The sequence below is a fragment of the Akebia trifoliata genome, chromosome 1 (genome assembly GCF_017979445.1).
Source record: "Akebia trifoliata isolate Shusen 1 chromosome 1, ASM1797944v1, whole genome shotgun sequence".
In the NCBI taxonomy this organism is placed as follows: Eukaryota; Viridiplantae; Streptophyta; class Magnoliopsida; order Ranunculales; family Lardizabalaceae; genus Akebia; species Akebia trifoliata.
This window is the reverse complement of record NC_141375.1, coordinates 17851570-17923658: the sequence shown is the minus strand read 5'-3', so window position 1 is coordinate 17923658 and position 72089 is coordinate 17851570. Positions and strand designations below refer to the sequence as shown.

Sequence of the window (72089 nt, the reverse complement as noted above, 5' to 3'; positions counted from 1 at the left end):
GCAAAATAAAATATGTTTAACAAGTATTAAACATAAACAATAGTAGTATGTAGTTGTTAAGAGTATTGAGAATCATGACTGAATTCCTCTCAGTCAGGATCTGAATTATTCCAGATTTCATCGATATGGAATCCCATCATTAGTTATTGATTATGTGGTTGATCGTTACATATATCACGATTGGGTAACCATTTATCCAGTTTAAATTGGACGTTGATTGTGACTATAAGGTACACATCGTTTTCATAAAGCGTCAGTATGTTCGATTATTCTAGACAATTAATGATTATTGACTAAACATATTCATCTAAGCCTATTAGACGAACAAATAATTCTGTAAGACTTCTCCACACTTTCATGAATTACTGTTATATCACATAGTTTACCTATGAAGATAGAATAAAGTCTCTCAAGTCTTAGTTGTGATACTAGTCCCCTATGGATCCCATACTGCATAGGGGTGCACATGGTTCAGATTGGTTCGGATTTTGATAAAATTAGAATCAAACCAAACATGATCGGTTATACAAATTTGGAACCGATCCAATCCAATTACTCTATAAAATCGAACCAATCCAATCCAATCTTGATTTGGATCGATTCTCGGTTCTTATACTTATTATTTTCAATAATACTAAATATCATGAAAAAATAATGAACCAATCCAATAGTAATAAAAATCATGAACCAATCCAAAATACTTAGAATTTTTAACACATTAAAAATAAAAATCATGAAAAAATTAGAAAATAAAAATCATTTAACACTTACCTTGTAAAGGATAATTGAAGATCAAAGTCATTCTTAAAGTCAAATGTTGCTTGTTGCTTGTTCAAAGTTGAATCCATCATCAATCAAGAAAATAAATCAATTCAAAACAACATAAAGAAAATAATTATGCATTTATGCTAACTAATATTAAATATTAGAAAGTAAAAACATTAAATGAATAAATAAATTCATAATCATCAATGATTTTAATTAAAAGGCATAACAAAAATAAATATAGTATGAAAAAATATAGAAATCAAGCAAATAAACAATAGAAGATGAATAAGGGAATAAATACTTAATCACAATTCATATTTATGCCAATCCAACTTGAACTCAAAAAATAAATTCAAATAAGAATCATCTATCATACAAAATAAATGTCTCATATACAAAAATAAATACACTCATGAACATGTCTTATATAATATAAGTTAATCTAAAATGGAAATTATAATTAAAATCAAGCAAGTCTATTCCATATCTTTTTTCATACTTCAATGCATAATATTTAAATATAAAAAAATAAGCATCATCATTTATTCATTATTGAATAGGTATTTAAAAAGAAATTTAGTTCATAACATATAGTTTTAGAAAAGTAATTTACCTATAATCGTAAATGAAGAGTCATTTGAAAATCAACTAATCACTAACCAGATGGAAAGATTTCATTATCTGTAATGACTATAAAAATAAAATAAAATAAATTTTTATTAAATAGAAGTACTATAATTTTATATATAAGTAAAATGACAAAATAATAAAAATAAAAGGTTACCTGACTCAACTTCTTCAAGTTCCTCTAGCATCTTTTCAACATCAATTGGAAGAGGTGAAGTGCGTAACTAATCTTGTCCACAAATCAAGTATTCCACTAACTTTGGGGTTAGGGAGCTTTGAAATTGATATAGTATGCGACCTCCGGTGCTAAAAGCACTTTTAGAAGCGACAGTTGAAATAGGAATGGATAATAAATCTCGTGCTACCTTAGAAAGTATGGGATATTTGAAAGAATTCATTTTCTATCAATTTAAAATTTCAAAGTTCAAGTCTTGCTTTTCCACTCGTTCTTTCAAATATTTATCCACTTCAAATTTGCATTCCCTATTTTCTTTTTTTTCCATTTATCTTAGAAATTCGGATTGGAGATACTTCTTTTACATACTAAATTCACTAATTAGTCGATCAAGATCCATCTCTTTTGAAATTGAGTAAAACTAGATAAAGAAGCAACTGGAGTTAAATCATGAAGTTGATACTGTTCAACAATTTGATTCATTACTTCCCTTACCTTCTTAACCAAGCCATCAACCTTCATGGGTATATAAAGGTTTGAGTAGCAAAATTTGACATATCTCAACTTGTAACAAGGATCTAACACTACCGCAACCAATAGCATCAGATTTATTTTATCAATGTTCCCCTAGTATTTATCAAATTTTTTTTTTACCATTATTGACATAGAACTCAAGCAAAGATCAAAGCTTTTAGACCAATCAGAAATAATACTTTCAAAAGTACAAACTTCATGAAAATACGTATTAGTAGTTACATACAACGAGCCTGAAATGTGTTTAGAAGCCTCGTAAAAAGTTTGCAAAAACTTAATTAATACCCGAGCATAATTCCAATCTTCTTCGGTGGGAAGTCTATCTTTGAGTTCATTACTAAACTGTGATTTTTGTTCTTCCAATCGTTCAAATGCTTTTTGAAACTTTACTGCAGTATCCAACATAAGGTATGTTGAATTCCACCTAATTGAAATATCAAGAACCAAAGAACTTTTGCACGAGATTCTTTCTTAGTCAACACACTTCTTAAACTGTTGAGCTTTTGTAGGGGAACTTTTAACATATTTTACAACACCACGAATTTTACTAATCGAATCATGCACATCATTCATCCCATCCTTCACAATCAAATTCAATATATGCGCACAACACCTCATATGTAAGAACTCATCGTCTAAAATGCAACCATGTCTTTTATTTAGCTTTCTCTTGATGTATCCCTCGACAACATCGTTGGAACTTGCATTATCAACCGTAGTAATGCACACATTCTCTATACCCTATTGAAGTAAATATAACTTGATCATTTTACCAATTTTTTTTCCTTTATGACTCGTAACTACACAAAAATTAATTATCCTTTTATGTAATTTTTAATATTTATCTATAAAATGTGCAGTAAGACACATATATGAGATATTTTGTAATGAAGTCCATAAATCTGTTGTGAGAAAAACTTTATGTACAGAACTATTCAATAAGTTCTTCAACTTCTTCTTCTCAGTTGCATATAATTGTAAACAATCTCTTGCCACTGTGGTATGAGATACTAATTGAAATTTAGGTTGCAACACATTTAAAAAGAATCAAAATCTTCACGCTCAACAATCTTAAAAGGTAATTCATCAATAATAATCATCATAGTTAAGGCATCTCTACACAACTCTTGATCAAATTTTCAAGCGACAATATTACTATCTTCTTCTTGTCCTACCTTTTGGAATGATAAATTTTTTTATCTTTTGTCATCATTTTATTGATACTTGGAACATTTACTCAAATATTTTTTTAATGTGGTAGTTCCGTTAGCACTTGAATACTCATAATCTATACCCCAGTAATTGCATTTAGTCCTTTCGACCTTGCCTCCTTTATCAATTTTTATTTTGACAAAATGATCCCAAATATCAGATTTTGATTTACGAGACTTCTTTTGAGTAGGACTTACCTCTACTTTTGAAGTTGCAGTGCCACTGCCAATTGTAGAATTATAAGCAATAACTGGTTCAATACTAGAAGTTGGAACATTCGCGTCTTTGATACTTAACATCTAACAAAAATATTAAACCAATTATAACTAAGCAACCAATTATAACTTTTGTACCTTTTAAAAAACTTGCTAAATAAGCAAATAAATGAATTAAAAAAAATAGTAATTATTTACAATAATTCAGGGCATATCCCCCACAAAAAAGCATACCCATCATTAGAGGAGCTTTGAATCTCTTGAAATTCTCTATTTTCATGGAGAAAATTGGGAAACCATTAACCCAAAGATGACCACATCATTTCATTTGGATAAATTACCCACATTCGAAGTGAAGTAGTAATCTCAAATAAATGGTCTACATTCATATAAACTTCAAATTTCAGTCCCCCAATCAGAGAAAACCCTCAAGGCTCAAGTAGGGGTTTCTAAATGAATTAAATGCTAAGGGTAAAGTTATTGAAAAACAACTAGACATCACACAACAATAGCTCTAAATAATATTTCTAAAAAAAATTCCACCAAACTAAGAGTTATACGAACTAGTTGGTGTCAACTAAAAGGATTTCCTTATGTCATTCAAATCTTATCTATGAAAAAGAATTAAACAAAATTTCAATCAACCCAGAAAGCAAATCCTCAATTTCAAACATGGGTTTGCTTTTCTGCCAACAAATTTCAACAAAAGATCGATTTTTTTTTTTACAATGATGACTACTATATCACATGGGCACTTCTACAAATAGAATCAAAACTTTATTTTCAATTAACAGTCATGAAAAATACAGAAAATTAATTAAATAAATTCAACTTATCAATTAGAGAGAGAGAAAACATACTTTAACAATTTTGTTTGGAGACAAAATAACGAGGAAATCACCTTCAGATGTGAAGGAAGTGATGGGAGATTTCAGTTTTCGTCTTCCCATGGTGGCAAACTTAGTTGTGTTTTATTATGAAAAAGAAAAAAAGTGATAAATTTCTTCGTGGAATTTTTTTTACCGTTAATCAAAGGCGTTTGAGAGATTTATCGAAGCTTTTGAAACAGAGGATTCATGGAAAACTCTGTTGTAGTGTTGAGAGAGAGAGAGAAATTGAGTTACCTCTTCGTTTTTCGATGAGGAGGTGAGGCAAAGCGAGTAAGGGAGACGAATGAGATAGACGGCGGTTAGGTTTTTGTTCTCACTTCAGAGCTCTTTTAACAGGAAGAAGAAGAGAGAAATAAAATGAATTTTTTTAAATAATTATATATATATATATAATTATTTAAAAAAAATCATATATATATATTCGATTTTATATATCTCTAATCCAGAACCGAACCAAATTAACCGGATTTTTTTTCTCGATCCATACCCGAACCGTGAGTATGTTCAATCCGAACCAATCCAATCCAAAAGTCCAAAAGCTTCGGATTAGTTCGGTTATCTGATTTACCCGATCCAATGTACATCCTTTTCTCCCCTCTAAGTGGCGGTAACCTCAACTCAACTCGTTCATTTTGATTGAAAATATAAAAATAAAAATAAAGTGCCACGTGTCGTGCATTTGTACCCTAAGTTGGGGTGTGTTTTTCGCTTTATTATAGGATCATCCCATTGAAGGGGATGATCCTTATAAACCTTTGCCTTGAGGACCATTCATCCTAAGTCCATCTAAAATAAAATAAAGAGAGGAGGGGATAATAGAAGAGGAAGGAGGAGAAGGTAGAGAGAGAGAGAGGGAGGGTATTTTGTTGCACCCACCTTGAAGCTTCAATATTTATTTTCTTCTCATTCTTCAATGTCTTCTATGGTCCTTAGTAGTTTAGGAAAATTTTACTTTTTTTGTATAATTGAAGGAGTAGAAAAGAGATGATGAGAGAATTAAGTGGAATGTAATATATATTTTTTCGTGAGACTTGGGAGGAGAATTTTTGTAGTGGGAGTTGGGGAGAAATTGGTAACCCTTTTGGAAAGGGAGGGAGGGGGTATTTATAGATGTTTGAGGATGGTTTGAGGGGTATAATGGGGTGAAGGGTTGGAAAATGGATAATGTCATTGGTTTTGGGGGTGGGGGATATGAAATTTGAAGGGGATTTGAGAGTAATTGTGTAATGAGTGGAAATAAGTGATGTTTATATTCAATTGGTTTGGATCCTACCCAAATCCATTTAGGTAGAGTGTTTGGTGAGATGAGATGAGTGATGGTGGATGGAGAGAATGGGGGTGTAAGGTGTTAGGTATTTGATTGACTGTTGGGTTGATGGAAGAGGTAAGGTGTTTAGATTTGGGGGGATGGGTAGTGTAAGAAGTTTGTTGGTTGGATTTTGGGAGAATTGAGGGGATGGTGACATGGACAAATGGGGGGGGTGATGAGATTGGTTGATTGGTTTATGGTGGTTGTTTGATTAAAAAGAAGAGTATAGGTTAGTTTGGTGATGATGATGGGAAGTATGGATTGGGATGATTTTGTTGGAGTGTTTTAAGGGAAAGTGATGGGTTGAGGTGTAGGAGATATGGGTTGTGATGTAGGTGATTGATGGTGTTAGAGAATGGGGATAGGTTAAGGTTTGTAGGATATAGGTTATGATGTGAATGGTTGATGATGTTAGAGAATGAGGGTAGGTTAGGTTAAAGTAGGGTATGGGTTGAGATGTGGGTAGATGAATTGTGAGAGAAAAGTGATGGGGGTAGGTGATTGGATGAGGAAGGTGAAAGGGGATGATGACATGTGTCATCTTTTAGTATTGAGAGGGTGATTGGTTGATGTGGGTAGTAGTTAAAGGGTTATGGGTTGTGGGTTGGATAATGAATTAGGTATGGATAATGTTTTGTGGGCTTTGTAGTGTTGGGCTTGGGTTGTAGGATATTTTGATTTTGATGAGATTTGTTTTTGGTTGGATTTTTGAGGGTGGGTAAGTTTTTAGGGTTTAGGTGACATGGGATTAATTTTAGGTTAAGGGGTAAGGTGGGAAATTGGTTATTGGAGAATTGAGGGTTCATGGGCTTTGAATGGGCTTATGGTGTTTGCGGATTCAGAGGCGGAGCGGTGGAAGTAAAGAAGGGGTAGGCATCTCGAGTCTCACATATTTTAATTTTTTAATTTTTTTGAGATTTTTGCAATCATTGGTTTGATAAAAAAATGTCACGTGTTGGTAAATCAGGCTTTTTAGGCCCGTGGGAGAATTTTATCGAAAATTTGATATTTTTTGGATGCAAGCGTGGAGCGGCGAAGGTTGAACAAGTGTAGGATGGGTCAAATCCCTTTTGGGGGGTCCCTTAGACCATTGAGAGGTCTTAGGGGCCTCGGTTTGATCAAAATGTCACTTTTTAGTGATTTGGGCTTTTGAAGCCCGTTGGCCAATTTTTGTCGAAAATTGATGTTTTGAGTAGAGCGGAATAGATGGGAGCATGCTGAGTCCTTTTCATGTGGGCCTATTTGACCCTTAGGAGGTCTTAGGGATTTCGATTTGATAAAAATGCCACATTTTAAAGATTCGGGCCTTCGAGGCCCGTTGACCAAGTTTATTGGGAAACTACTATTTTTGGACTCTTTTGAGTGAGGGCCCGTTCAAATTAGGCTGTTATCAGTTGCCCTTCTTTGTAGGAATTGCGTGCAAAGAACTGTAAAGAATAAACTGAACCCTTATTTGTACGGGCCAGACGAAATTTTACAAACTTGACTTCGAATTACCGGTTGAGTTGACGACTTTCGTAAGAAATGGGTACTGAAGCATGGGGTCTGACACAGTTATCTTATTGATTCCTTGATCTCGATGGCGCGGAGCTCGTGTAAGATCTCGGACTTGATGAAGATTGGTGATTTTTGAAATTTGGATATTTCTCAGTCGTATTTTATCAATTCAGAATTGATTGTAACTCGAAAGGATTTTTGAAACTCTTTTGATTTTTTTGATTTTTTGATTTTTTGATTTTCGATATTTTGATTTCTTTAATTTTTATTGGATTATTTTTATTTTTATTTTTATTTTATTTTATTTATTTATTTATTGACTGATCCGTGCTTGAAACACGGATTGCATTTGGATCAATTTCATCCGTGCTTAAAACACGGATGACTCTGTTTTTGTTTTATCCGTATATGAAGCACGGATGGAGTTAGCTTGGCCTTATCCGTACTGGTAGCACGGACCAGTACGAATTTGAATCATTAAAGACTTGCATGCCCTCTCATTTTTGGTTTCTTCGTCATTCTATTCGGTTCTCCGGCAATTTCTTTTCTTTTTCTGACGATTTTCGTCCCCTTATCTTCATCTCCTTCTTGCTTTCATTGATTTGGGCATTGTCGCGATCGTTGGAACGATTTGGAGTGCACGTTGCTTTTGGATGCTCGTGGAATCGACTTGAAGCCCTGAAGTTCATTTGTGCGAGCAGACCATTCGCATCGAGGTAAGTCTCAATTATCTTCCCTTTCTTTTTCCTTTTCATGTTTGTCTCTGAGGATTATTATTACACACTATCTCGAATACGATCATTTACCATTCTTGTTTATTCATTTTTTTGTTCGTTTTTTTTGCTTATTTCAGAATATTTATCATGAAATTGATTAAGCATATTCGAACTGGCTTATTCGTGACTACTTTTGTCTGTTTTTCGAATTTTCTCTCTATAGTTGTGAATGTACTCTCTGTCTTGTTGGAGGTGGTGGTGGACTGGTGTAGATTGTTTGAATTAGAGGAATGGTGAGGTGGATGAGAGTTTTTGAGGATTAATATCACAGGGGTGGGGTGGGTGGATTGATTGGTGATGTTTGTCGAAAATCATAGGGTGGATGATGGAGATGGTTCTTTGGTGGTTAATGGACTGGGTTGGGATGCCTGATGTTGATGTTTTGATGCAATTGGGGAGTGGTTTTAAAGTTTGGTTGCTGATTTAGGACTATTCTCTTGGAATGGGAACTTTGACTGGGATTTTGGGGTTGTCTCGGCTGGATTGGGACTATCTTTTAAGGTAAGGATTGGGGTTGTTAGGAATTGTTTATAGTGCGATTTAGAGATGGTTTGGAAACTGTTTTGGGTGAGGAGGCAAGGTATGGATGGAATGGTTTTGGGTAGGAAGTGGGGTATTTTAGAGAGTGGTTCAAGTGAGAATTAGAGATGGTTAAGGGGTTAATTTGGCGTAAAAGTGTGGACTATTCAAGGTAGGTTTAGGGGATGGTTAGGGTGAGGATTAAATGGTCATGGGTCATGAGATCTGGGTTAGATGACCCGTAGTTTGCATAGGTGTGGTAAGGCTGGGTGGCTTGCCAATGGTTCGGGGTTGTTTTTGGGCGTTTTGATGGAACGGAGCGGTTTAAGGACTGGATTGGGGTTGGAATTGGGACTGTTTGTGAAGGGTGCTTTGGGATTGTTTAGAGTGGGGATGTGGATTGTTTAAGGTTGGTTTAGGGGACGGTTAGAGAGAGATTGAACGGTTTATTGGGACTGATTTTTGGACTACCTAGGGCCGGTGGGCGTAATTTCCTTTTTCTCATTTTAGTTTCGCCTTGCCTGTTTAAATTATGAACATTTATGCTTGTTTTGGGCACTCATGCTTTTACTTCCCTTCCAACGATATCTCGACATGATTGTGGTGGTTCTTGGCTAGGTGGGCTGGTTGGACTAGGATTAACTAGATTAGGACTGCCCTAACTAAACTTGACCATGGTTTGACTAGGTTTTGACTTGGTTGATTATGTTGACTGGGTTTGACTGGTTTTGATTGGATTAACTGGGTTTTGACTGAATTTGATTGGTTTTGATTAGGTTAACTGGGTTTTGACTGGATTAGAATGAGTTGACTGGGTTAGACTGAGTTAAATGGGTTGACTAGGGTTGGGTTTTGATTGAGTTGACCTGGGTTTGACTGAGTTAAATTGGGCTAAGTGTGTGTTGACTCGGTTTGTCTTAGGTTGACTGATTTGGGTAGGTTAACTGGGTTTTGATCGGGTTAAGTGGGTTAACCTGGGTTGACTGGGTTTTGGATTAAACTGGGTTGATTGAGTTGATTGGGTTGACTAGGTTTAGCAGGTGGATTGGGTTGACTTAGTTGACTTGGTCTTGGGTTAAACTGGGTTGACTTGGCTGGTTTCATTGAGATACATGACCATAGGATTTTGCGTTGTCGATTTGACCACTTGGCGACTTGTAGATGGGTAGGGAGCGATGGACTCGAGTGGCGAGACATTCTTCTGATGAAGAGGAGGAGGCCAGACCCAGGACTCGGACCCGTTTTGCTTTGGGATCCGGTGTGGCGACAGAGTATGACTGGCCGAGACAGCCCTCGCGGCGGCCTGATTTGTCTTTAGCGGTCTGTTCTTCTTCTAGGAACAGGACAGATGCGACTAGTATTTCTCAGACTGGCCCGGCTGAGGACCTGCTAGACAGCAGTGGTGGAAGAGGTAGACGTGGTGGCCGAGACCGGGTAGATAGGGCAGTCGACGCTGGCAGAGTGGGCCGTGAGGTTCCCAGGGTCGAGATCCCTGAGGAGGAAAGTGAAAGGGTTCCAGATACCTCTATTCTTCGTAGGCTAGGGAGGTATGTTTCTATGCACATTCGCTTGGATATCCCTACGTCTTATCCTTCAGCTAGCTTCAGAGGGAGATGGAGTGCATTTCTTTCCACTGCTGCCCTGTTTTCTGACGACATCAAGACATAGTTTGTTACCGTGGGTTTTGACTTTTTCTTACAGATACCGACTCTTAGGGCTGACCGTCCTTTGTTCTTGGCCATGGTGGAGATGTGGTTTCCATCGACTTATTCCTTCCATATGCCTAAGGTGGAGATAGGCATCAGCCTTCTGATTTTGTCGCTATCACGGGTATTGCTATGGATGGAGAGCCTCTACCCCTGACTATGATGTCTGTTCAGGAGGTTGGAGAGTTGTTAGGTATCACTCGAGTCCCCGCCTCCATGGTGGGGAAGATGGGGTGCATCAGCAAACATGTATTGATGGGCCTGCTGCTGATCGAGGGTGAGGACGGGGCTCCTCACACTTACAGAGAGAGATCGGCCCGCTTCGGTGACCGTGATTTCGACATTATTTTCCGCATCTACTTTCTTCTCTTCATTGGCAGTTGCTTCTTTTTTGAGGACGATTCTTCAGTTTCTACCACTTTCCTCTCAGTCATGCACGACATCGACCACATTGGTGATTTCGACTAGGGAAGTTTTATTTATGGCACCATTCTTGCTGGTCTGGATTGGGTAGTAGAGGGGATCACCGTGCCTCGTGGAGCTGGTATCTCCACTCGATTCTTTTGGCCGTTCATTGAGGTAAACTAGATCTTGATTTTATTCTTCAGTTGTTTCTTTCCCAATTCTCATTCATTGTTTGACACTTTGCACTTTCTTTTAGATATTTGTTCATGTTTACTTCCTGTTCTATCTGCCCACCCGTCGTCATCCAGACGAAGGGTATCCCTTGGGTGCATCTTGGGCTACCAGAGATGCTAGGGCTATCCGTAGCAGCCCTAAGAGTGCCCGAGCGCATATCGATCGATGTCGTCTCCAAGATGTGAGTGCTTGAACCTTTCTCTTTATTCGACATTGAAGTTATCTGTATCTGTTGTCTGACTATCTCTTTTGCAGATCTTCTCTGTTACGCTTCGAGACCTCCCCCGCACCGTTAGCAGGAGGCAAGAGGTGAGGAACGCCTATAGGCGTAACACTAGACGACAGCGCTACCCCTATTTTATCGGAGAGCAGAGATATACATTATATCTAGGGGAGCGTCTATTTTTCCAGCATAACGGGAGTCTTCGGATCCCTGTTGCTCCACCTGAGCCTATCTCGGGTGCTATGACGGTAGATGAGTATCTTGCCCAGTCGAGGGGCGTTGATGCTGCTGGACTGGTGAGGGGTGGTGACTACCAGGCATGGTTCCGAGAGGCCTCTATCGGGTGCATCATGCCTACAGTCACTGCCTGGGCTGGGATCACCGAGATTGGAGGGGTCCTTTTTAAGGAGCACGCTGTTACGGTATGCATTCTATCATTGTCTCCTTTTTGTAAAACTTTCTGTTTCTTGTCTTTCTCACTTGGTCAGTGTTCTTACTTTCAGGCTGATGATTTTCGTCGTCTCCGAGAGGGCTATGACATTATCGAGGCCCAGGCAGCGAGAGCAGTGGAGATGGAGAATAGGTGGAAGATCTATAGGGCTAAGGTGGAGGAGCAGGCTGCTCGTATTGAGGAGCAGGAGGCTCGCCTTGAGGCACATGCCGCTCGCATCCATGAATTAGAGCTTGAGATGGCCCTACGAGAGTCTTGTTTATAGGCCGAGATGGTATGTCCCTTTCAGTTTCTCTTCTTTTTCATAGATTGTAGTTCATGAATATTCTATTTTGATTGGTTCTCTTATGATATTTTCAGAATTATCATCAACACCGGGACGGAGCGAGCACCTCTGCGCGTCCTCCGACACTTCCTAGGGTAACTATTCACATTTTAGCTGTTCATTTCCTTGCATATTCTGTATATATCTCTACCTGTATCTTGATCTGTTTTGTTTCTTTATTTTTTGGCCTCCACTTCCACCGGACCCTTCGTTTCGTGTGTTGATCTTGCGAGGACCACAGAGCAGGATGCTGCCCTGGATGCAGAGCTCTTCTTCACGAATTCTGAGAGACGACTGTGGATGCATAGTCGACCTTCTTCTGGGGTGTCGGGCTCTGGTTCTGTGGCTGGATCTTCTTCTGGAGCGGTTCTGGAGACTCAGAGTGCTCGGGACAATGCTCCTCTCCGTTCGATTTGATTTTTTTCCTTGCAAAACATGTAGATGTTCTTGTATCAGGGTCAGACACATTGTATAAACATTTCAAACTTTTGTATATATATGTGCATTCATGTCCATTATTCAATGTATTTGTTGTATTACTATGATCATATGTGTAATTGACTCGGGCTCCAACGAGCTTCTTGGGCGTGATATCAATCATCAGGGCTTTCGAGCCCTTTTGCGAGCCTATGGACGGGTAAAGGGTGCGATTAGGGTCCAAAGGACCCTTCAAGTGTGTTTTTGAGTGGCGTGAGTCGTTTGGGGTCAACGGTGAGTGAGGTGGTATTTAAAAAAAACTGGTTTGGCTCGGTAAGATCCGGGTGAGTTCCCACGTGCCCGGTATACATTTTGAGGACCTTTGAGAGTTTTGATGGCGTTTATCGAGCAAGTGGGAGTCTCAATCATTTTCCATGTGATTTTTAAGGTATCGAGCTTTGAGATGACCGTTGTGTGGTCTTGATTGGTCAAAAACTCAAATGACTCAAGGTCCCAAGGCTAAAACGTTCTGGTTCGTGTTTTCAACACGGATGACTTTACCAAGACTTCATCCGTGCTAGGAGCACGGATAGGGCATTTTTGTTATAATCTGTGCTTTGAGCATGGATGAGTCACATTTTGTCTTCATCCGTACTTGAAATGCGGATAGACTAGTCTGGATTTCATCCATATTTTAGGCATGGATTAGTCAATATTTGACCTTATCCGTGTTCAAAACACGGACCAGCATGATTCATCCCTACTTTAAGCTTGTTCCACCTTTAATTTTGCTCTAACATTTCACTTTTCACGATTTTTTTACTTCCCTTTTTCACTTTTGGCCGATTTTTACTCTCCTTCTACTTCAAAGCTTTTTTTCAAGCTCCATGGAGGTGTTTTTTACTCTTCCCAACTTAAAAGGTATGGCATCGTCGATCCTTTCTTTGCTAGTTGGGTAGATAGCATGGATAGTGATGAGAAGGCTCGATGGTGCTTGAATAAGTTGGGATTCACTCTTTCCTTGCCCAAGGTCCCATTGCAATGGGGGTTGATTGAGGCCATGCTAGGGTATCGAATCCCCGAGCTCAATCTCTTTCGATTTGGGGAGCATGAAATGACTCCCACCATTGAGGAGTTTGAAGTGTTATTGGGGCTTGAAATATTAGGCGTGGTTTTGGTTCCACCCTTGCGTGATGGGTATCGAAGCGAGACTTTTGACTTTTTGGGGATAAACCGCAAGTTTTTGAAAGTTTCGGATGGTGGATCGGTTTTGAAAACAATATCCAAATCCTTCTTGATTGAACACCTCACGGATCCCTCGAAGCCGTTGATTCACTTTAATGCTCTCACTTTGATGGTGGTGAGTCAACTCTTTTTTCCGGGTGGCGGAGACATCATAGATCTTTCTCTTGTTCATGTGATCCAACAAGTCCGGGAGGGACGCCGGTTGTCTCCAATGATTTTGAGCGAAATGTTCCAATCTCTCACGGCTTGTTCGTTCGATCGTGATTGAATTTTTCGAGGATGTGCTCCACTCCTGTAGGTAAATTCCAAACTTAACTTAGTTTTAAATTTAAACTTGAAGTTACTAGTTTCCAAAGTTTAGAATGCTCCTGTTATTGTAGCTTTGGTTTATGGATCATCTGGCTTCAAATGAAGTTGTTAGTCGCTCATTTTGCGCTAATGCTGATCTCGTACTTATGATGTTGAGATGAGTTGCTCCTTTCGTCTCGGGTGGCAAAGAAGAGTGGTATTCCTTTATCGGCAACCTCGATGATGAAGAAGTGAGGTGGGTTGATGCCTTCCAACCACGAAGGTCTCCCGTGATTACGTTTGATGGTGTCCGTTTTCTCGTTTTGGTTGGTCTTCATAGGCCAATTCGTTATATACCACTTCGGGTTCTTTGTCAATTTGGTTATGATTAGGGTGTACTCATCCCCGAGAATTTCGATGAGTTAACTGGTCATTTGTCGACTGCACTTTTGGTTCGACTTGTAAAAGAATGGAATCGAGTCGAGGTTTTAAGCTGACCCATCTTCACAGCACACCTGTTCCCTGTATACCTACATTTGATTCGAGAACTCGTCTCTGGGAGGCCATCAGCGTAGATAGTTCCCCGAACACGCCCTGGTGCTTCATCCTTTTTTGATTATCGAGATCGAGTGGAGGAGTCTCAGACTGACCATCATCGAATTTAGGTTATCTGGCTTAAATCCGAGAAGAAAATGCAGAAAGAGATCACTTGGCTAACATCGAAACTTGCTCTTGTCCAGTCTAGATCTGGTGATAGTGGCGAAGTGGCTAGACTTCGAGTTGAAGTTGCTGAGTTGAGGGATAGACTTGCCCAGTATCCTCATTTTGATGACTTTGCAGCATATTTGGTGAGTCGCGATGCTTCTGATACTAAAAAAGTGATGATGAGCCAGGCTGCCCAGATCCATGCTTTGGAGGAACGCCTTGACTCCTTTTTCATTTCTTACCATGAGGTTTGACTGCGCTGTGTTCACTCTTTTTGTGTTTCCTTTTTATTAACTAATTGTATGCAAAATGTTGAAAGATTAATGCAAACAAAATAGGTTTTGTACTTACTTGGCCTCAGGTATATCTATTGTTCCTGGAAACACGAAGTTTTGAATAAGCCCTAGATTTTTCATCATTAGCCAAAATAGTAATTTTTGAAATCTAATGAAATATCTTTATCAAATGAGTATGATAAATCAGAGTTTGTAAAATCTTTGGTTGTAATGGTTTTGGTACTTTTGCCAAACACAGGGGATACAAGCGCCGATTATCTTTTGGTTCCTTTAGAGTCATCTCCAGTGCCTTATTATTGGAAGATTATTATACGCTTGGACCACGGGTTTTGATAAATATTTTTGCCCTTCACATTTTATACTCTTGCGGGCCAGGAGTTCTCTTTCTTTATATATATATTTTACCTTTATTGCCCCTGGCGCCAATTACGGTTTTCACCAGACCTGGTTTTCACATTTTTGCTCATCGACGTCCTTTTTGGGATTTTCATCATGCTAGTGGTTTTGATCTTGCCATAATCTGATTCTTTTACTTATAGCGCCCTTTCAGGTTTTCACTATGCCTTTTTGAACTATGCTTGTATGTTTAGATTTTTACATTATGGTTCTTGCTCGGAGTCTCTGTGTCTTTGTGGTTTGGTGATTTAAGTTGAGCTGCGAGATCGGCAACTCCACTCTTGTAGTGATATTCTTTCTTGAGTAATAGATCTAGATTTCTCTCTCGAGTTTGCTAACGACTATTCATGGTTCGACAACTCAAGTTGAGCCGCGGGATCGACTACTCTACACTTCGAGTACTTTTTTTTTCGAATATCCGACCTGGATTCCCCTCTCAAGTCTTCCAACTACTAATAAGACTTTGAGGTTCGGACCAAGTTGCAAGATCATTAGTGCTGCCATTGTCATTATGTTGCCCTAGAACATTCCCTGATCAAAAAGGATTTTTGTTGGGACGAAATGTTGGCTTAGGCTAGTGGTAGTGGAAAGATACAAAAAGGTTAAGGTTTGGGTCTTAGTTTATCTAAAGTGGGCTAGACATGGTGTTCGTCTATTCTTATTTCGAAAAGGTGATCTATGTCTCTTCACAGCGTCTCTCAATCTTGTTTAGGCCAGAGATTTGGGTCGAGCTTAGATCAAGTGTCCGAGTTTTTAACTTTTTTCATTTTTTGTATTTTTAGCCGTTCACAGTTTATCCTCATGCGGGCTAGGAGTACTTTGATGCTTTCTTTCTGGTTTTTCTTACTTTTCTACTATTTTGTCTTTTTTTTTTGTAATTGTTGTCTTGCCCCAATCTTAGGTTAAGAAATGAACGTGATGGCTTAAGAGGGTTGACTAGGGTGTATAATTGGTTTAGAATAACAAAGATGACCTTTCATCATCTCAGGGTCAGTTTTTAGGCGTAGTATTTCTTGATAGTATTAGCATTGATCGGTTGTGGGAAGACTTGTCTGTCCATCTCCATAAGGATCAAAGCTCCTCCCATCATCACCTTTTTCACGATGAAGGGCCCTCATAGTTTGGTCGAAACTTTTCTCTAGCGTCTTCTTGGATTGATATAATTTTCTTCAGAACAAGGTCTCCTAGCGAGAAATCTATAGGTTTGATTTCTTATTGTAGGCATGAGCTATTCGTCGTTGATAGATTTGTCCGTGGTAGATGGCTGCAAGGAGCTTTTCTTCAATCAAATTCAGTTGATCAAACCAAGCTTGAATCCATTCCGTTTCATACAACTTTGTTTCTTTTAAGATCCGGAGGGACGGGATCTCGACCTCTACAGGTAAAACTGCTTCCATTCCATAGATCAGTGAATATGGAGTTGCCCCAGTTGAGGTCCTAAATGAGGTTCGATAGGCGTGAAGTGCGAAAGGCAACATGTCGTGTCAATCTTTGTACGTAACCGCCATCTTTTCGATAATTTTCTTGATATTCTTGTTGGTTGCCTCGACTGCTCCGTTCATCTTAGGTCTGTAGGATACAGAGTTGTGATGAGTGATTTGGAAATCTTCGCACATCTTGATCATATTCTTGTTTTTGAAATTTTTGGCATTATCAGTCACTAGTCTGCTTTGGAAATCCATACTGACAGATGATGTTATTCTTGACAAACTTCAAGACGTTGCTTTTGGTGACATTGGCATAAAAAGCAACTTCTACCCACTTGGTGAAATAGTTGATAGCAACTAAGATGAAACGGTGCCCGTTCGAAGCTTTTGGCAAGATTTGCCTGATGACGTCCAAGCCCTAGAGCGAGAAAGGCCAAGGATTGGTCATATTATGTAGTTCTGAAGGTGGAGTATTGATCTTGTTGGCATAAATCTGGCACAGAAGGCATTTGTGGACATGCTGATAGCAATCACCCTCCATTGTCGACCAATAGTATCTCATCCTCATAATCTTCTTCGCTAGCATATGACCATTCATGTGGGGCCCACAGACTCCCCCATGTACGGTCTCGATTAGTCGTTTCGCTTATGTTTCTACCACACACCGAAGTAAGACCTCGTGGTGTGATTTCTTGTACAGAATGTCGTTGCTGATAAAGAATTGTCCTGCCAATTTCTGGATAGTCCTTCTGTCATTAGGCGTTACATCTAAGGGAAGGGTTCGATCTTCAAGATATATCTTGATGTCTAAGTACCATGGCTTTTCCTCGGATTCTTCTACTTCGACAGGTAAGCAACAGGCCGGGTCATCTTGAATTTCAATCTCAATGGGGTTAATAACTAAGTCTTCTGAAATGCTACTCATAGAAACGAACGTAGCTAATGCATCTGCGAATTGATTCTTAGCTATTGGCATATATGTGAATGAAATCCTATCAAAGCATGAGCTTAGTTCCTCCATATACTCGTGGTACGGGACCAGTCTTTGTTCTCGGGTCTTCCATTCTCCAGTTGTCTGATAGACTACTAGGCTTGAATCTCCGAAAACAACGATCTCATCTACCTCGAGGTCCAGTGCTGCTTTGAACCCTGCTATGCATGCTTCGTATTCGGCCTCGTTGTTAGAATATTGAAACTTTAGTCTGATTGCGATTGGCATGTGGGACCGTTCGGTTGGATCAAGATTGCCCATATTTCGTTTTCTTTCTGATTGACTACTCCGTCGAAGTACATTTTCCAACCTGGTTTCTCATCATCGTCTTCAACCTCAGTGAGCAGTATGGCTTCATCCGGAAAGTTCATTTTTAATGGCTCGTAGTCAGGCAACGGGTACTTGGCTAAGTGATCGGCGATGACTTGCCCTTTGATGGTTTTTTGAGTGACATAGGTGATGTCAAACTCAGATAACAATAATTGCCATTTCACTATACGTCCTGTTAGTGCCGGTTTCTTGAAAAGGTTCTTCAGGGGATCCATTCTAGCGATGAGCATAGCTGAGTAACTAAGCAAATAGTGATGCAGTCGTTGAGATGCCCAGACTAGTGCACAACAAGTCTTTTCAAGTATCGAAATTTTGCTTCGTACTCGGTAAATTTCTTGCTGAGATAATAAATAGCTTGTTCCTTCTGTCCAGATTCATCGTGTTTCCCTAGCACACACCCCATTGATGTTTCTTATACTGAGATATACATCAGCAGAGGTCGCCCTGGAGTAAGATGGACTAAGACGGATGGATTGAGCAGATATTGCTTGATCTTATCGAATGCTTCCTGACAGTCTTTGTTCCACTTTTTTGGCTTATATTTTCTCAATAGCTTGTAGACTGGCTCACAGATAGGCGTAAGCTGAGCAATGAAACGGTTAATATATTGTATTCTCCCCAAGAATGCCCGAACCTCTCTATCTGAAATAGGTACTTTCATTTCGAGGATATACTTGATTTTTGCCGGATCTATCTCGATGCCTCTTCTACTGACAATGAACCCTAATAACTTGCTTGATGTTGTCCCGAATACGCATTTTGCCGGATTTAACCTTAAACTATACTTCCTCAGCCTGTCGAACAACTTCTTTAGATTCACAGATGGTCTTCTTCAATGCCGGATTTAGCAATCATGTCGTCTACGTATACCTCCATTTCCTTATGGATCATATCGTAGAATAATGCGGTCATTGCCCGTTGGTAAGTCGCCCCTACATTCTTCAGCCCGAATGGCATGACTTTGTAGTAGAAAGTACCCCATGGTGTGATAAATGCAGTCTTTTCTTGGTCTTCTACTACCATTTTTATCTGATTATAACCTGAGAAGCCATCCATGAACGAGAACATGTCGTGCCCTGCTGTACTATCGACTAGAGTGTCAATGTGTGGAAGTGGAAAATCATCTTTGGGACTAGTCTTGTTCAAGTCTCAATAGTCAACACACATGCGTACTTTTCCATCTTTTTTGGGTACTGGGATGACGTTAGCTAACCACTCAGGGTAGGTAGAGACTGCAAGAAACCCTGCTTCGAACTGTTTTATGACCTCATATTTGACCTTGAGGGTCCATTCTGGTTTTAGTCTTCTCAGTTTCTGCTTGATTGGTTTGCTTCCCAAGGCAATTGGTAGCTTGTGTACAATAAGATCTGTCTTTAAACTTGACATATCTCTATACGACCATGTGAAGACGTCTTGATACTTTCGTAAGAGTTCAACCATTTATTATTTCTGCTGCGACGTTAATAAGGCTCCGATCTTGACAATTCGTGGGTCCTCTTCGGTACCAAGATTGATTGAATCTGTATCCTTGATGTTTGGCTGACCACCTCTCTCGTGATGGTCTACTAGATCTTTGATTTCTTTGGGTGGGTATTCTATTTCGTCATCAGATTTTTCTTCGATCCCCATGAGGTCGAAGTCGAGTTCAAGATCGAAATCATTCTCGTCTTTTTCAAATTCTGTTTTATTTGGATACTCATTTGATTGAGACAAATCCCTTGAAAGTTATTTTTTAATTTTTGAAAAATATCTATTTTTTTCAATTTTGAAAGCTTTTTGATTTTTTTGTCTTTTGAATTTTTTTTTATTTTTGAGGAATATTTGTTTTTTTTGTGATTTTCTGGATACTTGAAATAAGAAGAACAATCATGCAAATTCATCAGTAAAGATAGGGAGCCCTCAAAACAGTCTTTACCCGAGGATGAGGGCTCGTTATGATCCTCGGGCAAACTAGATTTGTCTAATGACACTTTTTTGGAGGCCTCTATAGCCTCAAGGGTTAGCGGGAATTTCTCCCAGTTGTTTAGAACTTTCCCTTCTCTGAGGGGGCGAATGAGATGAGAAAGTGATTTGTTGGGTGATTTGGTCGGTGGTTCGGAGATGATCATGATCTCTGATTGATTTTTGTTGTCAGGTTGAGGCATAGTCCCTCCCAAACTTGGTGGGATGACGACTGATGCCCAATCAATGCCAGTAGGAAAGGGTGATTCTTTCTCTTAGCTAGTAGTAGTTTCCACTTTTGTGGATTTTGGAGCGGTCTCTGATAGACTTTCGTTGGAATCCCCATTGAATAAAATATCAATACCTTCTTCGAAGGATGATTGAGACTCAACAACTGAGTCTTCTTGAAGGTGCAGAGGTTTGAAATTTACCGTTTTTGGGTTTTTTGCTGGTTTTGTTGGCAGTGGTTCCAATAAGCTGTTGGGTCTAATCTGTGATTTTGGAAAGCTGACATTGATATGCGGAACTCTGCCTAGATTCCAGATATTTGGTTCACGATTTTGTTTTCTTTCTAACAGGAGTTCTCTTTTCTTGTCATTCATTTTTACTATGTCCTTTTTCGTGGGCTTGAATCCCAATCCGAAATAAGGACTGTGTTTCTTTGCTTCGACCTGTGCGGCTTTCTCTTTCCCTTTCGGTCCCAACCCTTGCCTGGGTCGGTAATCTATTCTTTTCAAAACCCGGCTAATCATTAGATTTGCCCGTGATAGTTCTGCTTTTACTTTCTCCTTCCCTTTTTCCACGTGGTTGATAGCAGCGAATTGATAAGAATGGTAGAGCGCTTTGTCATTCGTTAGCTCAATGTCAATAAATGGCACGTCCGGAGCCCTCCCAACCGGGATGAGATTTTCTGCTTGTACCAATATCATTCTCTGTCACATGATGAATTTGACCCCTCTGGTGTAGAGAAGAAGGTACAACCCCTGCTATGTGGATCCACAGTCTGTCCAGTAGTAAATTGAAGGTTGTCAATATTTTAATGACCTTGAATGTTACTTCGAATGTATATAGGCCTATCGTGATAAGTAAATCCACTTCTCCCAAAGAATCTCTTTTTAAACTATCGAAGCCTCGGACAACCTTGTTGTTGGGCTTGACATGGGACCAATCAGCATTGAGTTTTCAGAAGGTTTCAAGAGGACAAACATTAAGCGCTGAGCCATTATCAATCAGCACTCTGGCAACCATCATGCCCTTACAAATGACCATGATGTTTAATGGTTCTACGTGCCCCCGTCCTTCAGGCACAAATTCACTTTTAGTGAAGACAATGGGATTGGGGGCCATTATTTGACCAACCGTTTGTTTTAGTTGTGCAAGCGAAGTGGTTGCCGGTACATGCGATTTTCCCAAAATTTTTAGTAGTTGTAGACACCCCATTTTTGCATCCGCCTGATTAATCAACTCGTCAACCCGATCGCAATGATTCCCAATGATGGATGTGTATTCCATTGCTTTACTTTGTTACCAGATATGTTTCAGAAATCCGGATGAGGTATCTCGAATTGACAAAACCTTAGAAACCACGCTACGTTAGGAAAATACGACCCCAGAAACATAGAAATCATCATCTTGCAGACCAAAAAGAAGCTTCACGATAAAAATCACTAAAAATGATCAAATTACTAAAATACCCCTAACCTCAAAACAACCCTAGAGCCTACGTTACGCTTAGGAAAACTCTCTCGAACACATAAAATAACAAATCAGAATCAAATAAATCATTTTACCAATTTTAACAGAATTCGACAAAATTACGAAAATACCCCTCATAAAGTTCACAATCATTTCACATAAAAATTTTCATAAATGATACAAACCAACATTCTCATTGAATTCCTTACGAAAAATCGATTCTAAATCATCCTAGAACATTAAAAATCGACTTAAAACGTGAAAAGTCCTCTCCGGGGGCAAAATGGTAATTTCACAATTTTCATAATTAAAAAATTCGAAATTAATAAATAAAATATTAAATAATTAAATTTAAACATTAATGAAATTAATTTAAAATTTTGAACCTAAAAAATCGATTAATCGGACTCTCAGGCAAAATTATTGAGAGTTCGTGGGATATTTCTTTAAGGACCCCTCCATTTGGGAGTCCAAAGAATTAAAAATATTTTAGAGGGGAGGTTCTCTAAAAATCAAAGTAAATCAAGCAAGACTAAGGTCAAGGTATTAAAGTCAATCAAGTGAGACTGAAGTCAAAATTAAAGTCAATTAAACAAGACTAAAGTCAAGATATTGAAAGTCAATCAATTAAGACTAAAGTCAAAAAATTAAAAGTCAATCAAATAAGACCAGAAGTCATAATAGAATTATAGTTGATTAATAACTCTATCTAATAGAGTTCTAACTTAAAAACAATTCTACCTAAAATAATTTTAATTAAAACACAATTCTACCTAAAATAAGTCTAACTAAAACACAACTCTAATTAAAAGATCTCTAATTAAACACTAACTCTATCCAAATCAACCCCTAAAAACATCTATAAATAGAGGTGCTCACACCCTATTTTCGTATCAAATCATAAACATTAGGAGAAGTAGGTCTAGAAGCTCCCCTAGCCCCCCATAAACCCTAGTTTTGGAGCCCCAACTCCTTACCTAACATCCCCCTTCAATTTTAGTCTAGAAAACATCTAAAATCCCTCTAAAAACACCCTTAAATCCGTAATAAACTTGAAGAGTTCAGATTCAGAAATAAAGAGATACCTTGATTAAGGAGATTTGAAGTCAAATCTGGAGACAGAACGAAGCAAGGGAGTACAGTACAAGGAGATCTTTTTGTCAGATCTGAGGGAGCAAAATCCTTGCTATCGGAAAGGTATGAAATTTTTATTTTTATTTTAATCTAGGTTTTTAGCAATGTGATATCTTTGGGAATTTAGTAGAGACCGACTTTGGCCGGGCGGGGTTGGTGCCTAACACCTTCCAATCCCGTAACATGATCCCCGAATTCAGTTTTTTTGATTTTAGATTAGTTTTTATCCATGTTAGAGTCAGTTTGGTTCCTAGACCACAATAACTAGGTGGCGACTCCCAAACCTCAAGGGTCAAAAGCGGATCCGCGCACCCCCGCAGATCGAGGGCGCTTTCAGTGGCGACTCCACTGGCGACTATTGAGGATCAAACTTGAAAAACCCCAAGTATGGGAGCATTGCCAAGATGACCTAGTTTTTTTTTTATTTAGTTGGATTTATTTTTTCTCTTTATTTATTTTTTTATCTTGATTGTAGATGATTTTGGGTATTGCATTTTTTTTTCCAATTAAGGATCACTTTTTGATGACTCCTAAATAATGAAAAATTCAAATTAACCTATGAAAATGATGGAATGATGGAGGTTGGACAGAAATATTAAAACGTTTTTAGAGAATATTCTAGCAAGAATTAAGTCTGGGAGCCTCTTAATAAAATATAGATCTCGTCGAGTAGATTAATTTAGAATCTGAGTTTACTCAATTTCGTTATCAGAAGCCTTAGATATCATCGATGCAAGTTCAATCTGTAAATCTGAAATTATTTCTGAATGAAAGTTGGGACAGCAACGTTAAAACTTTTTTATAGAATATTCTAGTGAGAACTAAGTCTGGGAACCTATTAATAAAACGTAGATCTCGTCGAGTAGATTAATTTAGAATCTGAGTTCACTCAATTTCATTATCGGAAGCCTTAGATATCATCGATGCAAGTTTAATCTGTAAATCTGGAATTATTTCTGAATGAAAGTTGGGACAGCAACGTTAAAACTTTTTTTACAGAATATTCTAGTGAGAATTAGTCTGGGAACCTCTTAATAAAATGTAGATCTCGTCGATTAGATTAATTTAGAATCTGAGTTCACTCAATTTCGTTATCAGAAGCCTTAGATATCATCGATGCAAGTTCAATCTGTAAATCTGGAATTATTTCTGAATGAAAGTTGGGACAGCAACGTTAAAACTTTTTTACAGAACATTCTGGTGAGAATTAAGTCTAGGCACCTATTAATAAAATGTAGATCTCATCGAGTAGATTAATTTAGAACTTGAGTTCACTCGATTTCGTTATCGGGAGCCTTAGATATCATCGATGCAAATTCAGATTGTATTTTCCTAATTTACAGAAAATCTGAATTTATCTAATGTTGGCACAATTAATGTTCTTTAGAGTTAGCTCATCTCAACCATTGTCATTCTATCATCAATGTAACACCTATTGGAATCTCGATTTATTTTGGATCACCCAAAAGTGATCATTGATTGGACCTTAAAAATTATAAAAATTATGCCTATTGCAATGTTTGTTTGATCATTATCATATGCCATATTTATTGATTAATTTACCATGATCTTGCTTGAAATACATGATTGATGTTGATCGTAATGTTAATGTGCTTATGTGATGGGAATAATGTGATCTTAATTGAATATTCATATGATTTGAATGATTTTGATTTTGATTAAATGTATGATTGGTTTGATTGGATCCATGGGCCCATTTGTTTGAAAAAGGTCCCGGGCACACCCCACCCTGTTTTGCACACACCACATGCACGTTTACTGTTTTACTCACTTACACGTCCCATTTAGCCAACGTGGCACTAGTGCGTGGCCCGGTCTCTTCGGAGATGCGACGTCATTCATGAAATTCACAACTCCAGTCACGTACCTTAGGGTATATCAAACTGGGGGCATCAATACCATCTGATCAGGTGATTCTGAGAAGTATGTTGATGCATCCAGGCTGGAGCGACCTGAGCCTTTGACCTATTGTAAGCCACACAGTCACATGTCCCGATTGCCAACGTAGTACTAGTACGTGGTCGGTCCCCTCGTGGGATGCCAAACCATTTATGAAAGCTACAACTCTTGACTCGTACCCGTAGGTATAAAAGATAGTCTAAGTATATCAATTGTACTTCTTGGTCAAAACCGGTGCCTAAGCAAGATCTTGCCCCGCTGTACCCTACTGTACGAGGGGGATAGACTACGTCTATTCTAGACGAGAGGTATTTAAGTGGGCCCTTGCTCAGCATTGTGCGCCACCTCTCAACTGGAGATCGAACTGGCTGTTTTTGGCTTCAGAGAAGTGAATTGAGGTTTAGATTATCACCTATACGGTATATCAAACCAAGTCACCACGTATCGAAAGGTATATAGGTGTGCTTGGGCAAGGGTGGCTAGATAAAAATGCATTGCACGTAGTAAACCTAGAGTCTAGAAGCCTTCCTATAGGTCACGACCCGAATTGACTATGGGTGTTCCTGGGTTGCTTTATTCAATCCAACCAACAGGTAGGTGGGCAGACCGATCCAGAATAATCAAACAAAACCCGCAATATCGGTCCTACGCAATCGGTGAAATGTACTGATTAATTTGAACCACTTAAACCAGTTGACCCAATGGACAAATGGATCAAACTGATCAATACCAAATCAGTTGGACTAATTGGTTTCACTTTTAAAGATCCAGACCACTTTATCTAGAAAGATTCGATCTTAAGATCAAATTAATTTATCTTACGGTCTCTTTTGTTTCTTTCTTAATGTTTACCCCATTTTCTGGTAATTTCTGGCATCTTCCTGCCTTTGTCATATGGTCGATATCAGCTACCATTACTTTCTTGATGGTCTCAGCCCCTGTGGTTGTAGTGATGGTGGTCTCGTAGTTCCAAGGCACTGCCTGGTTGGAGCTATAGGGGAATGGTTTAGGTGAGTGTATGGTCATGGGAGGTGGATCGGGTTTTACATTGAGAATGAGGGGTGGTGATGATGATTTGGATGTAGTGGTGATAGGAGGAGTTACATGAGGAGTTGATGGAGTGTATGGAATGACGAGTGGTAGACGTGAAGATGAAGTGTATGGTATATGAAGGGGGGTCGGGTTGATCTTTGAGAATTTGGCAGCGTGTAGGGTATAACAAGAGGAGGTCGGGTCGAATTTTGATGGTTTGGTGATCCGTAAGGTATAACTAAAAGTGGTCGGGTAGTAGTATTTTGATGAGTGGGATGGATGGTGAGGTCGACCATTCTGATAGACAATTGTGAATTTTGAGATGGATTTGTTGTGTAGTGGTTGACTATGTTAACCGTTGACGTCTTTGATTTCTTTGTTAAGTAGACCCTGATTTTTGCCCTGATAGGTGCTATCAAGTTTGATGGATTGAAGTCGAGTTCTCCGCAAACGACATTTACCCTGTGCCCACTCCCCTCTCCATTGTAAGTGGGTAAGGGATTTTGATTGATATTCTGTTGTTGGGATGGGTTGGCAGGTCCATTTAGGATGAGAGCCTTCTTATCAATCAAATTCTGTACCTGATGTTTGAGTTGCCAGCATTGATCCGTAGAGTGCCCTGGTGCACCCATATGAAATTCACATAACAAATTGGGGTTGTACCCTGGCCCTTTGGCTGCCTCAGGATTTGGTGGACGTTTTGCAAGATACTCACCCCTGAGCAAGATTGGCAGTAACTCCGATAGTGTCATAGGTAACCTAGTAAACACTCTATTTATCCTGTTGGGTCGTGCCTGCTGGTTCTGTCCATATAGTGGTGCCTGCTGTGCGACTGGTGGGGGATTTGCCCTGAATTGGTTTTGAGGTGCAGGGTTCCATGCTGGTGGAGGTGTTGGAGCCCATGAAGTTGATGGCGCTTGTGGTCTTGGTGATGGGAAAGGGATGAAGAGAGGTCGGTTTGGCTGTATGTTGTTGACCTGTGTTTCTTCCCTCTTTTTTGTTGGAGGCACTAGCTTTCTCTGAGAAGGGATTCCTGCTGTTATCCCTAGACTTGTAAAATCAAATATAGACTAGTTCGGATCCCATCCTCGATCCGGTTTGCTACCTGTACCAGATTTGAAAATGTGCCTGTGGTGTGTCTCACCAGATGAGTATAGAAGGCGTGCCCTAGTATCGAGATAAACGTGGTGTTCATCTCTTGCTTGGTCATTGCTGGCCTTACTTGTGAGGCTGATTCTCGCCATCTCTGTGCATACTCTTTCACCGTTTTCCGTTGGTTTCTTGTCATCTTAGCCATGTTTTTCCTATCTAGACTAACATCTGTATTAAACCGGTAATTTTGCCAGAACATCTCAGCTAGGTCCTGCCAGTTCTTAATGAGTGAGTGATCCAATCTAGAAAACCATTTGAGTGCCGGCCCCGTCAAACTCCTCTGAAACAATTGCACTAACAACCTGTCATCCTCTCCATACTGGCACATGGATTCACAGTATAATTTTAGATGCGACAGAGGACACCCTACTTCGTTATATTTCTCGAACTCCGAACACTTGAACTTGGCCGACAATTGAGCATTGGGGTAGAAGCAAATATTCTTGAATCGAGTTCTATTCATAGTGTTGAGGCCATTCATCCTCCTTATTTCTTCTTGTAGAGACTCAATTTGCTGAGCCAGTTTTTCATCTGTTGCACTTTTGGCCTCCGTGGCCTTGTACTCACATTCGTCATTAGGAATTACCACAGGGGGTAGTCGATTTTGTAGAATATAGAGCGGGGGCCCCTGGTGTTCTGGCATTGCAGGAGGCATGGCGGTCTGTGGTCCCTGTGGAGGTTGCTCGGGTAGATCCTGATTTGATCCGAACGCGTGTTGCTGTATTGTTTGGGCTTGTATGATGCTAGCGTTGGCTAACACAATACTTACTATCTTTTCTTGCCTCTCGATTATTTTCAATAGTGATGTTATTTGTGGATTGATACCTGATGTTTCGACCACTGTGGGCTGTGCTGGTTCAGAAAAACTCATGGTGACTGTAGATGATCCAAGAAAATATGGAGGTACCTCTAACTGCTTATATTTCTTTCGTTTGGCCACCTGTTGGTATAGAAGACCAAGCATTACTATCTTGTTTACAAAAATAAAGATGCATGATGTTTTATTAGGTCAGGTAAAGTTGTTTATTATGAGTTTTAACGAAAAAGTAATTTCTCGACGTGAAGCCGGCATCAACACGGAGTTGGTAAAGTGCTTTAAAAAAGAATTACATCAGCATGGAGCTGGCATCGACACAGAGTCGACATCGACACGGAGTTGGCATCAGCACGGAGCTGGCATTGACATGGAGCCAGTGAAATATTTTGAAAACGTAATTACGTCAGCACGGGGCTGGCATCGACACAGAGTCGGTAAAACATTTTATTGGAAAAGTCATTTCATCAGCACGGAGCTGGCATCGACACGGAGTAGGGAAAACATTTTGAAAAAGTAGCTTCATCAGCACAGAGCTGGCATTGACACGGAGTCGGTAAAATATGAAATTATCTCAGCACAGAGCTGGCATCGACACGGAGTCGGCATCAACACAAAGTTGGCATCAGCATGGAGCTGTCATCGACACAAAGTCGGGAAAACATTTTGAAAAAGTTATTTCATCGACACGGAGTCGGGAAAATATTTTGAAAAAGTAGTTTCATCAACACGGAGCTGACATCGACACGAAGTCGGTAAAATATTTTGAAAAAATAGTTTCATCAGCACGGAGCTAGCATCGACACAGAGTCGGTAAAATATTTTGAAAAAGTAGTTTTCTGAGATAAATCAAGTTGGAATAACCCATGTTTTTGGTAGTCTCCAATTTAGTTCTCTGAAATCAATACCGACCAAGCAGATTTCCAAGGAAGAGGCGGTGCACAATGATACTCTTAAATCACCTCATTTCCTTGAACATACATAGTCTATCCCCCTCGGATCGACAGGGTAAGATCTTTCTAGGCATTGACTTTGATCAAGAACTGCAATTGGTATTTTTTTTAAATCTTTTTTTTTTGTTGAGAAAATTGAATACATTTGAGTTGATTGATCAGCTGTTATCTTTGCTAGATCATGGACTTGGTTCGAAATTGGATATGGATCCGATTTGTAGTGGATCTGGGTCTTAGACCTAGTCGAAACGGATCTGGGTCGTGGACCCAATTGAAATGGATCTGGTTTTTGGACCTAGTTGAAAATGGATCTGGGTCGTGGACCCAGTTAGATGGATCCGGGTTTTGGACCCAATTGAAAATGGATCTAGGTTGTGAACCCAGTTGAAAATGGATCTGGGTCGTGGACCCAGTTGAAACGGATTTGGGTCGTGAACCCAGTTGAAATGGGTTCGGATCTGGGTCGTGGACCCAGTTGAAAATGGATCTGGGTCATGGACCCAGTTGAAACGGATCTGGGTCGTAGACCTAGTTTAAAATGGATCTAGGTCATGAACCCAGTTGAATTGAATTTGGGTTGTAAACCCAGTTGAAATGGGTTCGGATCTGGGTCGTGGACCCAGTTGAAATGGATTTGGGTCGTGGACCTAGTTAAAATGGACATGGGTCGGTTCACAAAATGGATTTGATTTGGAAAGTCCGCACGCTCTTTTTTCCTTTTCTTTTTTATTTTTATTTTTTAGTTTTTTATTTTTTATTTTTTTGTACTTTGTTGAAAACATTGATTAACCAAAATCCGTTTTACTTAGCTTTTTCCAAAATTTGGGATTTTCCTAAAAGGGTGCCATTAGTGTTTGATCAGTGGTAGGTGGGCTCCTTTAAAAATGGACTGTATTCATTCTGTGAGCTAGAATTCATTCTGGTCCGTATCAATGGCATGGATGTAATTAATCTTTTGTTATCCGTGTTTTGGGCACGGATGAGACATTCACTGTTTCAACTGTGCTTAAAACGTGGATGAGGTGCTAACTGTTTCAATCGTGTTTCAAACATGGATGAGGTGCTCACTGTTTCAACCGTGTTCCAAATACGGATGAGGCACATTTTTGGCAATCTGTGTTATGGACACGGACCAGAAAGAATTCTAGTTTCTGGAATTTCACACAACTGGTTCTTTGGACACTGTATTAAATGTCCCTCCCTGTTTTTGTTCCCTTCTTCACTAATTTTTTTTTGAACATGAATGTGATGCATTCCTCCCCTTTTACCTAAGGGGAGATGGAAGGAAAAATAAAAATAAATACCCTATGATCTACGTGTGCCTCTTTGGGCTTACAACTTGGGCTTCAAGGCCCGAATACATCAAACACATACAACGTTGCTTTGGGGGTCGATATAACATTAAAAACTTGTGTCCTAGCATTGTCTAATCGGGCACATGCATACAGCTAGTAGGTGGTTTCATGACTACCCAATCTTCAAACCTCGATGCATACCGAAGTACGCACATCGTTGGTTGGTGATCGGATTTGATGTGTTCATCCCCGACACTTGAAATAACGATTTCAAGCCGTGGAACTACTAAGCATCGGGGCTAAATATATTGAGGGTGGGGTGGCTTGTGAAGTAGGGCTATGCTCGCAAGTGCACGTGTGATAGGATTTTTTTTTCATTCCTTTTCATCGACCCCTTACAAACATGTAACGAAAGCAACATAAGTAAATAAATATTACAATTTGGACTTAAAAAATAAAAATAAGAGACAAACAACAAACAACCGATGTTAGTAACCAAATTTTATTTATTTATTTATTATTATCAAGAAGACTGATTTATCACGAGGGGTGAACCATAACTCCCCAGTGGAGTCGCCAGCTGTAGATACGTGATTTTTGTCATTACGACGATCACATCTACTAAGATTGGAGTTGCCACCATTCATTTTGTAAGTGGGTGTGAATGGTCACTCGATGCACATTTTTCTAAAAAATGACATTTTTGGCACGTAGTGACTCACGATGGATAAGAACTAATCAAACCTTGAGATTCGGGGTAAACGGCTCGACTGGAGAAAAGGGAAGGTGTTAGGCACCCTTTTCTCCTCGCCAAGTGGCGGTAACCTCAACTCAACTCGGTCATTTTGATTGAAAATACAAAAATAAAGACAAAGTACCACGTGTCGTGCATTTGTACCCTAAGTAGGGGTTTATTTTTGGTTTTATTATAGGATCATCCAATTGAAGGGGATGATCCTTATAAACTTTTGCCTCGAGGATCATTCATCGTAAGTCCATCTAAAATAAAATAAAGAGAAGAGGGGATAATAGAAGAGGGATGAGGAGAGGGTAGATAGAGGGGGGGTATTTTGTTGCACCCACCTTGAAGTTTCAATCTTCTTTCTTCTTCTTCTTCAATGTCTTCTAAGGTCCTTAGTAGTTTAGGAAAATGTTACTTTTTTTGTGTAATTGAAGGAGTAGAAAAAAGATGATGAGAGAATTAAGTGGAATGTAATATATATTTTTTCATGAGACTTGGGAGGATAATTTTTGTAGTGGGAATTGAGGAGAAATTGGTAACCCCTTTGGAAAGGAAGGGAGGGGGTATTTATAAATGTTTGAGGGTGGTTTGAGGGGTATAAGGGGTGAAGGGTTGGAAAAATGGATAATGTCATTGGTTTGGGAGGTGGGGGATATGAAATTTGGAGGGAATTTGAGGGTAATTGTGTAATGAGTGGAAATGGGTGATGTTTAGATCCAATTGGTTTGGATCCTACCCAAATCCATTTGGGTAGAGTATTTGGTGAGATGAGATGAGTGATGGTGGATGGAGAGAATGTGGGTGTAAGGTGTTAGGTGTTTGATTGAGTGTTGGGTTGATGGAAGAAGTAAGGTGTTTAGATTTGGGGGGATGGGTAGTGTAAGAAGTTTGTTGGTTGGATTTTGGGAGAATTGAGGGGATGGTGAAATGTGACAAATGGGGGGTGATGAGATTGGTTGATTGGTTGATGGTAGTTGTTTGATTAGAGAGAAGAGTATGGGTTAGTTTGGTGATGATGATGGGAAGTATGGGTTGAGATGATTTGTTAGAGTGTTTTAAGGGAAAGTGATGGGTTGAGGTGTAGGAGATATGGGTTGTGATGTGGGTAGTTAATGGTGTTAGAGAATGGGGATAGGTTAGGGTATGTAGGATATGGGTTGTGATGTGGGTGGTTGATGATGTTAAATAATGAGGGTAGGTTAGGTTAGGGTAGGGTATGGGTTGAGATGTAGGTAGATGAATTGTGAAAGAAAAGTGATGGGGGGTAGGTGATTGGATGAGGGAGGTGAAAGGGGATGATGACATGTGTCATCTTTTAGTGTTGAGAGGGTGATTGGTTGATGTGGGTAGTAGTTAAGGGGTTATGGGTTGTGGGTTGGATAATGAATTAGGTATGGATAATGTCTTGTGGGCTTTGTAGTGTTGGGCTTAGGTTATAAATTATTTTGATTTTAATGGGATTTGTTTTTAGTTGAATTTTTGAGGGTGGGTAAGTTTTTAGGGTTTAGGTGACATGGGATTAATTTTAGGTTAAGGGGTAAGGTGTGAAATTGGTTATTGTAGAATTGAGGGTCCATGGGCTTTGAATGGGCTTAGGGTGTTTGCGGATTAGGAGGCGGAGCGGTGGAAGTAGAGAAGGGGTAGGCATCCCAAGTCTCACATATTTTAATTTTTTAATTTTTTTGAGATTTTTACAATCATTGGTTTGATAAAAAATGCCACGTGTTGGCAAATCGGGCTTTTTAGTCCGGTGGGAGAATTTTATCGAAAATTTAGTATTTTTTAGATGCAAGCGTGGAGCGGCGAAGGTTGAACAAGTGTAGGATGGGTCAAATCCCTTTTGGGGGGTCCCTTAGACCATTGGGAGGTCTTAGGGGCTTCGGTTCGATAAAAACGCCACTTTTTAGTGATTTGGGCTTTTGAAGCCCGTTGGCCAATTTTTGTCGAAAATCGATGTTTTGAGTGGAACGGGGTAAATGGGAGCATGCTGAGTCCTTTTCATGTGGACATTTTAGACCCTTAGGAGGTCTTAGGGGTTTCGATTCGATAAAAATGCCACATTTTAACGATTCGGGCCTTTGAGGCCCGTTGACTAAGTTTATTGGGAAACTACTATTTTTGGACCCTTTCGAGTGAGGGCCCGTTCAAATTGGGGTGTCTACACACCCTTAATACTATATAGGAGTTTACTATCACAATTGTTTATCCTAAGATAGTATGACACGCTGGAAATGACATGATAGACTATCTTTTCAGGCATTTGCGGACTTTTTAATGGATCCCAAAATAACTACGTATATAATCTTTTCTTTTGAGAATAAAATAAAACAAAACATTACAAGTGTGTGGAATGGATAACTAGTTTCCTATCATGCAAGGGCCCAACCCTTAAAATAAACAATAGTATTTATCGCCTCATGATAATAGAAATTAAATAAATATATAACATCGCCTTGCGATAATAGAAGATAAAATTAAACCTTGAAACCCACTCGCCAACACACACATACAATGAGAGTCCATACTCTCTTTCATAGGGCATTACACCTAGAATGCCATCCTTTGAACTTTTCAATAATTCAAATCACTTTATTTTATGAAATTTCAATTAAAATCCCCAAATATTTCGTAAACATTAAAAATTGAATTTTGGACAATTTTAAATATCATTTTAATTTTATTTCGAATAAAATGATCAAAATTGGTCGAAAACTGAAATAAATTTTTTTAACAAAAAACCTTTTTTGTAGGTGGAATCGATAGGTCTGTTGATGGCACCGATGGGTCTATCGGTGGCAAAATAATTTTTGTCGGTATCACCGATGGGTTTTTCAGTGACAACGTCTAAATTTGTTAGTGGCTATCAGTGGCATTGATAGAACTTACTCCAGAAGGGAGGTTCCGTAGAGTTATGATTTTCTGAACTCATTTTTCAATTTTTTTTCTTCATCTAAATCAAAAAGACAAATATTGAAACATGGGTTTGCCCTTAAAATAATCATAAATAAAATCGATCATGATTTTTGCAAAAATAGCATAGTTTCCCTAATATTTAAGAACATAGTAACTTTTGGATTAAAAACTATGATGCACGAAAACTATAACTTTTAATAAGGTCCAAAATTTCCCTACTTTAATCTAACGCTAAGAATCTGTGAAGAATGTAAAAATTTGAGTTACTACGAAAATTTTCCTCTCCGGAGTGATCGGAAGTCCTTGCTTTTTAGCTCATCTTGAAGTTCTTGACGAGCCAAATGATTTATTCTCCTACAATGAGCCCTAACAAATCCTCTATGTGATCGGAAGGCTTGTCAGAAGGTTTTTAGAGGTTAGAGTTTCTTTAAAATTTTAATTTTTAGAAGCACAAAGTACGAGAGTAGAAAATCTAGAAATCGTTATTAGATTTAGTATTTATAGAGCTAAAAGGATGTAATGGTCATTTGTCAGTTTGCATTAAGAAAATCTATGTCTTGTACTCTAACTTTCACAAACTTATAGTTTTTCTCGGTTAAATTTTTGGTGGCAAATTTAATGGTGTGATCGAATATAAAAAATTCTAATTTGAGAAAATTTTATATTAGTTAACCTACCAATTTCCTCGAGATACACATATAAAATTCGGGGTATTATAAAACATCTATTAGCCTTAGATGTCAAGTGGGTTACATCCAAGAAGAGGCGTGGACAGCACAATAATTATCAAACCTAACCCTAATAACATGAAATGACATAAAACAATGAAGAACTCGACGTTCGGAATGAGTTTCATATATTTTAATGCCTTCTGGGTTTGTCTCTTGTAAATTGGTACAATACGAAGTTGAAAAATCATATCTTTTTGTAATTTCATTTAATTCATTCATCACAATTTCTTTTGTTCTCCAAATTTTTATTTATGAAAGATGAATACCACAACCTCTCCTTATGTCATTGAGCATTTTACATGCTATATATTGTGATTTGTTTTTTAATTTAGTTTTCACCAACTTTGAGATTACTTTTCATACTTATTTGAGAGTAACCCGAAACTCATGGATCCATCATCCTCATTAGGTTAAAATTGACCTCCAAGTCTCAAAATAATATATAAACTATTTTAAGGCATTATAATGTTAAGTACATAACCAATGATTGAATCATAAAATTTTCAATTTGTCAAACTATGGTTAGACCCTCATTCAATTTGGTGAAATGGATTTATATTTTTGGAGAACTTCCAGTTATCAAGGAGACGAAAAGCTATGTGAAGTAAAAGAAGAAAAGGTCGCCGACTGCTACTAAGAACCTAACAAAACTTTGAAAAATTTGAGTTCTAAAACCACTTGTGTAGGTTGGGGTTTGGAATTGGGGGCCCGCGCCTTAGCCTCGCTATGAGAACTGATGCTTTCAAACGCTAATTCAAAAAATATAATCTGAATTTTATAATTACTTTCTTTTATTTTAATAGAAAGATAATAATAAATATATATTTCAAGGATTTTTTTTTCATAATATAAATTAAATTATTTCACAAAAGTCTTATCTTGAAAAGGAATCATTTTAAAATTTTATATAAAAAATGGTTGACAAAAACAAGTTGTTCAAATGGTTCTATGATTGAACCACCAGTTCAGTAAAACTCAATAATTCTTGTTCTATATGAAATTAAGTAATTTTGTAAAGAAATCTAATTGGACCTTGTTTGTCCACCAAACAATAGAATTTGTTTTTAAATAACTTTTAACAAATTAGTGGTCCTAAAATTTTCCATTGGGGAGGAGTACCCAATTATTTGTATGAAAGAAAGAGAAAGAGGGCCAACAACACATTATATTTAATAAATTTAAGAAATATCCCCATTTTATATAACTTTCCATTCATCATTTTATACAACACATTAGATACTTTATTGCAGACAATGGCATTAGGGCATATTAAGTAATTAACATTTTTAGTGACCTAGCCATGCCTTAACATCCAATGTTATATCTAGATATAACAATAAAAAAAAAATTAGAACTATTTTCCTTCTTCTTTAACTAATAATTAATAATTTCTTTCACATCTTTAGTTTTTTATATTTATAAAATTTGTGGCATTATATAAATATATTATGTTTTAATTACTGTTTGAGGATTATTTATTTATTTATTTATACACATTGAGTACCAAGCAAGTTATAAATATGTTTCATTTAGAAAGTAGTAGGACCCATCATGCTTCGAGTAATTCAATATGACACATTGAGTTTACGCACACCAACACTAAATGCCTTGAACATAGGATAGATGGAAAATTACTCTTGTAGTCTAAACTATACTTCTAAAGATTTAGTTTCACTTTGAAATAGTCTAACTGATCAATCGATTAACATGTATTAATTGTGTCACATTTGTTTATGTTTTTCATGTGTTAGTAAGTGTCATAATATTGGTGGCAATGCTTAGAAAACTATGATGGCATGTCAAGAATACTTGTTCCTAACTACTAATGTCATTTGAATCATGCAAAACCAGTATTAGACATGTGGCACAAAAAGGGCGCATCTCGATGATTGATCATAGACAAAAGATCCTAACCCTAGCTTTGATTCATTGAGTAATTGCAGAGAAAGTAATTGAAATAGAGGTTTTTGAGGAATTTGATTTTTATTTTGATTTTGAATTCAATTTGAGGGAGATTGCAAATAACAGTAATCATAGATGACAATTAAAAAGATAGTTTTTTTTTTTCATAAAAGAAAAGAAAAGAAAATTACAATTCTTTGCATTTACAAAGGAATCAAGCACCCGGAAAATAGTGCATCAGATACAACCACACACTCCACTTGCAAAAAAACGCAAAAATTTATCCTTGCAAAACTCTGTAAACACAAAATTATTAACAAAACTTCGTAAAGATAAAATTTTGTGTTTATGAAATTTCACATTACAAACAAGCAAGGGCAAGGATTTTTTGTTTGAGGTTGAAAATTAAGTGTATTTAAGTTACTTTTTATAGTCTAAAAAAATATAACAAGGTCAAAAGAGGCATGTCATCATGTTAAAAAAATGGGTATCTTAAATATTCACCAAAAAATAAAAAGGTGTCTAAAGAACCTAAAAAGTTGAAGGCACAACAAGGTCAAATAGGCATATGTCATCAGTTTGAAAAAAATAGGATACCAAATATTCAGCAAAATGGAGAGAGGGGTCTAAATATAAAAAAAAATGAGTGCAGGGGTAAGAAGGTCAAAATGTATGTCATCATATAGCTCTCAAATATTCCCCAAAATTAGGGAAAGGGCAAAAAAATAGTGGTGGAGGGGACAAAATATTAGGGGAGTGGTGCAACATGAAGAAAGGGGCTGTTACATTAGTTTGAAGGGAAAATTACTTAAAGAACCTTGATGGAAGGATTTATTTTTAAATAATTCTTAAGTTTTGCATAGTAGCTTGATAGGAAATTTAGTAAATTTTTTATTCCTTAATGGTCTCTCATTATTAGTGAACTCGTCGTATTTTTATTTACTGTCGAGTTCACTGCTTTTTATTTATTGTCGAACTTGACGCTTTTTTATTTAGTATGGAATTCATAATTTTTATTGTCGAACTCATTGCTATTTACTATTGAGTTCACCAATTTTTATCTATTGTCGAAGTTGATGCTTTTTTATTTATTGTCAAGTTCACCACTGGTTAAACCTACACATTTTCAATTTTCGACTAAAATACATGGAAAGATCGACTAAAAACTTGCGATAATAACTTGTTTAGATGATTTCAACCCAAAAGAACCATTCTTGATTGATTTTCATTCAAAAATTAAGAAAAAAATGAAAAACCTCTAATTTTTTACATACATGTTGAAAATGTTTGAAAAAAAAAATCATTGAAAATGATTTTTTCTTTATTTTTAAATTCTTTTCGAAAAAATGGAGTCTTTGAAACTTGATTGATATGCCAAAAATCGAATTTTTTTTACATGAAAACGATGAGTTTATACACTTAAGGCATTCAATTGTGAGAGATGTGGCAGATGAGGTCCGGGGACTTTTAAGAAAAAAAAAACTTTACTAAATGGACTATTAAGAGACCGCCCAAAACTTAGGGACTATTTAAAAAAAAATCCCTCCACTAGGGTGCTTTAAGTTATTTTCCCTAGTTTGAAACACAAGGTATCTCAAAATATTATGAAACATGGAGGGGGTATTACATCACTTAAATGTTGGTGGTGTGTGTGCGCGCGTGGGAACACCCTTACCCCCTAATCAATTATCATAAGTTGTCTCCTAACTCTACAAGTCTGGAATGATGATACTCTCAATTGCTGAAGAGAACATAGATATTTTAATTGATTATTGATCATGCTATCTATTTTTTTTGGTCTCCTTTAACAAAAGGGTCGTGATAATATGACTCACCAGGTGGCACACTGAATCAATTCCTTGACGTGACAATTTTGGAAGTCGTAGATCTATATGTTTTGCGACAGACGATTCCCTTGGGATACTCTTTTTAGGGGGAAATGCAGTCATGTATCCAAAGGCATACAGATCTACTATTTTCAAACTTATCACATCAAGAAATCGAGTGAGTATGCCACCTGACGAGTCATATTATTAGGACTCTTAATGAAATACTGCACATCAAAAGCATTGTTTTTATGAGTCATGATGAAAGCTCACGATTTCTGTGCCCTTACCATGTCAGCCATGTAAAATAAAAAAAACTGGGTGTAAGACATGCTACCCACAATTTTTGTGTTTGTGTCACACTAGAATGAATACTACTTAAAGTAACGGTTCCCATCTACGAGTTGCGTAACCAATAAAAGGTGGAAAGAGGAATTCCACCTGAAGCCTAGGATTCCTCTTTCTCTCGTCAGTCCCTCTCTTTCTTACCCGCACCGATTTTCTTAAATTCTATATATTTGACATAGGTGGGTTCAGTTATAGGAGGTAAATTGTCTTTTTCTAACCAAAAAACCAACGTAGTTCTTGCAACTGATTCTATTTTATATTGAAAATAATAGTTATTATTTTTCTATATTTAATTATCGTCTTGGTACTTTTATTATATTATTTTTTATAATTTATTTCAGTATTTTTGAATAAAATATAGATCTTTCCTAATATTTCATCTTTATACATTTTTTTAAGCTTCTTGTGAGAATTTTTTATTTATTTTTGGGCAATTGGATTATGCACGATCTTCTTTTTGTATTTCTTTGTAGTTCTTGAAAGTTTTCAACATTAAGATAAGTGATTTTTCCAAATTCTTAGTTTTAGGAGGCAATGACAAATCAGAATTGACATCTTACTTAATTAGTGAGGCTAACCTGACTCATCTCAATTTTCTCACACTAATCCTTGGAAATTATTATCTTTAATATTAAGATTTTTTTAAGTGTTTCAAGCATGAGTTTCCTTTTCATTTTCATTTATGAATTTGTTCTGATTATAATTTCTTTAAAAAACATTATTTTGATTTTAGAATGGGCATGAATTGTGATCCAATGAGTTCTACCACTGTTAGACAAACAATATGCAGGTCATACCTTCGAAACTCTATATGCCCTTCCCTTCCATCAAAAGGTGACTATTTAATATTATACACGTGCCAAGTGGGATGGCACGTGCGTCCCACCAAAGCTAAAAAATAAATAAATATGCAGACTAAACTGTGGAGGGATAAAATCGTCTCATATCTGGATCGTCTACTCCCACCATCTATACACATCTCGGGGTGGACATGTGGCATCATATAAAGATATTTCTATCTTATTAGGGAATATTCCAAATTTAGAAGGATTATTCTCCTTGTTGTGTAATTGTTAATTTGGATAAGGGACAAGGTGGTAAATTGTAATTAATTAGGATTAAGACTCTAATTAGGATTTTTCTATTTAAAGGGTGGGAGGTTATTGTAAAAGGGGAGAAAAGAGAAAAGAGAGAAAAAGATAGAGGAACCATGTAACTGGAGATCTATAGTGAAACGGCTCCCTGAACCCGTGGAGTAGGCACGTTTGTCGAACTACGTAAGAAACCTTTTGTGTTCTTTCTTTTTTTTTTTGTTATTTTTTCTATTATTTCTATGATCTATTGGTGAATGATCTTGCCAAAGATTAAATCTCGAGGTCAATCACAAAGATGACCTCCACATAAACCCATAGCAAAATCAGTTTAAGACAAACAACAAGGAAGCTAATCTGATTAATTAAGGGTTTTTACCACAAGATCAAGGAAAATCCTATTCAGGATATGTAAAACAATTTTTGTTGTGACCAAACATGCGATTTATTATAAAGAACGGACCTACAATACTACCATAATAAATTAAAAATAGAAAAAGAACAAAAATATCTTGTTAAATCTCATTTTTAGAAGACCTCATCACAAGCTTTGGAACAAAACCAGAAAAACCCAAGAATGCTAATTGTGGATACTATTTTTCAGCATCCTCTAGAATATGACACGTTTCTTCAGGATTATCAAAACATATATCAGCTCAGAATATTATCTAGAATTTTAAAAGAGATCATAAACACCTTGGTCAAAATCATTCACTTGAGAACAATTGAACATATTCACCTTGTACCCAAACCAAAGATGATCGAACTATATGATTAATAAAAAGTTTGTATATGGTAAACTGTGTGAAGGATCTTAACCCTACATGTGTTAGCAACTGATGCTCAAGCCGTGGTACAGGTCGAGGTCATCAAGACCACGGTACCTCTATCCGACGGTAGTCCTACTCGATTTGTAGGGCCCGCCTACTGCCTACTGTCCAGACCTCTAGAGGGGCAGCTCGGGTTCATCACACAGTCGTCTAAACTAGAGAGGATAAAATGAAAATAAGAGCAAACCGGAAGCATGGCTAGAGATGGTCAGTTATTGATTAGAGACTGGTTGGAGGAGTTATCATCAATAAAAAAAATGAATCTTGGGCATGTATGCGATTGAAAAATCAACACACTGAAGGTCTCCTTAAAAATGAAAATCATACCCTCTAATTAAAACTAATTTGGTCATAAATATTGTTTCTCCAACAACTTTGTGAGGCAGAGAGGTACTTACGTCAAGCGGTCACCCTTTTTGTCTTACATGAGTTAGAAGTTTCATAATGGGCTGAATTTTTACAAGTATGACCTCACAAAAAAAAAAAAAAAAATTTACCTATTCTGAAACTTCTAACCCCATCAAAAGTGATTTACAAATATTTAACGGTCCACAATTCTTCTACCTTGTAAACAGGGGTTAGAAGTTTAGGAATGGGCTGTGATTTTTTTTTTTATAAGAAAGAGATTATCCTCACAAAAAAATCAGCCCATTACCAAACTTCTAACCCATATAGGTGGCAACGTGTTTTGAAACCCAGGTCTTGGTAATGATCACAGATTTTACCCAAACTCGGCAAGCTGACACCTTCAACTAATGTTATAATTTCATTTACATTAACTCAGTAAAGCTTCATAAATCATTTTCCAAGTAAAATACCATAATCCTGCCAAAGTTTTTGTTTATTTCCTCTCTTTTTTCCTTGAATGTGTTAACCTGTTTATCAATGAAAAATTGAATAGAAACATGTGTTAGAAATGTTTTAATCATGGTTATGTTCATTTCCATTTTAAAACACATATACACACTCAGTGAATTTCAGTCCCAACAGTAATCATGTAAACATGAATATGCCAAAGCAGCAGTGATTATGGACATCCTCTGCCACCTGTACAGCTTGCCAAGATAAGTCCTTCATCTGCGATCCGTGCCAAAACACCAGAAAAAAACTAGCATAAATAATTTGCTGTTGCTCACAAAATATAGGATTTGATCTCTCTATGCAACTACAACATAATCAACAACTGAAACAACAGGTCCATTGTTAATAATGGAGAGATATTTAGGATTGCGAATTATGCGAGAAGTTGCCACTTAGTATTAGTGCATTTCGTTTTGAGAATATCTACTGCCAACCAAGCTGGAAGATTTTGTAACCTCATATTAAAAGATACTGCTTTGATTGGAAAGTGGTTGTGGAGATTTGGCTCCAACAAAAACAGCATGTGGGAGAAAAGTTTCTAGCTGAATATGAAAGTAATAAATTTGGGTGGAAAAGTGAGGACAGGCACTTTTATAGTTGTGGAGTGTGAAAGGGCATCCAATAAGCTATCCCCAGCTTGAGAAGAAGACTAGCCCCTTTAAAATTGACAAAGGCAGAAGGCTTCATTTCAAGGTAGATCGTTGGTGCAGGGATTCCCCTCTTAGAGTCCAATTCGCAGATTGGATTTCAATATTGAATATGAAGAAAATATGTCCATTCAAGATTTCGTGGTGATGGTCTACAGTGTTCAATGTTTTTAGACGCTAAGGTGTGAGGTGAGGCGTTGGGATCTTCAATGCCTCAACGTGTAAGGTGTAAGCCTCATGCGCATGGAATTTTTAAATAAAAATATGAAATATATAGAAAGTTTGCATTAAAAGAAATAGGATAACCAACACATATTTATAATATTTAAAATTCCAAGTTTCAATCCACATAATCAAATTCAAGTTTTAATTCCCTATAATTAAGATTGAGTAGTCAATACCCAAGGCTAATCAAGTCCACCATCCATCATTATAAAATGTTCACATCTATTGGAAATAATCTAGTGTTATTTTAGTCCTAGTTGTTTAGTAATAGCTTCTATTCTTTTTTATTTCCTATAAGAGCTTTTTTGTCTTTTAACTCTTTTATTATTATAAATTCCTGCCAAGCTCTCAGATTGAGACTTGACAATTGTTCTTCTCAATTCTTCCCCTCTCCTTGGTTCCCTCCCTGTTTTTCACCCTTCCTTTCTTGTTTTCTTCTCCCCTTTATTCCCTATACCTTTATTCTTAACCTAGAACAGCTTTGTTAGATCTTCTCCCCTTCGAGGACCTTTTTTGTTTATTATTTCCTTTATCACATGTTGCGATAAGGATTTGATCACATGTTGCGTTTCTGAGCTGTGTCTCTTACCCTACGATAGTATTTCTGCCTTTGATAGGCTTTCTTAATGTTCTTTGCCCTCCGTTAGGGTTTTTTCTCCATCGTTTTTGTCTTTGGAGAGTTGCAGCAACAAGTACAAGGACTATAAGATCTTGGAACAGCACCTAGGGTGCCTTTGGGAACCTACTACAACAGCTACAAAGCCTGTGGAGGCTTGCAACAGCAGCAGCCACCTACAACAGACCTGTGGGTCCCTTTAAAAGTCTGCGGCAGCACCTAGGGTGCCTTTGGGAACCTGCTACAGCAGCTACAAAGTCTGTGGAGGCTTGCGGCAGTAGCAGCCACCTACAACAGCCCTATGGGTCCTTTTTAAAAGCCTGCGACAGCACCTACAAAGCCTGAGGAGGCTTGCAACAGGAGCTGCTAGGTTCAGCAGAACCTGAAGGTGCCTTTGGAGGCCAGTGGCAGCAACAACATAGCCTAAGGAGGCTTGCGACAGCAGCACCTAGGTTCAGCAGCACTTGTAGGTGCCTTCAGAGGTCAGCGGCAGCAAGAACACAGCCTAGGGAGGCTTGCGACAGCAGCACCTAGGTCCAACAACACCCATAGGTGTCTTTGAAGGCTCACGACAACATCTGTATAGCCTAGGAAGGCTTGCGACAACACCTAAGGTGCCCGTGAAGTTCTGTGTTTCTTAGTATTGCGAGTTTCTTCTTTAGACCTCCCTTCAAACCACGACGACTTTGGAACAAGCAATTACAACTTCCGCCATAATTCTTGGGTCTAATTCTTCAGCCGAATGTATTACCACTACCCTTCTAGATGGCCGGAACTTTTAGTCATGGTCTCGATTTGTGAGTCTTTATCTAGATAGTAGAGAGATATCTGGATGGCTTTCTGGCACCGTTACTAAACCACTCCTTACTGATATCAAATTTGAATCATGGGAGATCATCCTTGGGTGGCTATTCAACTCCATGGAGCAACACATCTATACCATGAGACTGTCTCATCTTTGTGATCCGCACTTACTCAGACATGCACAGGCCAGGAATGGCTCGAGGATTTATGAGCCTATCGAGACATTGCCCAGGCTACCCAAGGGACTCAGAGTGTAGCAGATTGCTTTGAATTTCTTTAGTCACGTTGAGAGGAATTTTCTCATTATGAGTCTATGGCTGAATTATCTTCAGAAGTAGTCAATTATGTAGTTAAGAGGATTGCTTGACATCAGACCTATCAGTTTCTTATGGGTTTACGACCTGAGTTTGAGGCCTTTCGAACACAGATCTTCAACACCATTCCATTACCTTATTTATTTGAGGTCCTTCCGACCATTGATAGTGATGAACGTCGTCGTCGTATTGTTCCTTCTCAGACTCAGGTCTTCGACATTCTTTCTGCTCCAGCTATAGATCAAATGACCTTAGCTGCCAATTAAAGTTTCTCCAACTCTCGTACCCTTGGGTCAGGGAGTTATGGCCATGGCAACCGTGGTTGTGGTAAAGGGAGTGTTATTGGGAGAAGACTGGCCATGAGAAGGCCTGCTGCTTTCAGTTTTATCCTCATTTGATACTACGATCTCCTTCCACTCCATTTTTGGGACATTTGCTCCTTGTGCTGCTATAGTGGAGTCATTATCCATTTATCTTATTGATTCTCCTTCACTTGGTACGATTGACTTGCAACAACTACAGACTTAGATTGCCATTATTGTCTAGGATCAGATTCATGCCCACTCACTCCTCTTCGACTGTGGCCTCAGTTACTAAACCTCTAGATACATCCTCTGCTTTTCATGTCACTCAGTCTGACTCTCTCTTCTGACATGGGTTATTGATTTTGATGTCTCTGATCACATGACTAGTGAGCCTAGCCATTTTACCTATTCTACTTTTCCTACCACTTATAGGGAGGTTCATCTTGCTGATGGATCACTTACACATATCCACAACAAAGGTATCATCCCCTTATCTTTTAAGATTTCACTAGACTCCGTGTTTTATGTCCCTCACCTATCCTTTAATCTTTTGTCTATGAGTAGTATTACTAAATCTCTAAATTGCTTAATTACCTTTTTTCCTACTCAGTATTTTTTAGGAACTGACTTCGAGGAAGATGTTTAATAAGGGGTGTGAGAGGGATCAGTTGTACTTGTTTGGATCATATCCTACTGTTGTTTCGGCTTCTGTGCTTCCTTCGTCTAGGAGTCACATGGTTTCGTTTGACTCTAGATTTATGGCATGCTGGCTTAGGACATGCTGAGGTTTATTATTGTTTACAACTGAGGTTTACGCCTCAGCAAAAAAATGTACACCTTGAGTATTTGAATGCCTTAATCTACCACCTCTACATGTTTTTGATACTCCTCATATTGAGCCACGCCTCAAGGCTTACGCCTCTGAAACCATTGTTCTATATTGGGATTTTGGTTTTAGTAGGAATATTAATGGTGGGAACTCGATTAGATATATAAGGAACAATTTAGTTGGATGACAATGTTTAGGTTCGGAAAAGAAATTGGGATGGGGTATTTTAGTTAAGATCCAATAATACTTCGTTTCCCTCACAAACATATCCATAATTTTCTAACATCCATCATGAGAGGATCTAAAATGCCTTTCACAAGGACATTTTCTCTTGGCTAATACCTTCAGACAAGTTTTGACGATTACTCACCAAATATCTTGAGGGATCATCATTGTTGATTTTTGTTACTTTTCAAAGCAAGTAGTGGATGGATCCTGTTGATCATCTCATGAACCAGTGTTCCTTTACCCATGATATTTAATGCCATTATGTTGGCCTTTTCAACCTTTGTTGGATCTTTCCTAGGTCAGTTTTTCTCCTTATTCCTAAGATGATAGTCCATGGCTTTAAATCCAAAAAAAAAAAAAAAAAAAAGAATTCTGTTAGGTTGATTCTGTTTGCGGTTTATTGGGTTTTGATAAAAAGGACCAGCTTGTTTAATAAGTGATCACCAGTATCTTAGGCCTCTTGTTCTTGTGTCAAAATGTTCAAACAATCCCAGCATTTTTTTATTAAAAAAATTAGTTATAGGTGGTATCATGTAAAAGGTGAGGGTGATTGTTTCAGTTTCATTGCGTTGTTTTTTTCCTTAATATGTTTTCTTCCTTTGTTTTATTTTGTTTTTTTCCCACGTTGTATCTACGTAGATTCTCCCGACCTCTTGTTTCTAGTTTCATTTCTCTATTGAATTTATTCTTATAAAAATAAAGTTTGTAAATATGTGCCTGACATTCGAGTACAACACACTGCCAAAACTTCAAGTTCTAAGAAAATTGGTATATTTGAAGTGGAAATAAAAACAATTTTTAATAATTTACCCAAATTTTGTATATGCATTGCTGCCCTAATTAGAATTGCCTTTCCTGTTCCAAGACAAGAAAGTTGTATCCCCCCCATAAGGCCTGCAGACAGACATGAAGCAACATGTTACAAAACCGACTGATAGCAAACTCCAAGGCGAAAAAGCAATGAATTGAAACCTAGATGCCATGTTAGATGATTTTTCTGGCATTTAGCAGTTGTACTAGTTGGCTAAATTGTATGAAATTTCCACTCATCTGGGGATGTGAAAGTACATAAAAATCATTTCAAATACAGATACATACGGTAGCATTAGACAAGGCATTCTGGGGAAAAAGTAGCAATGATATACTTCATATAATTGAAACTTGAAACACATAAGATGACGCTAAGGTTCACCCTAAATGAATAATACCATGATGTCGAATCATGTGGCTCACCAACTAGATAGTGTCAGTAGAGCAATAATGTAATTGAAATTGGGAGATAAAAGGGTGATTAACAGCACATGAAATGTCCCCGGGGGACGAGTTGGATGTGGGGAAAAGATTTAGATATGACCAAAGTCTTGAAAATGGATTGGAGGGCAGAGGTAGAAAAAGTGATGTACGTATGGCTAATGGAACATATCACTAAGAGAACAATCTCTCACTTAGAATTGTAAGCTGAAGAAAATAAGAATTCTTGACAATTCTTTTAAGGTGGAAAAAGGTCAAAAGAAGGAATGATGTCTCCCCATCCAAAGTGGCAACAATCAATCCTCTAAGAAGTTTGTGGCTCAAGAAGCAGAAGTAGTCACATATTCAGGAAATATTCTCCCTCTTCAAGGATATTGCGAGGGTATAGTGAGTTCCCTATTGAGAAGAGTTCGATAGCATTTGTAAAATCCAAACGTAGGCTGAGATTGTTCAAAGAGGAGGAGAGTTTGGGAAGGGATATCAGAAAATATCCAATGAAGTCGGGTAGCTTGAAAAGAAAGGGCTAGATTTCTTGTGTTCATTACGACAATTATATTCTATCACGGAATGTGAGAGGTCTGGGGGATAAGGAAAGACGAGTAGCAGTGAACGCTTTCATTAGGCTTAGGAATCCTTTCATTGTTACCCTTCAAGAGTTAAAGCTTAGCCAGTGCAAAAATAAGTTCCTCGACAAGTTGTGAGGAAGAAAAAAACAGTAAAGCTATTTTCGGGCTATAGGATTGATGCAGTGCATGAGCTTGATGTCTTCTACAGTTAGTGTTTTGTGCAAGTTTCCATTTGTTTGTTATTTTTTTTAGTAACAAACTGTAGTAGTTAGTTGTTGGAGTGAGTGAGTTAGGCTGTTTGTTACTTCTGTTAGTAACAACTTGTGGTTGGAGGGAGTTAGTTGATTGTCTATAAATAGAGGTGTAAGTCTAAGTGTGTAACCTTCATTGTATTTCAGTTTTTTTTTTTTTCAGATTTTATAAATAGAAATCAGAGTTTTAACTCAATTCTCTTAATCTTAATTTTCAAACGAAAACTTAGGATTTTTCTCTTATTTTCTCACTGATTTGAGATTAGATTGTCATCAAGGAGCCTCAGGTGGAATCATTGTTATGTGGAATAAAGGGTATGTGAATGTGGATGATCAGTTGTTAAAAGCTTTCTTTGTATCTATATCTTATGCAACCCATTTATCCTTGCTAGCAAAATAAAGACATAATTCTTCTCCAATTACACCTACATCTTGCTGAAGCCACTCACCAATTGCCCTCAAGTCTCTGCAACTTCCCATCCTACCCCTAGGTTTCCTGAGACTCCCTTTACCCTCCCAAATGTACTCCCGTACTCAAGCTTTGGAGCCAACCCCATCTCCAACCAAAGAGGATCCCTCCACCACCCTCAGGTGAGGCACAATTATCTCTCTCCATACTGCACTAAAGCCTTCCATCCATCCCCATCCCCTGCAATGGAGGAAAGCATCCTGAGGCTGAATTCCCCTCCTGATTTTCTCAATCTGAACCCCCACAGCTTGGTGACCATGAGATTGTACCTCTCCCTTGGTTGCCTATAAGTCACCAGGGATAGCATTCCTGCCCATTTGAAGAATCATATTAAGCTCTTCAATAATCTTCTCCTAAGAATTTCCAGCACAGAAGCTGCAAGAAAGTCTGCTATAGAAGAGAAGTCCCCAATTAAATGGAATCACAATATATGACACAGCAGAATAAACAGAAAAGTTCTCTAATGAGCAAACCCTGGTTGAAAAAAAAAATCCCTCTGAGATTAGACACCAAAGAGGCAATGAAAGGAGGATTAAGGAAATAAAGACCTAGGCTCATGATGCAATTAATGCTGTTCAAAACACACCCAAGAAACTCAAAACCATAAGCTAATTGCAAAATTTCTCTGCATAATTTCCTCAATGCATACAGATCATCATGTTCAATGCATGGTGCATAGAATTGGATTAGCACCTGTACATACACATTCAGCATACACAAGTACTGTGCACATATGGAATCTTTACCTTGGATTTTTCACATGAAGTAGCATGAAGACAAAGGAGATGAAGATGCAGGAAGATCCAACTGCAATATAGGCAAACCCAAGGAAGTCATTCTTTCCACCCAACCAGCTTGATGTTGAAAGAACAAGCTTTTTCTTCCCTCTGAAACTGTACGTGTTATAGTTGTTAACAAGCTTCACTACTATCAAATCATCCACTTCTAAATCATCTTCAATTCTCCCATACAGCTTCCGGAAGCTAGGAAGTGCAGCGGTACGCATCCACACAATAAGATCCTCCTGATCACTTAGCTGATTGAAAAAAAGAGGAAAACTTTAGAGAACAAAAAGTGAAACACAAAACAAGAAGGAATACCAGAGGAAAACTTGCATATGCACAAGAAGAAGATACCCTTGCTGCTACAACCCAAGTTGAGGATTGAAACACCCCAAGGAAATAGAATTAAAAATATTATTCTTACTAGGCCTACACAGCTTTCTCCCAAGGAAAAGATTTGACAGCCCCAATGCTATTTTAAAATTTAATGCACCTCACTTTCTATTGCAAATAATGTTTATGTTTAATGTTTAATGTTTTTTTATCTTCTATTATTTCTATGTAAGCGTTTATGTCCATTCACTCCTTTATTAATATATATATGCCAAGCTCTCATTATGAGGCTTGACAATCATTCTTCAATTCTTCTTGGTATTAGAGCCTATAGAAAATCCATCGATTGTGTCTCTCCTTTGACTCCTAGACCTCTTGGAGCTACACAGTTGACACCTCCCTCTCTTCTCCTATCTTCCCAACAACCTATCTGATTCTTAAGGACCAAACCTAAGCAAGGAGTCTTTGTTGAAGGGTCTCCCCTTAGGCTCTTCCTCTTTTACCCCAATCACACCATGCGATAGACTGCACTGGTGCTGTTCCTTGTTCGATTTGATCCATGGTGCTGGCGGGATTGTTCTATGATTAGGGCTGGCTGTGTGAGGCTGGTCTGTGATACAGGCAGTTCTGCCACTAGGGCTGGATGTAACAACTGTTATATTCAACTGTTGGATATAACAATAATGACACCATATACTTCATGTTATGTCTCACAAATCCAACAGCAAGGTTGAGGAGGTATTATTAGGGGTGCCAATGGGTAGGTTCCACATATACCCAGAACTGGAACCTAAATAACATCTTGGCTCTGGTTCTTATTGTTTTCGGTTCCAGTTATGAAATCCTTGAACAAGAACCGACCCTGTAAATACCCAGTTATGAGGGACTATCACACTTGGAATAATCAATTTGAGCCTGGAAGCCAAAAAAAATTAAATGATTTTGTTCATTGCACTAAGCAAGCTAATAATAGGTTTCATGTCACCGATGAATCAACCCTAAGCTTATTAGGCACTAGAGCAATAAATGTGCTATTAGAGACATCCAAATAACCTAAAGACATAATTTTAGATTCTAGGAAGTCAAATTATCTTCATGAGGACCTCCTAAACATAGTCACAATATTTGTCAAATTTCTGTGAACAAATTTAGAAAAAAAATTGATGAAAAGGAGATTGCCAAAAATGGGCAATTATTTGCATGTTAAAAAATAATCAACAACTAATAGAAAAAATTAACAATTATTATGAAAAAAATTGTGATTTTTTCATTTAGTTGCCGAGTATTTTCGAATGAACGTCAATTTTTTAAAAAGTCGATGATATTTTTATTTGCCCTTCCATCGATTTTTTCAACCTACCCTCCAATCCAAATTTCCAAATTTAACCGAATTGACCCCCTGTCAAATTCAAACTTGGTAACTATGCTCCTTAATCGTCTCCCAATATGCTTTAAAAGACGTAGAAAAACCATTTGACCCCTATGGCCTTATCCCTACACAACCCAATGATGGATTGGAAGACTCACTCTTCATGACTAGATCCCTCTGGCCATTGTTGTAGCTCTAAGGAGATCGACTTAAAATCTAGATTGGCCAATTTGGGTACAAAGTTAGACTATTCCATATATAACTTCTAATAGAATTCCACCATACTCAATCCTAATATTGTCTTCCCCTTCCAAGGTATCATCATTGATATTCAACCTAGATGTGTAGTTTGACCTTTAATGATTGTTCACCTCCTATAGAAGAACTTACTCTAATAATCCCCCTTCTGTCAACCATCTAATTCTTGATATCTACCACCAACATACCTCCTCCATCACAACCAACTTCTGGAAGTTAGCTTTACAACCAAACCTTTCCATCTTTTTTAGGTACTCAAATACCATCTACTTCTATCTTATCCAGGACTTCCAGCTTTTTCAACAACTATTCCTTCTTCGTCTCAATCCTACCCAAGGATTCAATATTCAAAGCATTAATTTTCTCCTGAAGCGCATTCAGTTTTAGCCTAAATCAGAGCATGGGTCTCCATTGAAAATTGAATGAGTTCCTCACTCATGCACCAGCCCACTGAAGTCCTGATGAACGAGCCATATATTTTTAAAACAAAATGAACTTGAGTTATGATTTAGAAACCTACTTCAAATAGTAAGGGGCAATGATCCAAAATCGAATTAAGGAATGTCACCTATGGGACTGAACTAAAATGGTCCGTCCAAGAACTGGATACAGAAATTTGTCAAGCATAGCAAGAATGGGTGTCTTCTGCTTGTTGGATGATATATGGGCATCCCTCTTGAGGAACATCAATCAACAAATTGTAATTGGAAACCTTCCTAAAACACTTAATGTCCCTGGTTACCTACGAACCTCCCTTCTCAAAAGAGTACCAGATAACATTGAAACCTTTGCTTAAACACGAAATAAACCAGCTAATTAAAGGCCCATATGCTCCCAAGAAGCCCACAAGAATTCCTCCTCACGCCCTTACACAAAATAGACATCAAGAAGACCCCTAGTAACTCATCAACTACTCCAATGAACTTCTTATCCTACATCACCAATATGCACTCAAAACGGCCAATTGCCGGGAGTCTGGACTGCACACCATCCTGTGTATTGAGCCTATATGCACTCAACCCATCATGCACCCTTTTAAGTTTAGTTTCCAGATGAGTCACAATGAATAGCTTTTGCCTGAACCACAGTTAAGAAGCCTCGGAACTCCCAGTTTGCTAACCTCACCTTGTACCAGCAACTCCAAACAGATATTATCCATCCTTTTCAACACAAGGTCACCCACTTGCTTCTGATTCCTCACGAAGCACAACCCCAACTTGGGAATATTAACCTTTGAAATTCCCAACAAATTTTGTCTCTTTCCCCTGAATAGAAAACCTCAATTTCAATCCTACCTCCAGAACATGGTCTAGAAGAATATTTGCCAGTTCTCCAATCACCTGTTTCTCAGATTTTGAACATACAGTGGCTTCCAATGAAAAAACCGATACGGTATTGGCCGATCATTCGATACAAACCCGAAACATTGAATGTTTCGGGGTCAATGCTTCGTATCGGTCTTGGCTAATACTGATACGTATCAACTGATACATTCCGATATTTTAAACCATGCGGTCAACTATCCACCCACCTCTCATCCATTGAGTTATTGTACTTACCGACCAATTCAAAGCGTGGGGAGCAACGCAAAGTTAGATGAACCCAGAGACCATAGTATAAAGGATTTTAATAATGGGATGACGTTCTTTGTGAGTTCCATCTACTTTGTACTTGATTCTGATCTTGCTTTTTTGACTTCTGCAATATGGGGTCCAAGAATTCTCTCAAAAGACGCCTTTTGAATCGAGTAGGGAATCTGTTCATCATCTTTTAATTCATTGCAATTTCGTTCATCAGTTGTGGGTTGATTTTCTATCTTCTTCTTTTTTGTTACATTTCATGGTGTTTCCTAGTTTTGTACTTCTTTTGTTCCAATGTTGGCATTCCAAAGTCTTTACTGACAAAGAAAGGAGCCTTAGGGATCTAACCTTTGTCGTGTGCTAGGGAATACAGAAAGAGAGGAATGGTAGAATTTTTTAAGGGAAGGAGCACTATGCACTCCCTTTAGAAAGTTATCATTAGTATTCTGGATTTTCTGTTTCTCTAGTGAAGGTGTTTTCAGAGTTTGTAAGTGTGTTTTCAATACAATTTTCTCTTTACATGGGATACAGTACCCAAGGCGAGTAGCTAGTTTGTCGTGTTTGTCTTTCTTGTATCGGAGACCTCCTCATCCTCCACTCCTTTTATTCAATAAATTTATTTAATTATCAAAAGATAATATTTTCCCTAAGAGAACTTGGTAGGTCCAATCAAATTTTCCATAGACCATGGCCGTCAGGTAGGAGGGCGACTTCCCATCCTGATGCAATTAAGCCTATTTTAGAATATTTGAGAGTAATCATTAATTTACTATGATGCCTTACATGTTACTAGAAATAGCATTTCATCCACCAAATGTTTTCCCTACATTTGGGCAGTGAAGGAGTTGAATGCATTATTTAAATGGTTCTACAAGTAGGCTAATTTCAATAGGGTTCAATCAGTTGTGAACGGAGTGGTGGCAAATTTAGTAACTGCTGATATTTTCTTGTAAACAATCAACATCTCTCAATGAAACAAATTCTATAAATAGTTTTTCCACCATTAATACTCACAGGAACACTTGGATCGAGCTTTCCACCACCAATCAAGGAGCCATTCTGAAAATTGAAGGGATACACATGCTTCCCGAACTTGTGATCCCTGTCACTCTTCCAAGCAATGTTCTTCCTGTTGACCTTCAATTCCACTGTCCGACGACCAAAAGTATAAGTATCATTGAACAAACTCCACGCAACCAACCCACAAGGGACAATAGGAAGCCCATTGTTGGACTCTTCGGGTTTGCAGGAACTTGTGTGATTGTACTTCAATCCATATAGGAGCTGGTGTTCGCTTCTACTTTTAACATACCTATCAAATATTGGAAAACTTTTAAGCAAAGATAAAAAGCACCAGCCTGAAACCTTGAATGTTCGGTACAGTCCCCAAGAGAAATCAAACTGGAAAGATAACATGGCCACAGTAGATTTTTATTTAATGTACATAACAGCAAGATCAGATAAGCGTAACTTAAAACTATAATGGTAAGACAATCATCTGACCAAGACAAGTTTCATGAAATTCGTAAGTTAATGATTCTTAAAGCAGGAACAAGAAACAACCGGATAAACAAGTAGAAGAACAAGGTCAATAACAAGACAGAAAGAAAAAGGTACCAGAAATATATTAGGTTGGAAGAGGAATATACCCTTACCTCCTATGATTCTGGTAGTAGTTATCGAGCTGATAGTAGATATAAATAGGAGCTTCCATACGCTTATGAACCTGGAACGCAAGTTTTCTTAGCAGAGTCCAAAAAACATGAATTTCTAGATATGGGGTAAAAAGTTTTCCAACAAGCAGACATTTTCAATACAGACCAAATGCAAAATTGCCCACAAGGAGAAGAATCACCAAAGAGTGTAAATCATAACATAATACCATTTTGCATAGGGGAAAAGATCAAATACTGTGCGACTTAATCAAACGATTTCACATGTCAAACACCATGGATCATGCAGTTCATCTTACACAGAATTCACTCTCAGAAGACACAAGACTATTTAATATGGGGCTCATGAATCATGAGCATCATATCTAGCCCTTTGTAAGATGAAAGTAATCAAAACATACATACAATACCAATATTTTTTTTGATAAGTACAATACCAATATAGCTTTACTACAATAATGAGAGAAGGCAGAATAATAGTGGTTCGAAACCAAATTTTGGATCCCAAAAATGCCCCCACCTTTACATTTAAGCATAATATAATCAGGGTCATTTTGGTCAAACAAACAGAGAAAATTGCTGCCTGATCCTACACTCGCATTGGTTAGTTTTTCAAAATTACAACAATATCCATTTTACTATTTAACATTCAAAAACACTTAATCAATGTTTTAAAATACAGATAAGCCCTTTTGATACATGCGTGTCTGCACATGCCACCTTCTAGTATTTACGTATTAAAAATATTACAGAAGTATATTTCGTCAGGCTATGCACTTCTCACATGCACACCTAATCGTGCTGTCAAAACTTAGTGAAGACAATAAAAATTCATAAAAGAAGTGCAAAATTTCCCATAGGAACTGGCTCAGAAAACTTAACATGATAAATTTGCATTCTGAAATTCCAGAATCACTGTTAAAAACCCAGTTTAGAATACATTCTGCACAGCAAACTGCTAACATATACGTAGAAAACAGATGCTTTTGGAGACAAGGGCAAGGTTTCATTACTTATTCTCCCCTTTGCTAATGCTAGGGAAAGAGAGAAATAGGAAGATTTTTTTTTTTTTCAATTAAACATACTTTTCTCAATTAGTGTTTCTGGCATTTATTTTTTGAATGGCCTTTTTGTCTCATTTAAAATCCACAATTCCTGGATATTAAAATTTTATATGTTCGGTTGACCCACAATAGATAGACATTTATTTTTTAAGGTTGTGTGGGAGATGGTGGCAATGATGACAATGGTAGCGAGGTTACTAGGGTGGCAAGAACTATTGGGTGTAGCGATGGTGACAATCTCTTTTTTTTTTTCTTCAATTTTTCTGATTGGTAGAAAACAATTTATTGGGGTGAGAGAACGAAGACTTACCTGAAGGGGAAGAAGAGAGATCATCAAAAACAAATAAAATGGGATATGTCTAGAAGGATAATGGGTTGAGCATGTTCATATAAAAGAAGTTAGCATCAAAGGAATAGTACCACCTTTAAGAATCGAGTACAATTTTTGGGAATAGAGTTGTCTTTGATATATGCCATTTTATTGCTTCTATATTCCTCAGGTATACATTCAGTATCATATCGATCCACAATTTCCACTACCTGAAAATCAAATTAACAAAGAAATTATTGTACCATAAATCAACCATGAATGTAACCATCAGGTGCTTTTAAAGAAAAGCCAAGTGTTGTAGCTCAGATGAATAATGTTTTAAAAATGAGAAAGTAGAGATATTACACTTTGTGAAGCATGAATAGCAACAAGCCCCACTGGAATAAAAATAACACCTATCAACAAAAATGTAGTAATCACCTGTAATGGGAAAAGTTAAACATCACTAAGTCCAAAATATATATATATATATATATATATATATATATGTATATAAAAGAATAGTTTAGGAAAATTAGGAAATAAAGTAGCTATCAAATAAAGGAAATAAAGTAATCATGCTCACTAACGCACCCATGCTGGTGTAAGGACGGGTTTACAAGCTGGGAGACTCTGTTGCTTAAATTTATACAGAGCTGCAGAACCACCACATTATCATATTTTAGAATTAGTAAGAAATTCAGTCAAAGTTGCAACTTGGAATCAATATTTTCAATACAACTTAAACTTTGATTCTGTAAACAACAAACCATATCTTCTCCAACGGATTAGAGGAGTTTCCTTTCATGAAAATGCATTTTAACAATTATTAATGAAATATTGACCTTACAGACATGGGTGAATTAAGGCGTCAAATCCTACAGAAGAGAGCAATAGAGCTCCAACCTAAAGGAATAGTTAGCTTGGCACTTAAGCTGTATATCCATCGTGTCCATGATCAATAGGTTCAATAAGTTGGGATATTATACATCCATGTTTTAAAAATCATTGAATCAACCCAAAAGCCAACTGATTCGACCTGAATTGGCTCAATTGAATTTTGAATTGACTCGGTACTGAAAATCATTTGAAGCAACTTGCCAAATAGACATGAAAACTCAGCTGAGTCTACTCGAAACTTGTTGAGTTGGATTAAGAAGGCTGAGATATGTGTTATATTTAAGGGTTACTTTTGGGAAAAACAATAAATATAGTTCTAAATTTTAAAATAAGAAAAAGTAGAGATACTAAAAAATATTTATTTGACTCATTCGAGTTTACTTTTGAGTCGTCAAGATGGCTCAACTTGATGGACATTCATGTTGAGTCGAGTCTTTGGGTATTAAAACATAGCTTTAGGCAGTGTATTAAAAGACTTAAGCCTCGAGGCGTGAGGTCTCAAGCCTTTTCAAAATTGTTCGAGGCTTAAGCCTTGAGTCAAGCCTTGATCTTGGCTTGAAAAAACAAACCAAACCTCTATTTTTATTTTTATTTTAAATTCTTTATTTTGCTTTTACTGTTTTGTTTTACTTGTTTACCCTTCTTAATGTTATTTATTTATTAAAACTTCTTAAGTTGGGATGTTTTAAGGACAAGAAACAAAAGATTTAGAGAGAAATCTCAAAATCTCTCTTAAATCCTGTTCTTTCCTTACACAAAGATTTCTCATTGTACTTTGCAATATTTATATCCAAATTCGATTCCCTCACTTTTTTTGAGTTTCTAACAAATATTTGCATCAAATAGAATCATTAAATAAAAAATTTACTTGATATTTAAGGAATGCAATCATTGTGCATTTTATTTAAGTTTGTGTAAATTTTTTTTTAAATCTCATATTTTTCTCTTGTTTTGTGTTTTGTTATTCCTATTATTGAAGGTGGATGCTAATAATGGCTAGAGAAAGTGGTAAACAAGTGGGTAGAGGTATAGGTAATAGAAGAGACCCCTCTTGGAAGCATGTGATTGAAGTTGATGAGACAAATACTGGTCTGGGGACGAGAAAATAAGAAGATAAGCCAAAACCATTTTGTAAGTTTGGAAAATGGAGGGGCATGTTGATGACCTCCATAAAATATTGCTTCATTTCTATAGTTTTTCAATTTCTTATGAATTTATTATGTTTTTTTTAAATATATTTTTAGGGTTTTTTTTTTTTTTTAAATAAAATTGTTTAGGCATACACCTCGCCTCAAGAACCCAAAACGCCTCAAGTGTGCCTTGGGAACTTTAAAACACTGGCTTTAGGTACAAATTTCGTATGTGAAAATAGATTACGACACAAAATAATTATCTTTACCAAACCCCTCACCCCAACCACCCCTTCCCTGCAGAGACCACTTATAGTAGAAATGAAATCTTCAATTAGTGTACACATCTTGAGAGAAACATAGGGTATTTCAATTTTAAGGAAGATGGTTCCTTACATGTTGAGTCTTTCCATTACTGCCTCTCTAGCAATGGCTAAAAGAAAAATTCATGCTTGGTAAGGTATGGAATTTATTGGAGCAAAACAGTCACACCTAAATAATGCTAGACAAGGATCCCCAAGGAGCTCCCCCAAAACATGAATTTGGAAGTGGTTTCTGCTAGTCTTATTTTAGGCTATACCCCATCAAAGAAGTTTTCCAACAACAGAATTATGTAGATAAGTGAGTAGGTCAATAATGTGTATAAACGGAAAAGGTTTACTAAGAACGGTAACCTGAGGCCCATCTCATGTGTTATATTCACATCTCCAACCATCGTATGGTACATGTACGATATGGGCATTTTTTCTCCAAGTAAATATAGACATATTCCTAATGCTGAAAAATACTTCCAATACTTCCACCATCGTTCTGGTAACTACATGGATTGTTCAATCATATTTCAAGGTTGAAAGTCGGCGTGTGTTAGAAGAGGAGGATAGTCCAATAGAAGGTGTGGTGGCTTACAAGAATCTTTATTCAAAGATTCAGGACAATATTACAAACACATGCCACGAGTGCCAAGTGTCCACATGTGTTTGGTACGACAATTTTTGAAAATTTCAATACTGCGAAATGTGCATACAAATATAAAAGATATTACAAAATAATAATCGAATAAATACAGTCCAAGATTATTTTAGAAATCATGCTCACATGAGCACCTATTACTCTCTTGAAAATAAGAGAAATCTAATTGAAGAAGACAATATAAGATGTGCAAATTGTTTGATATGTAAGATATGATCATATGAAGCATGTAGTGGTGAAACAAAACTACATGAAAATCTTAGAGAAATGATTGGAAAACTACTTAATGAAAATTTAAACTATGTACGTCAACGACTAACTTAATTTATTCAATATCATATAAACACTTTTTAAACTATGTACGTCAACGCCCAACTTAAGTTGATGTTTTGTATGATTTTACACAGTTTTCATAAAAGGACTTTTCATTTTACATTGTCGAAATGAGACATGTGTTCATGATATCATATGCTTTTTTTGCATCTCTACAAGTGCCATAACACATTGAGGAGTGTCTAAGTGAGAATAAGTGTTGGCATGACAAAATATCCAAAAATAGAAGTGCCAAGGCAACACAGGATAAGGGACAAAGTTAAGTTGGACAATCTCCATTTGGAAGTATTGGGCATTGATTAGTAGGAGTGGTTTGAAAGGCCTTTCCAGGAAGATGAAGTGTATCAGATCATTTGAAATGAAAGGGGACAAAACTCCAATGCCTTCAAATTTAGTTAAGACATTATAAAAGATAACCTGTTAGCAGTTATTGATGATTTTCACATGGACTCATTTCTAGACTACGTATCAAATCAACTTTTTATTGCATTGATTGCGAAGAAGATGGGGCTTGGAGATATTTCAAACTTGAGACCGATTAGGTTGGCTTAGTTCCCCGTACAAGATCATCTCCAAAGTTTTGGCATCTAAGTTGAAGGTGATTTATCCTGGCACTGATTGGCCCTTCTTAAGGAGCGAGAGGAAGGCCAATTTCAGATGATGTGCCGAACTATCGATTGTTAATAAGTGTATTAGTTTGAGGATGAGATAAAAAACTTTCCTATTATTGCCGCCAGAATTCACTACCATCGTCTCATTCATTCCTATGCCGCGGGGGCATGACAGATGAACTTCACTTTGTACATGCGATCATCACATATAACGCCAGATAAAAAGACCACTTTTGGAGATAAGACCAAAAGGCCTACTTGCAATTTGTTGATTTTCCTAATGAGTCTTTTGAGCAGATTTCCTTTTTGAGAAAACTATTGTGGTGTTTTTAGACAATTTTGAGGTTAGCTATAAACTTGAGCAAAAACAAACCTTTTAGTGCAGGAGACATATTTGATCTTCGAGTTCCAACTTCCAAGCATCAGCCCTTGGGTACATGAGTGGCAGTCTTTTAGGTTCTTAACTTGGACTTCCTTTAGGGGCCTTGTACAAAAGCAAAGCAAAGTGGGACCCGATGGTCGAAAGATTAGGTAAACGGCTAACTTTGTCAAAGGAAAGATAGATTTATCAAAGGTGGGAAGCTAACTTTGACTTTAAGTATGGTGGTGGGCATCATGATCTAATTCATGTCTATCTTCTCAATTCCCAAGAATGTTGAGTTTGAACTTGATAAGATCGCAAGGGATTTTCAATGGAATGGTGTAGATAATTCAAGAAAATTACATATGGTGAGTTGGAAGAAAAGATGCAATCCAAAGAAGTGTGGCGGTCTGGGTATTAGAAGACCAAAAATCTCAAATATAGCCTTGTTGAGCAAGTAGCAATGGATATTTGGAGAGGAAATGGAAAGCCTCTAGAAAAATATTATTTGGGAGAATTACAAATCCGAAAACTTGAGGTGGGAAAGTGTAGTCAAGTCCCGCTTATGGGTGCAGCATATGGAAACAGATTTTGAAGGTGTTTCCACAGTTCTACAAATGGATCTCTTTCAAAGTGTTTTGGGAGGATTCTTGGTGTAGGTCAAATCCTCTCAAGGACCAATTTCATAACATTTATGCTAATTTCTTCAAAGATGTCACTTCATATTAAAAATTCATGTTAGATGGTGCTTCTTAGGACCTTGGATTTAGAAGGAATTTTTATTTTATAATTAAGATTTAGAAGGAATTTCAATGACTAGGATATTGAGCCTTTATTTGACTTGATAAGCAAAATCTCAATGGTGCATGTTATCCTACCCGACGTCAACCATGGGCAAAAAATTTGGAATGTTTTTTTTTTTTGGTATTGTCTTTTAATTCTTCATTGGTACCTAGTGGTTCTAACTCTCCGATGTATATAGACGCATTCTAGGTCCTTAAAGTGCCATAAAGGTGTCTTTTGTTTATTTGGTCAGCTGCCTTTGATTGGATTTTGATTGTTGATAACCTTATGGCTAGAAGTGTCATGTGTGTTAATAGGTGCTCATTATGCAAACGTGACAGGGAGTCTATCAATCAACTTCTCCTCCATTGTGATTTCTTTAGACTCTAGAGCTATTCTGGTCTCACTTCCTTTCCATATCTCTTGGTCGTTCCAAAGTCTATTCCTGTAGTGTTTCAATGTTGGCTATCATTGTGCTTCGGATCAAGAAAGAGAATTCTATGGAGCCGAACGCCTTACCTTGTTTACTTGTACTTATGGAAAGAAAGAAACAGACATGTTTTTCAAGGGAATGAAAATTCTATCTCAGGTGTTATTATTGATGCGTTAGGCCTTCTCTTTTCTGATGTAAGCTCTTTGATAAGTTTAAGGAGAAATTGTGAAGGCTTCTCAATTAGATGGGAGAACAGAGAATGTATGTACTAGCAGGGTGTAGGGATATTTGTAGGTTGTAAGGTTTTGCTAATTGTGTTTGTGGGTTTTTTTTCCTCTCTTTCTTTAGACCATTCTTTTCAACCGCTTATGTACCTCTTGTTTTTGCATCAATAAATTCTATTTGCCAAAAAAAGTCCATTGAGAAAATCAATTTCGAAGAACATATGAATTTTCCCTCATTTGATTCAACATTTCGAAGGAACTAAATTTTATTGCAATAGGGGAGATACATTTCCTACCCCCTCCACACCAGAAAATGAACTAAAAGTTTGAGGTCAACTCACTTAAAACCTAACTCTGATCAATGTTCCACCAAAATCAGATTTTCCATGCAATCGGTCATGGGCAATCGATTTTCTCAAACATGTCATTTGCTCTACAAATCATTTGCAGAGCGAACTATATTCTAGTGAAAAATTTCACTTAAAAAACAAATAGACCCTAAGTTTTCCCCCAAAAACCAGCCTCAATTAAAATATCAAACAAATATATATCCACTGACACATGATACATGCATTTTAATGCATCAAAAACATCATAAGGAAGTCATTGACTTTTCTTTTTCCATCACTTGTTATATTAATCACTAAAAACATCTGAAAAAAATTTCACCATCGCAATGCAACTATTAGAATGAATTAAATAAACAGAATTATCTTTTCAAAGAAACATTAAACAGGAATAAAAATTTGACTAACAAATTCAAAGATGTGGTACCTCTCTGTCTCCAAGAACGGATCGGGAGTGATTGAGGTACTCCACCAGCAGCTACCGTACTCCCTCCATCCACATCCATCAAATCCAAAATTTTAATTTAACAAACGATTCCTCTCGGCATCTACAGTCGAAACCAAGAATAATTGAACAAGAAAAACAGCCCCACTTTTCGAAAAATCTTTTACTACAAATGGAATCTCAAGTCAAAACTAACCCTAGCTTTAATTCAAGAATGTAACGAGGATCTTTAACTCTAGATCTCCAACAGAAACCATCAGATTCACAAAATCGAGGCCCTAAGTTGCAGAAATTTCTACTAAAGCACCAGTTTAAACAAAATCTGACGTAAATCTAGATTTAGATTTCGTAACCATAGAATTGAAACCCAAACTTCCCTAGACGATCGCAACCAAGCATCTCCGCCTTGATCTCAAAGAATAAAGAACTTCAAAAATGGAGTCGTTAGAATTAGAGATTAAAATAACGAACAATAGATTGCTTTAGTTGGAGAAAAGCGAGATTCTATATTCCTTCACTCCTCAATAAGAAGAAAGAGAGATTTATTAGAAAATACGTCAGGGGCCAACATAACCCGGTTTTTCTGGGCCCAAACTCCATCTGGTCCAGAGTCGCTTCATCCAGGCCCGAACCAAGCTAGGGCCTGGTCAGACTAGGAGACGCAATTTTTTGTTTTTTTTATAGGAAAATTACTTAAAGGACCCTGGTGGAGGGATTTTTTCTAATTAATTCCTAAGTTTTAGGACTTCTCTTAATAGTCCATTTAGTAAAACTTTTATTTCTAATCACTCCCCGATATGACTGTCAATGGACCGGGTTTGATCAGGTCTTAAATGAGTCGGGCCTTTTTAAGGCAAAAAATTAGGCCTTAACCTAATCCATCTAAATATCGGGTCAGAATTAATAAAAACCTTAGCCCAAGATCGGTCCACTTCCATCTACATTTGGTTTATTTGCGAGTCTAGTCTGATAGGCTAAACCTATTTTCAGAGACACTAGAAAGATAGGAGGATCATTATTAATTTATAATAAAACTATTATATAGTGTATTTTGACATAAGTAGAACACTTAGCTAAGTGATTACACCTTGTGGAGGTTTTTTCAACTCTTAGGATGGAAACCCCTTCTTTTATGCTAACCACTAACCCAATTTTTTTTTGTATTTTATACACTATTGCAGGCCGGGCCTACATTCAAAACCCAAACCCAGCCCTAATATTATAGGGCTTAGCCCGACCCAATAGCTAAATGGACTTAATAACTACACTCAAACCCAGTCCATAGTAGGTCGAATAAGGCCAAAACTCGGTCCATTGATAGCCTTAGTTCCCGCACCCCTTACCAATTACCAATCGAACTCACCATTTTCTTCCAAAAAAATTGGATTCCTAGCATCCTAGTTGATCGACTCTATTCCGATGGAAAGGATTTGACAAGAAAAAACTATTTTCAAAGGTTTTTCAAGCATTTTGAAAATGTATGTAAAAAGTTAGGGTTTTTTTTTTTTTTTTTTTTTCAATTGGAAAATGTTGAAGTAACATTAAAATTGACATCAATTCTCGCATTGCTGATGTGGATCTATGTACAGAACCATAGATGCTTTTTCATCGAGATACGAATGAAAAGCATCTAATGAAAAGCATCTATGGCTATGTGTGCACCTCCACATTAGCAATGTGAGAATCAATGTCAATTTCAATGTTAACTCTAGCATGACTCTTTTCAAATTTTTTTTACTTCGTTTTTTGGACGAAAATTGATTAAGGATGGTTTTTTTGGTTTGAAATCATCAACACAAGTTGTTATGTCAAGTTTTTAATCGATCTTTCAATTTATTTAGTTGAAAAAACTCGAAAAATGAAAATTGGTGGGTTTTACTAGCGTCGAGCTTGCTACTTTTTATTTTTGGGTTCAACATTTTTATTGTCAAATTCGATATTTTTTTAACAATTATCGAACTCAACAATAAAAATTGATGAGCTTGACAATAAATAAAATTGGTGAGTTTGACAATAAATAAAAATTGATGAGCTAGACAATAAAAAGTTGTGAGCTGACAATAAATAAAACTAGTGAGCTTAAAAATAAGTAAAAATTGGTAGCTCAGCGATAAAAATGTTGACCTCAATAATAAATAAAAAGTGGTGAGCTAGATATTGTAATTTTTTTTTAAATCTCTGCTTTGTTCTTCATTTTTTATTCTAAATCGTCGAAATAGACCAAAAAATTATATATCTAAATGTTTAAAATTAGAAGTATATCATATTCATTCATTAGTCACAATAAAAAATTATTGAAAATAATTGGAATTGCGGTTGGAAAACCTAAGTATGTGAAGAAGATGAAAAGGGGTAGTTTTGATATTTCAAAAATATTATAATCTGGGATAAGGTTGAAGGACCATTAAAAAAAGAAAGTCTTACTAAATGGACTATCAAGCAACCACCCAAAAATCAAGGACTAGTTGGAAAGAAATCCTTCCACTAGGTCCTTTGAGTAATTTTCCTTTTTTTTTTTATTGAACTCGATAATTTATTAACAAACTTGACATTAATTATTTATGAACTCAACTATATTTTTTTATACATTTTTTTTTTTAATGTTAAATTATGATGTGATTCTCGTGTGAAAGTTAACTTTAAGGACTTTGAGTAAATATGGTGAGCATATTTTAAGTTGCTTGTATTGAGTCAATGTAAATCTCATTTTTTGTTATTTTTAGGATAAATTACAGTTTGACCGCCTTTGGTTGAGCATAATTCTATATTGAACCCTTAACGTTTTGACAATTGCACTTACCTCCGCTATCACATGCAATATTAATATTTATTTTACTATTTTACCCTCATATTTTATCTTTTATATTATAAAAAATAAAATTTTAAAATTTAAAATACTTAATGTCTAAGCATTTTTACACTCATATGCATACATGACCCATTTTTTCATAGGGATATTTTTGTTTATGTAAAAAAATAATATTTTAAAAGGGATAAAATGGTCTTTATAAAAAGTAAAAAAATCGTTTTAACTATTTGATCGATGAAAAGTAGACGGAACGAGGGTAAGTGAGCCCATTAGAGAACTATACGATTCATTCCTACTTAAAATTGTGGCAGTTTTGGTTGTGCCCTAAAACTCCAATTTTCATGATTTTTACTCCCCTTTTCTACATTTTGTGCAGATTTTTTGTCTTCTTTTGCCTCAAAGATTCTTCCCCAAGCACTATGGAGGTGGTTCCTACTCTTTTTAACTTGCAAAGGTATGACATTAACAAATTTTTTTTGGAAAGTTAGGAGGAGTGTATGAGCAATGAAGATCGACTCAATGGGGTTTGAACAAGTTTTGGGATTTACTCTTTCTTTGTCTAAGGTTTCGTTGGAATGGAGGTTGATTGAGGCGATGATGGGTGTTGGGTATCCAATCTCAACCTCTTTCACTTTGGGCACCCGATCTTAACCTTTTAAGGTGATGATGGGGTATTGGGTACTCGACCTCAACCTATTCAAACTCCTCAATTCCTGAACCCTGCTCATGAGACTCTTATGATCCAAACTGGTGCCAGATTCCTAGACAAAAAGCCTAAACTATGGCTTGAGTTGTGGGCCCAATTTGATGTATAATAATGAGCCCTAAGGTTGGGCTCAGCCTTAAGAACCAGATTATGGCCCTATCTAAGAGAGGTAGACGATTAAGGCATCCACGTCTTGGTCGGTGACGATGGATGGTGGAATAGTTTTGGAACAGGGATGGTTCAAGAGCTTTTTTACGCGTTGAAGTCCCGACATTTATTTTTCATTGTTTCCTTCTTCCAAGTTCCTAAGGTGTTCGAAGATGGGTGATTGGGGGGTTGATCGATTTAGTATACCTCCCCTGGGCCACACATGTAAGATATTGTCTACTTTAGGCTGAAGCCTTTATGACTTTAAAACACTGCTTATATGATGGGGTCAAGCCTTTATAGCCCAGGCTTCGAATGTCTTCCTCGTCATTATGGGACCAAACTTATAACTTTTAATGCCATTCTATCCAACACACATGACGACTCTACTTTGAGCTCTTAGTCTCAACAATTATTTTATTGTCTTAGGTACGCGCATCGGCAGGGTTGTAACATTTTCCCCACTCAGCAGGATGAGCCATCTTTGGCTCTAATACCATTTATAATGTCCTTGGCCCACACATATATTGTCCTCTTACTTATGTCTTATATGATTAGGTCAAGCTTTCCCTTGTATCCCAAGCTTCAAACGTCAACCCCGATATTGCAGAACTAAACTCACAACTCTTCATCTATTCCTTCTAGTGTACAGGACGGCTCCACATCGTCTCTCAGTCTCAACAGCCTTTTTCCTATCCTAGGTAGGCCCATCGACAAGATTTTGATATCTGGGGTGGATTTGGTGATAAGTTCGAGCATAAAGATGGAGTTGGAAACATATGAAAAAACACAAGAAGGATGAAAAGGGAAGCTTATTGGATTAAAGTATGGGGAATAGACAATATGAGTAAAAGAGGTTGGAAAGAAGGCTCGAAAATGCGCTTCTGATCAATGTCCCATAATACTGATTTATCTGCACTTTTCTCAAGTACTTATCATGGTTTAAGTCCTAGTTTTACCATTATTGGGGAGTCATCATGTTTATGCCTCATATTATCTTTTTACATGATATAGCATCTTAAGTAGGCATAATTGTATGAAATAATGCAATAGTTAAAAAACTGATTGCGCGTATGTTCAAATGTGCAAGTTAAAGATTAGAAGAACAAAATGGAACACAACAACAAACTTTTGACTTTGCTTTGCAAATAAGAGAGTTCAAGAAGGACCCCAACCAAGAACCAACCATTTATAGGCCAACTTTACCATGGTGTGGCAAGCCCAGCCTATAGTGTAGTAAAAGTGAAAAAGCTTGCCCTAATTTTGAGCGAAACTTTTTTGTATGCATGAAGCAATCAATTTGTGGCAGCATCTAAAAAAGGATCCTTCCAGAAGCCCTCTATTGTAATTAGGAATCCTTGCCTATTGTAAAGAGGATCCAATCCCAAAGAGGATGCATTGAGCCTTAGAGCTCCTTTGTTTTTTTTCCCAATTTAGAATATGATTATTTTCTTCGTAATTTTCTCTAAATAGTGAGAGTTAGAAAGAAGAGTGTAATCCTTTATCTTTAATGAATACAAGTGTTGTTTTTCTCTTATATCTTCTTGTTCTTACTATGACCTTAGGCTAATGTCCCTCCTTTAGAGAGTGAAGAAGCTTATAGCAAGTTTACTTTGTTATTTACTTTCATTTCCTTTATTATTTTGCTTTAATATTTTATGGGTACTTTTAATGGCTTGTCCAACTCTAATGTCCTTGCACCCTTTATACAAGAGTTTGATGATTCATACTTGGAGAATATGCTTCATGCTTAGTTTAGATATTTGGTAGTAAAGACTTCATACAATAGTGAGTAAATGAGTCCTAACTTTGATTCTCAACTCAGATTTTTAGCTAAATCTTCTTATCCAATGAGCAATACCAAGTTTCTTGGATTGAGATAAAAATAGGATACAAACTAGATTAGGCTAGGTAGATGGCTCTTGGTGGATCATTCTCTCTAATGGTTTCCTTTTTTATTTTCATATTTTAGTTTAATTTGCAGCACTTTACATGTTTTTTGTGTGACTTACTTTCAACTCAAACTGTTTTAATCTATTTTTTCTTCAAGCACAATTTTACCCCTTATCCCTTGTGGTTCGTCCCTTTGCTTACCAACCAAGTTAAGGTAAAATATTAAATTCTAATCTTCATTTCTAATTGAGTACAATGACTACGATCATTCTTCAAGTCTTTGATCCTAAGAATGGACTTTGGTGGGGGGTTTATGTCTTTAGGGTAACCTGTAGTACTGACCTAGAGTTAGTTAGAATAGAAAAAGGTAATAGAAGTAAATGAAAAGTATGAGAATGGGGGAGGTCTTGGGTCTCATAAATATTGGAATAGTAGTTCTTCAAGGGAGGGTCTGATTTCTTTTGCTCAAACTCCGAAAGAGCTAGTCAACTTAATTGAGTAAATGAACCACTCTTTATTAGATTTTAGAAGCTTGAGAAACATATCTCACCCATGCCTCTTTATAAGGTAGTAATACTTCGACCTATTAGGGGCTTGCCTAATGTGGAATTTGGCATGAATGTCCACAAGGCCAAGTTGTTGGTTTTCACCATGCCATGAGTTCATCAGCTCGATCATGTGTATAAGACAGTAGAGGTTCCTCTTCATTTGGCTAGGGACCTTCCTATAAAAGTTTAAGATTTGACGGGTTAGGGGACTTAAAGGTAGTTTGAGGCCTACACGAAACTAACCCTAGAACACCACAATGTCTTATTTCTAAACCTCGTTTATGTTTGGCTCACCCACATAAATAGTAACCACAAAGTTTGGGATATTGTATTGGGCCCTAAAGATTTCCATGGTGGGCTTAAGGAGGATGTGGGGTTTATTTTCCATTTTTTAAGGTTTGAGAAAGAGAAAATAAAGATAGAAAAGGGAAAAATGGGAGGAAATGGAGAGTTTTTGTGTGTGTGTGGTGGGGGGGGGAGAGGGGAAATGGAAAGGAGAAAAATAGAGAAGTTGAAAAAAATGGTTTTAGCAAAAAACAAATTGGTGTATTATATGTTAAAAAAAAAGAAGAGAAAATTAAGTGTGTGTTTGATAACACTTCTGAAGTCTGAATGGGGGTGGTCACCATTAAAATATGAACCATGTTTGTTTAGTTTCAGATTTCAGAACAAGAACATAATTTCAATGAAATAAAATTAGCAATAGAAAGTCGCTGGAGGGAAGTTCTGAAATATGGAAAATTAATTTATACCTAAAATAGCCTCCTCCAAATAATTATGCCTATCTCTCATCCCTTTTTTCTAAAAATTCTTAAACTTACCTTTCCTTTCTCTTCTACATCTCCTTCCTGTCCAACTCGACTATCAAGACCTATGCAGGTATGTGCGTCTACCACCACTCTATTGTTTTTCCTTTATTGATTAACAACATGTGAATCTAGTATTGAGAAAACTCTAAAATCAAAACTTCAACAAACAACCAAATAAAAAATCAAAACTTCAACCAAATCAAATCTGAAATAAACAACCAAATCAAAAATCAAAACTTCAACCAAACCCCAAAATCTCAAACAACCGACTGAACCCATTATGGAGAAATAGAATAAAAAGTAGAAATTGAGAAAACCCATTGTTTCCATTTTTTGTGGGTATCTCTACCCTTGGAAGGGATTTCAACGACTTGATTGGTACAAGTAACAGAGTGTTTAAGAAAGTTTTAGTAATTTTAAGTGTTGGATTTTTACTTGAAGGAGTCACCCTACAATGGATACCCACTTATCTTTTTCGTCTTGGCCTTGGGCCATTGTTGTTGTTTTCGAACTGATCTGAACCCTTTTCAATGTCTTTCCTTCTTTCTCTCTCCTTCTCTCTATCTTTCCTTCTTTCTTTTTTGTTTTTTTTCTTGCATAAATTTTGGTCCAACTGGGTTATTAGACGATTATAGATAGATAGAGAGAGAGAGAGAGAGAGAGAGAGAGAGAGAGAATGATAAATGGATAGGTTTTGTTGGGTGGACTCTTTAGGGTGTATGAGTTGGTTTAATACAAAATTAACATTTTTAGCACTTTATAAATAAGACAATTTTGAGATATATTATTGTGGTTTTGATTTGGTTAATATTCTCAAATTGTTGGAGGTCATGAACACCCACTTTGAAGCTTTAAATATATTGTTATGGTATTGGCTCTATCTAATTAATACTTCCATTTCATTGTTATTCATAGACATGGTATTGGCTCCATATGATTAATACTTTCATTTCATTATTATTCATAGATATGGCTCCCAAAAATAAAGATAAAGAAAAGAGTGTTGATAGAGTAGACTTTTTTACGGATCATTTGAAAAGGAAGCACTTTCTTAAGTTGTGCTTAAGTGAGGTGAACAAGGAAGGGTACAGAGAAGTATTTCTTACTAGTGCTTCATGAAAAATATTAGGATCTGAATTCAACAAAGCATGGGAAGTGAATTTTAGTCATAAGGTGTTCAAAAATCAATATGATTACTTGAGGACTGATTATAACATATGGCGAAAACTGATTGGATTATTCGAGCATGGGTTTAGTGCGGATATCAATACTACAAATTGGCCTCCACAGAAGTGGGATGATGTCTTAGAGGCAAGTCTTTAACCTTATGTACATATTTTTAACTTGATTAACTAAACTTAATCTAATTATTTTTATATTATTGTTTGAAATAGAGAATTCATGAAGCTAAGAAGTTTAGGAACAAACCTCTCGTAGATGCTGAATTGATGATATGTGTTTTTGAAAGTACTATTTCAAATGGTGATAAAGCATGGAGCCCTTCTCATCGATCCCGCGCCCCCCACTGTTGATAAAGATGTAAATGGTCATGAACCTATGGAGTACATAAATTTAGATGATGAAGACATTTATAGTGGCTCATTTTTAGGGAAAGGAGATACATATTTTCAAGATGTAAATGTGAAGGCACCTTTAATACCCCAAGAATGAATAATGACATCGGTGTCATCCCATTTGAAGATAACACATCACAAGGTCCAATGAAGAAAAAACGTAGGAATTTAAATAGTGGTGACACCATTGAGAAAAATTTGGAGAGGCTTATTAATGTCATCGAATAACAGATTAATAAAGAAGAGACTAGCAAGGGACTTTGTTTTAAAGATGTGAATGGAGTTATTAAGGATTTGAAGAACTTAGGGGTGATAAGCATTCCTACTTATTATGATGCTATATTGAAATTTGTACAACTATCAAAATTGGAATGCGCATTTATGGACTTGGATAATAAACTAGAGAGGGTTCAATTTTTGGAGTTTATTGTAAATAATTAGTTGAAATCAAACATTTTTTTAAAATAAAAATCAATGATGTATTGGTTATTTTGATATTTTGATATTTTTGGATAATTAGTATGGATGGTTATTTTTATATTTTGATATTTTTGGATAGTTAATATGAATGATTTTTTTTTGGAATTGTTATCATTGATGATATTATGAAAATTTTGATTGTTTAATTGGAGTTATTATCTTATTACTTCAAATATGCATGTTTTAACTTACTAGACATGTTTGAAATTTTTTTTCTTACAACTTCAATTAGTCCTAACTTTTTTACTTTTTCATTGTATTTTAGTGATAATGACGCCAAAGCAATGGTTGTTAGGTAACATTACTTTTTATGCTTAAACTTAAGAATTGTATGAATGTTTGACTAAGTTTGTGCACCTTATCACTTTCAGGCAAGGCATATGTGCGGGAACTTTTGGAAGGATCTTTAACACAAATGTACGAGATCTTTAAGATAGAGAAAAATGCTTTTGTACACTTATGTCAATATTTTCGAGATAAAAATTGGCTAAGTGATAGTAGATATATAGACGTAGAAGAGAAAATGATAATGTTTTTTATGACAATAAGTCATAATTGTCGAAATTGATTAGTAAAATATCGATTCCAACATTCTGGAGAAATCGTAAGTAGGTATTTTCATTAAGTGTGGATGTAATGATACAGTTTGCACGAGAGATAATAGTCATCCCAGCATTTGACAAGCCAATAGGAGAAATTCAATCTCATATGCATTTGAGAGAATGGTCGTTTAAGCGTGTTGTCGGTGTATTAGATGACACATTAATTGATGCGCACATTTCGCTTGATCAACAAGTCCCATTCAGAGGAAGGGGAGAGGGAAAATGTATTCAAAATGTAATGGCGGTGTGTGATTTTGATATGAAGTTCATATATATGATGGTTGGATGGGAAGAAATTGCACATGACTCGAGGGTATTAAATGAGACACTGTATAATCCGGTTAACAATTTTCCAATGCCTCCTCTAGGTATGTATTTTCAAATTATATTTTTGAAATTAATCTTATAATCAATAGCATAAATTTTACATATTTTTTATATTTGTTGCAGATATATATTATTTATGCGACGCTGCATATACACACACTAGAGGTTTTATGACTCCATGTCGCAACACACAGTATTGGCTAAGAACATATCGAGGAACGCATGCAATGGGTAGAAAGGAGAAATTCAATCATGCACATGCTCGATTGAAGAATGTCATTAAGAAGACCTTTGGTGTATGGAAAAAAAGATTCTCAATTTTGGGTAGAATGCCTTCATATGATTATCACACCCAATAGGACATAGTTATTGCATGTATGGCAATACACAATTTCTTACGTCGTGTTTCTCTCCATGATGAGTTGTTTCGATAGTATGAAGTTGATATCGTCGAGGAGAGTAATTTTTTAGTAGATTCCGAACCGTCGCAAGATCCACCATGTTATAATTACATATTCTCATCGCAAGCACAACCTGATATGATCACTTTACATGATCAAATTGCAATTCAACTAGAAAATGAATGATTGTTTATTGTTTGAGTATTACTTTGTTGGAATATAATTTCTCAAGTATGAATTCA

The 72089-nt window shown here is 37.0% G+C and overlaps 1 protein-coding gene across 5 annotated transcripts; it reads right to left on the bottom strand.

The window, feature by feature from the left end:
• Positions 1–40791: 40791 nt before the first annotated feature.
• LOC147410807 (LEM3 (ligand-effect modulator 3) family protein / CDC50 family protein) lies at positions 40792–62145 on the bottom strand. 5 transcript variants are annotated; one of them, XM_086440302.1, is made up of 10 exons: positions 61748–62140; positions 61534–61654; positions 55610–55671; positions 55382–55456; positions 55129–55245; positions 53624–53694; positions 52983–53280; positions 48393–48682; positions 45920–46003; positions 41159–41357 (listed from the first exon to the last, which is right to left on the bottom strand). In XM_086440302.1, the coding sequence occupies exons 2-9, from the start codon at positions 61610–61612 to the stop codon at positions 45946–45948; spliced, it is 1050 nt and encodes a 349-aa protein (XP_086296428.1). In that variant the 5' UTR covers positions 61613–61654; positions 61748–62140; the 3' UTR covers positions 41159–41357; positions 45920–45945. The 5 variants fall into 5 exon arrangements, with proteins under 5 accessions (XP_086296444.1, XP_086296437.1, XP_086296428.1 ...); XM_086440311.1 differs by lacking the exon at positions 41159–41357 and adding an exon at positions 40793–41155 and having other exon boundaries at positions 61534–62142; XM_086440295.1 differs by having other exon boundaries at positions 61534–62140.
• Positions 62146–72089: the final 9944 nt, after the last annotated feature.

Excerpts from the sequence above, each read along its gene's own strand:
- LOC147410807 (XM_086440311.1), bottom strand. The coding sequence starts at position 61,612 with ATGGATGTGGATGGAGGGAGTACGGTAGCTGCTGGTGGAGTACCTCAA. Across the intron at positions 55,457-55,609 it reads CCGTCCTTACACCAGCATGG|GTGATTACTACATTTTTGTT; the intron begins GTGCGTTAGTGA and ends TTCCCATTACAG. Across the intron at positions 46,004-48,392 it reads CTTCATGTGAAAAATCCAAG|GCCTTATGGGGGGGATACAA; the intron begins GTAAAGATTCCA and ends GTCTGTCTGCAG.